This window comes from Cricetulus griseus, chromosome 4 (genome assembly GCF_003668045.3).
Source record: "Cricetulus griseus strain 17A/GY chromosome 4, alternate assembly CriGri-PICRH-1.0, whole genome shotgun sequence".
NCBI lineage: Eukaryota > Metazoa > Chordata > Mammalia > Rodentia > Cricetidae > Cricetulus > Cricetulus griseus.
In genome coordinates this window covers 152,134,559-152,206,647 of record NC_048597.1, presented here as the reverse complement: position 1 = coordinate 152,206,647, position 72,089 = coordinate 152,134,559, and positions in this window count along the sequence as shown.

The window sequence follows — 72,089 nt, the reverse complement described above, 5'->3', positions numbered from 1 at the left end:
TTTGGAAGTAAGACCTCATTAGAGGAATTTGGTCACAAGGGATGTGTTGTTGGAGACTATATTTTCCTAGGCCCTTCCTCTCTGTTGTCTCTACTTCCTGGCTGCTAGAAGTAAGAAGCCCCACTCAGTCATGTACTTCCTACCATGATGGTCCTGCCTTACAGACCCCAGAACAATGAGACTAACTGACCATGAACTAAAATCTCTAAACCATGAACCAAAACAAATCTGTCCTTATGATCTTTCCCTCTCTCCCTCCCTCCCTCTCTCTCTCTCTCTCTCTCTCTCTCTCTCTCTCTCTCTCTCTCTCTCTCCCTCTCTCTCCCGATAATTTGTTGACACAATAAAAAAAGTCTGACTAAGACAGGTCCCCTCTTCCTGTTGCACTTTGTTAATCTGTCTGAACCTTGGGAACTAACATTCAAAGCCATCTGAGTTATACTCATCACATCTTTTCAACCAAAGTGATGATGGCTCTAAAATACAAACACAATGGTGCCAGTCACTTTTGTACTTATAATATTTTCCTGGCTCTCCACACTTTTTTGCACAATGCATAAGCCCACTGTGAGGGACCCCTACCTACCTACCTCACTTGATCCCACTTTTCTTATTCTGTTCTGAATTTTATTGGCTCCAGATCTTAGTAGGAGCCAGACCTTAGTACCACTGATGCCGTGTTGAAAGTACCATTTAGACTGGAGAACCCAGTACATTGACAGCAACACCTATCAAAAGTAGAACAAAGACCTAATCCATCAAAGTCCATAGTTCTGGGAAAGTCCCTAAATGTACTAACTTTGCCTTTTGGTTTCTGTTGTTGTGCTTCTGGGGAACTGTTCTTGTTAATTAAGGTGTGCCAATCCAGGATGCATTCTTATGCTTAAAAGCTCACCCTGAGAAATGTTTGGGACCACTCTGGGGTCCAGCCAGCTAACAAAGACTTTTAATTGGCTAGGATCCGTGTCTGAGTAGTTTTCTGTGGTGGGTACCGAACACCCTTATTTCCTTCATTCTGTCATAGTGTGAACTACCTGTAGTGTCTGCAGTATCTTGTGCCCTTACCTTTTCCTGCACACACATCCCCCTGCCTGAAACCATCGCCTCTTCATTATTTACCTACATGTCTCCTTCCGATGCATCTGATGTCCAGCCCAGAACATTGCTCCTTAGTTTGTCCTCAGTACATGGTGTTTTCACACAATGGATCTGACCTTCATTCCACTTCCTTCAGTTCTTGAAATAGCTTCTCCTTCTAGATGACCCTTGAGAGTCTCCACTACTATGACTTTCCTATTTTGTTATAGATTTTAGTTACTTTTCTACCCTCTATACTAGCCTGAGATCTCTCGGGGAGTAGGGCTGTTTCCTAGTTCTCCTGGGCATGCCTGGCATTCAACACAAGGCATCCAATGAACAGTTATAATGCATACATGATTGGCAGGGCAGAGATCAGAGCCTTGTCTTCTCTATTGGACCATCCTGTTCTTTCAGTTTTCCACTATTGCTGTCTGCCGAGAACGTCTCAAGTATTAGAGACAACGACTTCTGTCTGTTCTTCACACTCTGGCTCCTGAAGCACTTGTTCTACTAATAACCCCCACCCCCACCCCCATTCCTTCCAGTGCTGTGGAAACGAAAGTTGCTAGGCCTTGGTGTTCCCTAGCAGGCTTCCTCACCAGGAACTCGAGAGGACAACAGAAGAAATGGGGATGTAATGAGAGTTCTCTGAAGGACCAAAGCCAGTGGCTTCCTTGAAATGCCCTCTCACTGCTGATGAAGGGTTCCACAGACTCCAGAGGCTGGAGTTCTGCAAACACAGTTACAACCACACGTTTCTCTCTTTGCTCTGTTGTCCATGAAATTTGTCAGATCCAAGGATCATTTCCCCTTTCTTTTTTCTTTTCTTATTTGTTTAGTTTGAGACAGTGTCTCATGAACCAAGGCTAGCCTCCAGCTCTTGATTCTCCTGCCCCCATCTTTCAAGTGCTGGGATAATGATCTTTTTATTTTCCTGTCAGGGATGGGCCCTCTGCATATCAAGCAAGTGTTCTACCAGTGTTGCATTTCCGGTCCCAGGCAGCAGACAGAATACATTAAAATACAGACATCATCTAGTTGTTCACCTGCCACAAAGCCCTCAATGCCTCTTACCATGGAGCCCCCCCTTTTTTAATCAATCTCTTTTCTGAGACTATATCAGAATACCTGAGATTGGACAATTTATAAAGGGAAGAAATTTATTTAGCTCATATTCTTGTAGCTGAAAGTCCAGATGAGGCGGCTTCAACTGGTAAGGGGCTCAGGCTACATCATGACATGACAGAAAGCAGAGGAGTATGCAATGATCTGTGAAGGAGATAAGACACAGAAGCTGCCTTGCTTTATAACAACTTGTTGACATGGCAACTAATCCAGTCCCAGGAGAACTACATCAATTCCTCTTAAAGACACAGCTGCTTCTTCATGTTTCCTCCTAGTCCTGCTACAATATCAATTCAATTTCAAAATGAGTTTTAGTGGGGACAAACCATGTCTAACCTGTGTCATGAGGCACATAGTAACAGTCTACTTTTTCTGGGCTGGATGCCCTTCGCACCATGTTGTAGGCCTCTGTGTATAGCTTACGTATTCTGAACAAGACAGGTGCCTCCTCATCTCCACATTTCTTCATTTGCTCCAGTTGACACATTCTAGTGTTTCATCTTTGCTCTAGACAGCTCTGTGGTGCCTCACCTGGTGCTCTCCTCTTCTGCAAAGAGGATGCTTTCCCTTGTTTTCCCATGATCCCCCAGCTCAAATGGAAGGAATCACTCCCCTGTGCTCTCCCAAGTGTCCTCATGCTACACAAAGAGACTTTATCATTCAGAAATGATCCTTACACTCTCCTATGTCAGTCACAGAGGACCTGAGTAGTTACTCCATGAAAACTACCACATGTAGCTGGCTGTAAGTGGGGGGGCACACATGGACCAGTAGAGTCCCTTATGTCTATAATAGTAAGATAGGTTTCCTTGGGTTGACAAATTATGGAGAAAAGACCACTGATACTGGAGTCAAATAGACACTAGCTCATCTTTATTGCTTGCATTTAGCCTCACTTATTTGTATAATGGGAATGGTAATACAAATCTTGGGAATTTTAACAAGGATTAAGGGCAATGGCAACACCTGGTTAAGTTGAGTTGATATTAGGTATTTGGAAGATGATGCTGAGATTAGCACTAATTCTGTCACCATTTTCATCTCAAAATCACGCGGTACTGGCAGTCACTCTACAGCAGTGAATGAGGAGAAATACTTCCTGAGTACTTACTCAGGGCCTACTTCCCTGCTCAGCTCTGAATGTGCAGTAGACGTTTGGCTCCTGGGATGTGAGCCTATTGTTTCCATACCACAGACCAGGAGACTGAGTTTAGAGCATTAAATGAGCCATATGGCTAGCAAGTGGTGAGGTACAACTTAAAGCCCTAGCCCTCAACTAGTACCTTGTCCTTATGTTCCTTGGGGATTCTCCCTAGCTGATGAATTGCAATATTCAGGACAGTGCTAGACTGTATGGAATAGTGCCTGCAAGGACTTCCTAGTGTCTATTTTGGAACTGAAGCACCATAGACAAATGCTCACCCTACTAGCCCTATCTGGAAGACTCCCCAGAGACTAGGAGAGCCCAGACCTATTCTTCCTTCCCTTTGAAGCATACACACCAGCATGGATCCATACTTTATTTCTCTGTTTTTTTAAATTTAAATAAAAAACAATCTTATTTTTCATATCAATCCCAGTTCCGTCTCCCTCCAGTCCTCCCATGCCCTCCACTAACCTCCATTCCCACCCCTCCCCAGGAGGGTGAGGCCTCCCATGGGGGGTCATCACAGTCTGTCACATCATTTGGGTTGGGGCCTAAGCGCTCCCCCATGCATATAGGCTGAGAGAGTATTCCTCCATGGGGAATGGGCTCCCAAAGTCTGTGCACTAAGGATAAACACTGGTTCTACTGCCAGAGGTCCCATAGACTTCCCAGGCCTCCTAGCCAACACCCAGTTTCAGGGGGCCTGGTTCCATCTAATGCTGATTCCCCAGCTGTCAGACTGGGGTCCATGAGCTCCCACTTGCTCAGGCCAGCTGTTTTTGTGGGTTTTCCCAGCATGATCTTGACCCCTTTGCTTATCACTCCTCCATCTCTGCAATTGGATTCCAGGAGTTTGGCTCAGTGTCTAGCTGTGGATCTCTGCTTCTTTCAACAGAGAACTTCCCCACGCCCCTGGAAGATGTGCTGTATCAGGTCTAAGAAATGAAGGAATCTGAAGGCGGGCAGGACTTAGCGTGAGGGGGATGCTGTTCATGGAATGAGCAATTCCACACTGGAGCTTTGACACGAGACTTCCTTCAACTCCTGCCAGCTATGGAGAACATTTAGTACCTGGAATTCTTGCCAAAGATCACACTTGGGGGTTGTCCCAGTTTCATAGTCATCCTTCTCCGGGGCCCCACTGTCAGCTCTACTTCCTCATAGCTGTCCCCAGCACTGTGCTTTACTGAGCTCATTTGGTTCCTGCCGTTTCTTCTCCATGGCCCTGACTTGCTGGGGGCTCCCACCACTTGCTCCTTCCCTCCTTTTCCTTTCTCTTTCAGCCCCCATGGCCTCTTTCAGCTGTTCGTGTGTCAGGAGCTCCATGGCTGAGGTCCATTCTGGGTGGAACATTTTTCTCTGGCCTCTGCATCGATGCTTCCCCATTTCCAGCTTGTTTTCAGAGAACATTTCCATGACCACATTAGCTGGTCACCTCCCTGTCCTACTCTCTTCTAGGTCATTCAGTTTTCTTTTATCAAGGCAGTTCCAGGTCCTAAAACCCCCATCTTTCTTTCTTAATTTAGCTGTCATTATGACACTTGCCCCAGTAGGATGCTAGATTCCTAAGGATACAGTTCTCCTCTACTTGATGCTATATCTCTAGTTCCAAAAACAGTCCCAGGGACATGGTGGACATAGTTTAACTAGCCAAATGTGATTCCCATGTGATTCTCCATGGTGGCTGAGTGCACGGTCTATGCAAAAAGATCATCTGAGTTCAAATCCTGCCAGGTGCCCTTGGACAAGTGCTTTGCCTTCCCCTCTGTAAAAGGCAAAGATTCTGTTTGCCTTGTAGTGAAGGGCAGGTGACTAAGGCATATGGAGTGTGCAGAACCCCACAAGAGTACACTATTATTAGTAATGTGTTCTATTGCAGCCAGGGGCCAAACAGTCCCATACAAGCATGGTTCATGTCAGATCTGCCTAGCACCACCTCTTTCCCCTTACTGTGTCCTGAGAAGAACTGACCTTGTTTGTGTCCTTTCAGAGGTCAAGCTCAGTTGATAGTGATAGAGACAGTGCCAGGCATTGGCTACTCCCTAAGAATAGAACTGTAAACCAGGCCACCAATTACTTCTAGACACAAAACAACATCTCCCCAGGTAATCCTGTCTGTCGCTGGCATAATTTCTCTCATTAACTGATTATTTTGGTCCATCAAGACCTCTTTGGATAAAGGGAAAAGCTTAGGTAAATTCAATTCACAGGAGCAGTACCACTCAACAGCCAGGCACATTGCTGACAGTTGAAAACACTGCGGTTATTTGCGGCCAAAAGATAATACTTGATGCTCAGAGGCTCTTGTCAAATCCACAGAGGACTTCCCACTGATCTAGTTGTTACCGTCTTTCTTGGGAAAGGTTCATGTAGCTATTCCCCCCACTCTCTGTTCAGTTTTACAGTTCCTCTTTCCCTTTCTGCCTGAGTTGGAATGGATTGCTCCACCGTGCTCTGCATGGACATTTTGTCTTCATTTCTAAAGCAGCTGTGGCTCAATGCCTTTCTGATGCTTGTGGGACAAAGCTGCTTGGTGTTATGAATGATCTTTTTCATGTCTGTGTGCTCAGTCACTCACCACCCCTCACATGCACTGGGCCCAGCATGTTGGTTGTAGGCTTCTTCATACTCAGAGTATAAGTCCTCCTTGACACCCAGATACCCCTCTCTTCAGTAGACATCCCTTCCATTCTTAAAACAGGTACCATAGGAGCCAGGTATGGTGGTGCATACCTTTAATGTCAGCATCCAGGAGGTAGAGGCAGGTGGATCTGAGTTTGAGGCCAGTTGGTATACCCAGGGAGTTCTAGGACAACCAGGGCTGTTACACAAAGAAACCCTGTCTCAAAAAACCAAACCAAACCAACCAACCAGCCAATCAAACAAAAAACTAGGTACCATACTTAGTGGGGATTCTGAAATGCTAAAATAAATGAAAAAAACCTCAAGTTAGAGAACTTTAGCAATTTGACTAAGTCTTTGAATTAAAATGAATCCCAGAAGTCTGCCTACTGAATTTCACTTATGTCTTAGGGTTTCTATTGCAGCAATGAAACACCATGACTAAAACACAAGTTGGGGAGGAAAGGGTTTATTTGGCTTAGACTTCCACAGCATTGTTGAAGGAAGTCAGGTCAGGAACTCAGACAGGATCCTGGAGGCAGGAGCTAATGCAGAGGCCACAGAGGGGTGCTGCTTACCAGCTTGCTTCCCATGGCTTGTTCAGCCTGCTTTCTTATGGAACCCATGACCATCAGACCAGACAGTTACCACACAAAATGGGCTGGGCTCTCCCCATCAATCACTAATTAAGAAATGCCTCATAGCTGGATCTCACGGAGGCATCTTCTCAGTTGAAGTTCCCTCCTTTCAGATAGCTCTAGTTTATGTGTCAAGTTGATTCAAGAACAGCCAATACAAGTTATGCCAAACTATCACATAGCAAGCTTTTTTTGTTGGACTGTCTTTGGATCGCCAGCCCCTAAATAATGACATGGAGACTTCTTATTAATTATGAAAGCTTGGCCATTAGCATAGGCTTGTCCTGCTAGCTCTTATAACTCAAATTAACCTACTTTTATTAATCTATGTTCTGTCACATGGCTTGGTTACCTCTACTCTGTACAGTATGCCCTACCTCTTCAGTGACTCCCTGGCATCTTCCTGCCTCTCTTCCCAGAGTTTCCTCTCTCCCCGGAAATCCCACCTATTCTCTCCTGCCTAGCTATTGACCATTCAGCTCTTTATTAAACCAATCACAGTGACACATCCTCACACAGTATAAACAAATATTCTGGAACATTATCATGAGTGGAACACCGCCTCAGAGCCTGCTAAGGTTCAGAGTTTAGCAGGGCAATGTGTGCAGGTATACTATAGACTTGGTGCTTGCATCATTTGGGAATGGTTTGATCCATTGATATTTTTTATTAGTCACTGATTGGTTAAAACCTGTGTTCCCAAGTTAGGCTGTCAGCTTATACACTAATTAAGGCTGCAGTTAGCTCCGAGGGACTCGTGTGGAGGTAGCCTCAGGCCAAATTTAGTATAACTGAACAATATTAAGAGCGAGAGGAGGAATAAAAATTAAACAGACAATAGGGATGGCAGTGGGAAGGAGTGCTGGCATTCACCATGACTGTGCATTCCAGAGAGAGAATAAGGCCTATAGTATCTGGCTGGAGCTCAGGGAAGATGCAAAAAGTAGGTTCACCTACTTTTTGACTTAAATGTTTGTGCAGGAGCCAGACTGTGCAGGGACCAAGCAGGCCAAAATAAGATATCTGGTTTTTATCCTCCCATAGTGGGAGGTTATTCAGGGTTCTGAGTCGGGAATATGATACAATCAGACGTATAGCCTGGGAGGAGAGCCTGGCTGCTGTGTGGGGAATGGAGCAAGATGTGGGGAAAATCAAAGAAGATACCAGTTAGCAGGTTGGACTACAGTCCAATGCCGAGCGATGGTGGGTTTGGTTACAGTGACAATGAGGATGGAGATATTGAAAAAAAAAAACTTGAATGTAAAAATCAACCAGACTTGGTGAGAGACCAAAGTAAAACTTATGCGTTGTTTCAAAATTGTTTCTGCTCTTGACTCTGCTACTATGGGCTTCTGGAACAGCAACTGGGCCTATACTGTGTCTCTGAACTAGTTACCGGTAAGGATACAGTGAATGGTGTTTCATCTTGAGGTATCTCCACTCATAAGATACACTTGAAATATGACTACCCATGGCAAAAACAGCTGACTCAGACAGTATGTGAGTTTGAGGTGAATGGGGCCCATGGAATCTCCAGGACTCCTGAAGCTGTACTTTCGTATGCTCTCCAGATGGTTAAGTACAGTCAATTAATATGCTTGTTGTTTGCTTGGAGATGAGAAGCCCTTGTCTTAATTGAAAACAAATATTAATGTGTTTATTTTCATTAGTGTATTCTTTCACCTATTCACCAGATTTTTATTGAGCACAGATGATACTCAGAGTGTCTGTGTTGGAAGATGTCAGTGATGAAAGAGGCATCAGGGCAAGGTTTAAGCCACATTTGAAGTCTAAAAATGGGTATTTGAGATCCAATGTATTATATAGATTTTTTTAAAATTATAGCAAAATATAGGTTGGGGATGTAGCTCAGTTGGTAGAGGGCTTACCTAGCTTTCACAAAGCTCCTGGTTTGATTTCCACACCACAGAAACTGTGCAGGATGGCTCATTCCTGTAATCCTGCCACTTAAAGAGACAGAGGCAAGAGGATCAGAAATTCACAGTCATTCTCAGCCACATATTGAGTATGAGGCCAACCTAGGCTACATGAGACCCTGTCTCAAAAATGATGGTAAAAAATACAAACACATATATGCAGTATGTATCACACAAGCTATGCTGTTTTATCCTTTTAAAGGAGTACCATTCTGTGGCACATTGTAACCACATTGCTTGTGATGTCACCATCATCACAGCATTTCTGTATTCCCAGCTTTCCCCTTCCTCCTGCTCCTGACAACTGCCAGTTCCTCTCATTGACTATATGACAGCAACTACTCCAGGAACTTCATGTAAGATGAATCATATAATACTTGTGCCTTTGTGACAGATTCATTTCCCTTTGGGGATGTCCTCAAGCTTTGTCTTTGTTTTAGCATGTGCTAGAATTGCCTTCTTTATTGAGGCTAATAGAATTCATTGTGTGTGTGTAGTATGTATACTATATACTAAACTTTATTTGTTTAGTCATCTGCAAATGGACAGGTAGTTTGAGTCTTTTGGCTATTAATATTGTTATGAATATGGGTATTGCTCTTTAAGTATCTGTTGTTATTCTGGTGACCATCCTGTCTCATTTTTTCATAAACTTGACATAAAATAGAGTCATCTGGAAAGAGGAACCACAATTGGGAAAATGTCTCCATCAGATTAATCCATAGGCAAATCCACGAGGGAATTTTCTTGATTAATGGTTGATGTGGGAGGGCCCAGCCTCTGAGGGTGGTGCTATCCCCCCTGAACAGGAGGTCCTGAGTGGTATAAGAAAGCAGGCTGAGTAAGCAGTGAGGAACGAGCCAGTATGGATCCCTCTTCTGCAGCTTTTGCTTCCGTTTCTGATTCTAGGTTCCTGCTATGAGTTCTTGCCCCAACTTCCTTCAACAGTGGATTGTGACATGGAAGTATAAGCCAAATAAACCTTTTCTCCATGAGTTGCAAATTGATCATGGTGTTTATGACAGCATCAAAAAGCAAACTAGGGCACTGGTCTATAACTAGAAGTAGAATTGCAGGACCATGGGCTGACATCTTACAGAATGACCATGTTGTTTGCTGTAGCGGCCCTAGCATTTCACATCCCTGCTATCAACACGCAGGTTCTCAGATTTTTCATATCCTTGATAATACATGTTGATTTACATGGTCTTTTTGTGGGTGAGTTCTGTAGTTGACACAGGGTTTCATGTAACCCATGGTGGTCTCAGACTCTATAGTCCTCAGGATGGCTTTGCACTTCTTATCCTCCTGTCTTTTTTTTTTTTTTTAACCTCTCAAGTACTAGAACGTTTTTTTATACGTTTGATACAGCATGTGTATAGCCGTATCTCATTGTGGCTCTGATTTGCATTTTCCTACATACTGGAGACAATGTCTTTTCAGGTGCATATATGCTTTGTATGTTTTCCTTGAATCTGGTTGTTGTTGTGTGGTTTGTATTCTCTTTAAATGCACCCATGTAAACTGTCTTAATCTGTTCAGGCTGCAAGAACAATATTCCTCAAACTGGGCCACTTTCAAAAAATAGAAATTTATTTCTCTCAGTGCCAGAGGTTGGGGCATCTAGTCAGATTTATTGTCTAGTGAGAATCTACTGTCTAGTTTATAGATGGTAATATGTTGGATTCTCATATGGTACAGATGGCAAGAGAGCTCCTTTGGCTATGCGTGCGTACATGTGTGCGTGTGTGCGTGTTGGTTTGGATTTGCTTGAATGCATCTTCCAAGAGTTCATGTGTTGAAAGCTTGGTCCTTAATGTGGTGATGGTAAGAGATGGTGGAGCCTTGGAAGATTGGATCGTGCTGGAATGCAGCTGTTGGAAGGGATGGAGGCAGTTCTCATGAGACCCAGAATTAGTTCTCTCGATTGGGTGTCTGTATTAGTCATAGTTCTCTAGAGGGATATGAAGAATAGAATGTATATAATTATAAGAAGGAATTTATTAGATTGGATCACATGATCAGGACCTGGATAAGGGGGATATCTTGCTTGTGCAAATAAAGCTTATCTGAAGATCAGAGGATAGAACTTGCCACTAGCTAATTATAGAGATCTGTACAGACAGACAGGAAGTGAGATGGCTAGGCAGAGAGAGGATATAAGCTGGAAGAACTGCTCTCGTTTCCGCTGGGAAGCTAATGAGGTAAAGGTGGCTTCGGCTTGCCCCTTCTTCTCTCTGATCTCTCAGTATTTTCCTTTATATCTGACTCTAGGTTTTTATTATTTAGACCAATTAAGAACTCCATTTATACCTGGAGAGTCCCATAATGGCCATCCTCAGGCTGGAGAGTGGAGAAGACCAGAGGGTGCTTAGCCTAAGAAGCCAGAAGCCCCAGAACAGGAAGGGCTGATGGTGCAGCTCACCCCAGGAGCTCTGTCTGCAGTGAGACTGGTATGGATTTATCAGATGAGGAAGAGTTGGTGTCTGACTGCAACTGCTGTGAGGTCCTTAGCAGAGCTGACACGATACAGGTGCAGGTTCCAATTGAGCCTCCATGACCATGAGCTACATACTCTGTCTTAAAATATGTGACTCAGCGTCAGCATTTTCTTAAAACAATGGACAGCAAATGACACCCCCCGCCTCTCCCCCAACAAGAGTTAGGAGGTTAGGCTTCACTCTGAATTTTAGGGTGAGCCACAGATTCATGACATGGTGCGAGTCAAACTGGCTTACCACTGTGATGGCTTATGAGTGTGCACTGGCTGTAGTTTGCAGTTCCAGCATCTAGCAACATTTCACTTCAGAAAACAGTAGTGTTCTGATGGGCTGAGCAGGAGATCGCAGCCTCTGAGACAGAGAAGGGCTGAAAACAGCAGAAGTAGAACAGAAAACAGATTAGTCATTTCAAAGTTACTTTCCCTGTAAAGCAGGAACGGAGAAGACAAGACAAGAGCGATTAGCTTTTGAAAGGCTTAAAGGATGAGTTTGCACTTCATGCCAACGCATGCTGGCACCTTGGGAGTTCTGGCTTTCTCTCTTATTTCTCAGGAGCTCAGATAAGAACTTTGATTAGGTCTGAAGACATGGAGAATTGGAATGGCAGACTCCATTTTCAGTTTTGGCATCTCTTACTCTGAAACAATGGCCTTTTATAATTTTTATTTAACCTAAGCTCTGTGTACTCAGAAAAAAGTTTTATGGAGAGTAGAGACATTGGGAAAGGGGGTGGGGCCTGTGAGTGTGGGGTGTGTGTAGGAGTGTTCCTTACTGCCCATAGTGTAACAGGCCCCAGACCTTAGCCTAAGTGACAGCATGTTAGAGGGATCATTTTGACCTTAAAACTGAGCATGTGGGCCTCAACACCTGCCCAAACAGGAACAGAGCCCTAAACCATCATAGACCTGGGCCATAGTCCCGGGATCCAGCAAAGCCCCTGACTAACCTTGCTTTTTGGCTTCTTTAGTGCTGCTTGTAACTGAAGTGTGTCAAGCAAGATGTGGTGTTTGTGTATTAAAGACAAAGAACTGTGAGGATTGGGGCTGCATGATTTGGGCAAGTTCCCCGTGCAGCCATCAGCCAGCAATAAAGACTTTTCTTTTCTTCTGTAAGAGTGTCCATGTATGTTGTCTGGTGGATTTTCATTGTAACAAAAGACCAGTGCTGGAATTAGTTCCTGGGAAATTTGAGGTCACTTGGGAGTTCTGTACTTTCTGGGAGACAGACATAAACAGGATGATAGATACAATGAGGTCAGCATTGTGGCCTCATATGGTGGTGGCAGGTCTGTGAGTGTTGGAAAGATGAGTCTTTCTAGAAGCAGGCAGAATTCTGGGGGACACCAGGGCAGGGTGGTCTTATGCAGACAAAGGGAGTGCTTCCTCTTTTTTTAAATCAAGAGAAGCCTGAAAAATGCCTTATCCAGGGTCAACTTAACCCAAGCAGAAAGTTCCAGTTGCCCACATCTCAAGGCAATCACTGAGGTCCAGACAATCAGAACTCTCATCGACCAGGTCTGAGTCACAGTCCCACAGGGTCGGCCTCACCCAAACTACACAGAGAAAAAGGGGATGGTTTCCAGGAAGAAAATGAAATCCCTGCATTCAGAAGACAGGGTCTGTGTGCTGGAAGCTCAGAAGCGTAGAAACCCTCAAGACCCAGTTCCAACACTGTAGCTGCTCGCTCTTTGGGGTGTCACACCACACCTGCTCTGATTCTGCTTCTTCTCCTAATTGAAAACTCCAAAGGAAGTGGACAATGCAGCCACAACCACACAGCAGCCGTGTGCATGGCTTCCCAATGCCTTCATGGATGGCAAGCATGGCAAACTCACATTTGCTGAGTAGGCTCACAGCAGAGCTCACTCTAATCCAAGAGCTCAGCCTCACCCAGCAGGGCAGCAATTCCATTCCCTGTAGCAAATTGTTGACCTCCAGAGAAGCCCATTGGGGCAAATGGTCCAGATGTTTTCAATAGAAGCTGATAATGCAGAATTTTATATGAATCTCTCCCCACTTCTTTTTTTAACTTTCTTTTCATTTATTCTTTGTGTCTTTCACATTATGCATCTCCATCCAGTTCATTTCTTCCTCCCTTTGTATTTGCCCTCTGCCCTTGCACACTCCCTGACAAAATAAAATGAAATAACATTTGAGAGACAGAGAGAAAGGAAAAATCTCCTCATGGAAGCTGTAGTGTGACACAGTGAGTCACACATTATATTCTTTTGTCCATATATCTTTACTTGCAAGTGTTCATTGCATGGTCATTGGTCTGGTTTGAGGTCTTTGGTTTCTGCTACACTATTGATGGTGGGTCCTCATGGAAGCTCCTCTTGGATATACTACTGTTGCTCTCTTATGACCCCAGGGCCAGCTGTCCCAGCTTCCACAAGTGGAGAGGGGTCAGGGTGGGGGACAAAGGGTAGCGGTTGGGGGTGGACATCTGTCCCTCGCCCACATCACTATATGGCAGATGAGTCTCTCACTTCTTAAAAAATAGCCATTGGGAATTATATCTATATATCTATATCTATATCTATATCTATATCTATATCTATATCTATATCTATCCATCTATCTGTCTATCTATCTATCTATCTATCTATCTATCTATCTATCTATCTATCTATCTAATCCCTCCTCTGTGTGTGTGTGTGCTATATGGAAGTCAAAGGACAACTTTCATGAGTCAGTTCCCTCCATCCACCATGTGAGTCCTGAGGATCAAACTCAAATTGTTAGGCTTGGTGGCAGTCCCCTTTACCTACTAAGCCAACTTACCAGTCCATGAATTCTTTTAATGGTGGAACCTGCTTCAATTTTTAAAACTAAACCAACCAACCAAACACAAAAACACTGTGTGAACCAAGCAAAGCGAATATATAGTCCATTTCTCCCTTGAGCTCATGTACCAGCTGGAGGCCTTGGATTTAGGGCTCCTTCTAAGAACTTGAGCCCAACTTGTTGGCTCCATCTCTAAGATCTCCTTTACCTCTCCTTTATTATCCCTTCTTTACACTGAAACTGGATGGCTATGGTTACTTACAGGGTGAGGGAGCCTAGATCTAACTTCAGCTGTGTGGACTTGGCCAACTTGCTTCAATCATTAGGACATTTCTCCACCTTTGTAAATGAGGGGTGAGGGATTAGATCATCGATTGACATCCTACCAGCACTATCATTTTATAATCTAGAACTTGAAAACTTCAAGTCCTGGGTATAGAAGTACTTGCCTGTAACCCCAGGTCTAGGGAGGCTCAAGCAGAGGATAGCAAGTTCAGGACCAGCCTGGGCTGCACCATGAGGCTTTGCCTCAAAACCAAACCACCTTCAAGAGACAGAACAGTAAGACAAGAGCCTTTCTTAGAGGATAGAAAATTCATTTCCAGCTGGGTGACCATGGAGGATTTCAACCAAGAAATGGCCCCCAGGAAAGTATACTGCTTGTATGGGAAGAGATTTTTGTAGGGAGTAGGAAAAATAGAAGCAGAAAAATTTAAATATAATCATCATATTTTTGAAAAATTACCATAGTCTTGGCATCACACTAATTTCCCTTATACATATTATTTTCTTCAGTTCTCACAATTCTGAAATATAAAACCTTACCCTGATTTCACAGTACAGAAATATTTATAGAAAGATTAAATTTCTTCTTGAACTTCATCCAATTTGCTTGTGACAGAATCCCGATGCCAACCTAGACATCCAAATTCCAAAGCCCAGGCTCTTACCACAGAGTGGAGGGAACAGTAGGATGAAGAAAGTGAGATGGGGTAGCAGCCAGATCCTTTATAGGTACTAGATTTGTCTATTGATGCATTTTCCACTCCTTGGGGATTGCTGTTAGGCAATATGAGAAACATAAAATGAACACAACATGGGTTCAAATTTGGGGAGATAATTTACTAGAAAAATAGACATATTTAAAAATGACTGTGGCCAATTGCTTCCAAGAGATATACAAGAGCCAACGGCTCCTTTGAGTTGTGGTTGTGAGATCTCATCAAGAAGCAGAGTTTTCTCCTTCCCTGGACTCCAGGTTTGTCTTGTGATTTACTTTGGTTAACAGATTGCAGTAGAAGTGACATTCTGTGACTTTTGGGTATGATCTTTCACAAGGTTTTCTGTCACGTTATTTTCTTTTATGACAGGGGATCATGTGGCCAGGCTGTCCTTGAAATCCTTATATATTAAGCTGAGACTAGCCTTGAAATCCTGGTTTTCCTGCCTCTACCTCCCAAGTAAGAGATCATCCACTTATTTTTCTTCTTTCTTAGAAGCCAATCACATCGACCCAGATAACCAGCTTGAGCCAAACTCAAACTTAGTCTGACCTCTTCAGCTGGAGAAAAAGATGTGAACAGATTATTTTCTAAGTCAAGTTGCCCCTATCACCGTCATCGGCACCAGAAACAAATTCTGCCTGAAGATACCTGCCTGAATTGCATAATAATGAGCCCCCCAATATATGCTTTTGTCTTAAATTACCAATATTTGTGTCACTTATTATTGCTATGTCTTGTTAGTAAGCATATAATGTCTCACAAGGCAAGAACTAGCATCTCAGAGGAGATGACTGTTGAGAATGAGAAAGAGAAGTGGATTGGGGACCAGGGCTCACACCAAGCTTCAATTCCATCTGCTGGGAACAAGGCCCCTCCTTCTCTCTTGTGGAAAAGCATCACTTGTTTTTTATTTCTTTACTTGTTCCCGCCCCATATCTATTTGCTGCTCTGGTTCTGATATTTGCTTTACTTCTCTTCAGGTCTATAGTATATGGGGATAAGGAGCACTAAGCTTCAAGTCAGTCAGGCTTGAGTTTGTATTCCAGTGATGTTTCTGACTTGTTTTATGACACTGACCTCTGGGACCTCTAAGCCTGAATATCTTCATCTAGTAAAACAATGGCAACACCACTTATCCCATAGAGTTGCTGGTGCTCGTTCACTCTACATAGAAGCTACGCCTTGTTAGGTTCCACATCTTAGAAATGCCAACCAGGGGTCATGGTTTTTCTGTTATCTGTTTCCCTAGATCTATCGGTTAATGTTTGACCATGAAAATACAATAATCAAGCCTAGTTGTATTGGACAAGACCACTTTGACCTGCATGAATTATTTGGATGAATGATTTCTGATGCCTCAAGTTTTTTTGTTATTTATTAAAATAAAAGATTTCCAGGGAAAGTGAATTCTGAGTTAGTTTCTGAGAGACGAAATAGAGACAGTCTAAGCTGTAGAAAGTTCAGAATAAGGCAGAATTGCTATGTTATGTAGACTGGCAGAAAAATGTAAGCAAGCGGTGATTTTGCAGAAGAACTTAATCAAGAGTTTTGGGTTCTTTATCCTACTCCTACTCTAGGAAGCCACTGGTATTTCCCATGGAAGAATGATATCATAAGCTCTGATCTTTTGTGATTTACTGATGACAGGGGAGGTGTGCACTGAAGAAAGGGAGAGATTTGGGACAGAAGAAAGAATAGGGAGTTGTAATAGTTTGGGTGGAACCTGATCAGGACAAGGCCACTCAGGCTGCAAAGATGTCAGGTGTGGGAGACATTGTAGAGCAAAAGAGGCAGGGCTCAGTGGCTTCCTGATACTGGGAATGACAAAGAGGAATGATCCAGATAGCATCATGGGCTGAGAAGATGTACCACAGATGATGTGCCACAGGTTTGGGGTCTTTAGGATAAAGGAACTTTACAGTAGCCATTGAGTAAATTCCACTGTTCCTGCCTTCAGCAGTTTCCTGGGTTCAAAAGAAAGATGAAAATGAAGGCTATTGCTTCTGCAGAATGAACTCCAGCAGGTCCTGAATCTGCAGAAACCACAGCATGGAAGGTGCTGAACAAGTCATTGCAAAATGATTTCCCTCTCCTCGAAGCAGGAAGACAGGAGAGAACCCAAAACTGCCTCAATGCTTCATTGGGGGGTGGCTAATTTCAGGGCTTGCTGAAGCATTGTGATGATTTCCCCAAATGAGTCAGAGCTCCCTGCATAATCTAACTCCCTGAGGACTTGGACATTTTTCTCTGCCAACAGCCCACCTCTTCCTCCACCTCCTCTCCTCTTCCATGAATCTAGATCAGACCCAAGGATCTAGGGCACTGCTTAATTTTTAAGAATGGCATCTTTTTCTCCTATTCAGTCTCACTCTGCCTCATCATCCATTTAATCCCACCTGAGGCTACTCAGTCATCTAACCAACTTTTCATAAGCACTTTCATTATTCATCGAACAATTACTTTTTTGAAGTTTCGATAATGTGCCAGACACACTGGCAGTATAGTATATAAGCAAATTAAGTGATTTTTTTCAACTGTGACTTGTGTTTTCCTATGAGCAGAATATCCACACATGCATATACTAAAACGAATAACACAGGACAAATGGTCAATATATTTGGGGGAAGTTTAGGAGATGAAAGGACGCTCTGTCAGCTTCTATGGACTAAAAATGTCCAGGAAAATGGATAATTCAGATTCCAGTAACATAGGAGGCACCATTAAGGAGGACACATTTAAGTTAGGTTTTTGAAGATAAAGAGAATTTGGTGCTCAATTGAAAAGACAGCTCAGTGGACAAAGTGCTTGCTGTATAAGGACGAAGACCTGAGTTCAAATATCCAGCACCGACATATAAAAAGCTGGGCATGGCTGCATGTGTCTGTAACCCAACACTGAGAGGCAGAGACAGGTGTATTCTTGGAGCTCAGTGGAAAGTCAATTTAGCCAAAATGGTGAGTTTCCAGTTCAGTGATAAACTCTTTCTCTCAAGCTTATAAAGTGGAGAGCAATAGAGGAGGACTCCCCACATACTCCTGTGGTCTCCCCACTTGGATACCCATACAGGGGGAGGTGGAGGCATAGAATAACGAGGAAGAGGGGGAGGAGGAGGAGCAGCAGAGGGAGAGGAAGAGAAAGAAGAAGAGAAGAAGGATCTTTTTAAGGGGAACAGCATGATAGTGTACACAGAGTTGATGGAAGATGGACACTATGTCTGAGAAATATGGCTAAAACCAGCAATTCAAGAGATGGGTATATGAGTGGAACACAAAATATAGTTGAATGGATTTATTTGTGAAGAAAAGTCTTCACAAACAAAACAGGCAAATGTATATGGGATTCTGTAACAACGGGGAAGATATTGAGAGCTAGGGCTGGGAAGCACCCTTTTCAGAGCAGTACAGAGATGGATCTCAAATGTGGGACATGGTTGTACCTCTGCCCTGACCCTTCTCAGGGTAGCTCTGGGGTATTGATTGTGTGGTAAGGAGCGGCACTATTAGGAGGTGTGGCTTTGTTGGAGTTGGTATGTGTAGATGGAGCTTTCTGTTCCACCAGGTCCCACAGCCATTTAGTCCCAAATAAACACACAGAGGCTTATATTAATTATAAAATGTTTGGCCAATGGATCTGGCTTCTTATTGGCTAGCTCTGTCTTTTTTATTAACCCATTTCTATTAATCTATGTATCTCTATACAGTCTTGGCTTACCAGCGAATGCCTGGACCTCTTGCTCCCTCAGCAGCTACATAGCATCTCTCTTGCGGCTCCCTCTCTGTCTTCCTCTTCCCAGCATTCCTAGTCTGGTAGTCCCACCTATACTTCCTGCCTGGGGACATCCTGCCTGTCCATTGGCTGAAACAGCTTTATTCATCAACCAACAAGAGAAACATATATTCACAGCATAGAGAAGGAATCCTCCCATCAAGTATGGTTTTGTTGGAGGAAGTGTATCACTGTGGGGATGGGCTTTGAGGTTTCCGGTGCTCAGGATATCACCCAACATTTGAGTCTGCTTCCTGTTGCTTGCAAGACACAGGACTCATGGCTACCACTCCAGTACTATGTCAGCATGCACACTGCCGTGTTCCCCATTGTGATGATAATGGACTAAACCTCTGAAACTGTAAGCTGCCACCCCAATTAAACGTTTTCTTTAAAAGAGTTGCTGTCGTCATGGTGTCTCTTCACAGCAATAGAAATCTTAACTAAGATAGATTGCCTTCTGCCATGGCGTGAGACTATAGGACAAAAATCTAGCTCATTCAGAGAGAGCATCTGAGACAGTAGGGACTTAAATCAGACTAATGGGTAGTTGAAGGACTCAGGATCTAAGGAACAAAACCTAGTGTTTCTAGGATTTAGAGGGTTTGGGTGGTTCTGAATTGGTAGAACTAGTACCGACTGTACCAGGAGACCCATTTTTTGCTTCCTGTGCATTAGAATCATCGTCAGGATACAGTGAAATAACTGTCCATCACCTAGTATAGGGGTTGTGGAAATGGTACAAACAGTAGCTGGGTCACTGGAGTCACTCCAGTTTGAAATATTTCAAACATGAATGTCTTTTGTTTTGTTTTTTTATATATTTGAATTACAAACAGGATTGAATTACATGACCATCCCAATTCCCTCTACCTCCCTTCCTCCCCTATCACTCCCGCAACTAAAATCCTACCTATTGTATGTCCTTTCTTCTAATCTACACCTGACTCAACCTTTCTGCTTCCTCATGACCTCTGCATCCTTCCTTTTCTTCCCTTCTCACTCTCGTAGCTTCTTCCCTTCCAAACATGAATGTCTTAATTCAAGTTTATGTTCCCAAAGAGTGGATACACGAAGAACCACACCAGGTGTTTAATCACCACTGTTTCACAAAACAAGCGTTGGTCTGGGACCCACAGTGTTGACCTCAGACCTAATTTAGATCTGGAAGACAACCCCTGCTTCTCTAGCACAGTGTGCTACTAACATACAGGGTGCAGGCTCAGTTCACAGGGTGGATGTATCGAGTACAGACATCGTAATGAAAAAGAGAGACTGGTTAGCAAAGTGTGTTTTGTCTATTTTGATCTGTTTTTTTTTTTTTTTTTTTTTTTTTTTGGACAGACAGCACATTTTTAATCAGCAAAGGAGAGATAGAAGACAGGAAGAAAGGAAATTTATAATGTGGTTCTAAGTGGTTTTTATCACATATTTGATTAGCTCTCTGGGGGAAAGATAAAAGCTTAATCGGATCATTTAAAAAGGCGTATACACAGAAAGAAGCCTTGCTTAACTAATAATTACAAAGTGTATCTGAGATGGAAAGTCTCCTCTTTGCCTTGAGTGGGGTGATAAGTACTATTATTATGGGGAAACTCACGTTATTACTGAGTCCGTAATGGTAATGTGACTATGATTTGCAAAGCACTCCTCATTTTCAGCCATTACATTCTTGGGAGCTTAATTCAGCAAATGTGTACTATCCCCACACAGCCATTCTATTCACATGCCAGCCTTTCCATAAATGCAGCAAGGGACTCATGGGGCAGAAAAGTCTTCCCATTGCCTAGCTGATGAGCAGTGTGTAGTCTCTCACCATCCTTTTGTTTCTTAATCCTCCACAGCTGAATTAAAATTTCATCCCCAAAGGTTGTCACATATGTTTTAATCACAAAATCCAGGGGGATTTTTTTCTGTGTCAATTTTTTTTCTTTCCCTCTGGAACATACCACATCACTATTTTGTTGAAATTTTATGGCTTTTAATTTGACTTCTGGATTACTATATCCTCCTCCTCCTCCTCCTTTGTTTTTTGCACAAAAATCTTTTATTTATTCTTTAACAATTTCATATATGTAAACAATACACCTTTACAGGAGTCTCTGCAAAGATCATGGCCAGCAGAGTAACAATACTCAGGAAGCAAGAAGGCAGTTCAGTTCAACATGACTAAGTAGATGGTGTTGGTTCAAACTTTGGGAGTTTAAGTAATTTTTTATTTCAGGAATATTTAAGTATGGCACGATTTGGTAAAAACTTTTCTGGTGATAATTAACTCACTCTATTGTGTATAATAAAGCATATAAAAATCTTGAGGAGCAAAGTAAGCGAAATAAAGCTCAGATGTGATGACTTCAGAACTCTCTGTGAAGTACATGTAGCACCTACCATAAAGATAGGCTCTACAGATTGACTGAGAAAAACAAGCTTATGATAAGGGTCTGTGGGGGAGAATCCAGTGTGGTCTCCAGCCACACAGCATAAAGGTCACCAAGCTAGAATGCACGTCCATTTCCAGCCTAATGGGTAGGTAACGGGTTATGCATTCCTTCCCTTGAAGGAACAACCCTGTGTGCTAACATTCCAGGTTCTCCCAGTGAGCACAAGGACCTCTGTACCTCCTATACATTTTGATTATATGCATGTCCTGACTCCTTTCACTCTTCCCAGATCTCTAATTCCTCCCTCCCACCTCACTAGGTACCCCAGTATGCCCCCCCCCACTTCATGTCCTTTTATTTGTTGTTGTGGCTGTTGTTAATAACCCACTGAATCCCATTAGTGCTGCCTATTAGAATGCTGACTGATCTTGTGGAGCTGATCTTGTACAGGTGAACAATGCTATAGCGAGTTCATGGGTGTGATAGCCATGTTGTATGTGATGGTTTGAATGAGAATGATCCCATGCACTTATGTGTTTGGACACTTGTTCCCCAGTTGGTAGAACTATTTGGGAAGGATTAGGAGGTGTGGCCTTGTTGGAGGAGGTGGTCACCGGGGCTGAGCTTTGAGGTTTCAAAAGGCTTATGCCATTCCCAGTTAGCAATCTGCCTCGTCCTTGTGGAGCAGATGTAAGCTCTCAGCTTAAATTCTCCAGAGCCAAACCTGCCTGCCTGCTGCCGTGCTTCTTGGGGTCACCCTCTGGAACTTTAAGCCCCAATAAACTCCTTCTGTAAATTGTTCTGGTCAGAGTGTCTCTTCACAGCAACATAAAAGTCATCAAGACAGTACTTCGCAGCACTCTTCCTCGTCTTCTGACTCTGGCATTCTTTCCACCTCTTTTCCATGATGTTTTCAGAGTCTTCAAGGTAGGGGTGGACATAGATGTACCATTTAGACCTGAGTACTCAATAGACAGTTATCTCAGCAATGTTGACCAGTTATGCTTCTCCGCAGTAACTGCTGATGACTGCGAAGAGAAGCTTCTCTGGCCAGGTTGAGGGCAGCACTAATCAGTGTGTGTAAGTATTTAGTAGGCCCTTTGACAACATATTTTTTTACAAAAACAATACTAGTATGTTCCTCTTTAGGACCAAGTCTTGGGCTTTTGACCAAGTTTACAGTATCAGCCCTCAATTCCTTTCCATGTAGCAAGCCTTAAACCCAATACCAAAACAATAGGTTATTGATATAATGTTCTTGCCACTATTATCAGTATCAGCTTGCTTGGCAGGTTAGTATTGCAGCACACTGTGTTGGCTTTTTTTTCTCTCCCAGCAGCCTGCACAGCACCTTCTAGCACTAAGGAAGTGCCCCATTCTTCTGATTCTCCTTTTAATTCTCCAATGACTTCCCTTCTCTGTGCATTCTAAGGATTAGTTCCCACTATGATTCTCTGTTCTTTGTCCACTTTTGATCTCATTCACCATGGACAACTTTAACTACCACCTCTGCGTAGATGGTTCTGCTTTATTTATTTCTGGAACTTTTACACTCTACCCCATGCCATATACATGGTCGGAGCCAGAAGATTTGATGGCCTCCCGTGCCTATGTGCACAGAACTAATTTATGGTTTTTCAGATCTCCAATTCTCACTGCTCATTTCAACCTGGATCTTTTCAACCTCCACATTTCTAACATCGATTTAATCATCTTTAATAGGCTCTCTTGTCAGAAAGCTGCACTCTTGTAATTACCTTCCAGCCGGGAGAAAAATCACTTGTCTCTGTTTTCTGACTTTGTTATTTCTCTTAAACTCAGAGAGTTAAATCCACTTTGGACTCACTTGACCCTCCAGCTATTGTCCTAGTTCTACAGATTTTTCCTTCATTCCTTTTCCTTGTTTTAAAAACTTTTCTACTGTTTGTTATTGCCCTACTTCAACACTTATTTCCACAGGCTGGAATTACAATTACTCTTCTAAAAATATTATCCCTAGAAAGATAATTAAATGAAGACAAATTCTTCCTCTATTTCAATGCACTTGCTTGTTGGTGTCAGTTTAATAGTCCTGAAATAATACCCTTCCCATAGAGTGTCTTAGTTTTTTTTTTTTTTCTATTGCTTTGCTATAACACTATGACCAAAGCAACTTATAGAAGGTAGAGTTTATTTGGGGCTTATAATTTATCATCATGGGGGGGGAGCATGGCAAGCAGGCATGGTCTCTAGGAGCAGCTGAGGGCTTACATTTTGATCTATAAACAGGAAACAGTGAGAGCTAACTTGAAATGACCTCAGTCATTTGAAACCTCAAATCCTTCTCCCTGAGATACATCTCCAACTAGGCAACAAGTCCTAGTCCTTCTCAAACAGTTATACCAACCAGGACCAGGGTTCAAAAATATGAGTCTATGGAGGCCATTCTCATTCAAACAATCACATATATCAATCCAAGTTATCAAGTTTTTAAATATCTCATATTTCTAAGAATATAACTTAACAATAACAGCATAACAAAATATACTCCAAATACCTTGGCTGGTTTTCTGAGCTGCAATGTCATTACACCTTATCACCTCTCCACTCACGCCAGAGTTTTCTGATCCCAATCCTCTTTAGCACTCTGGGCATAACATCTGCGGGTCCACTTTCCATCTTTGAAATACTATATTCCTAGTCAACATTTTTTCTTTTCTGGTATTGGGAATGGAACCCAGGCCCAATTCATCCAAGACAAGCTCTCTACCACTGAGCAATAACTGCAACCACATAATTAATGTTTGCTGTTCACTCTAAGAGTTTCTGAGATTGCTTTCCAGAAATGCTTTCTCAATCATGTTTCTTTCAGATGATGTCCTGAAATGTTTGCATTTTGTCTCAATGGCTCCCCTTGCTTTCCTTTGTTTTGTTTCTTTCTTTCTCACCTATAATCCCGGAAATCCATTCTAAGGAGGAACCAATACTTTTAGCACATTGATTTGCCCAGGAACAACTAGAATGTTACTCTGCAAGCAGCTGGATAAAAATGCTGACCTTTTTGAGTTTATTATTCTTCAGGTTCCAACTAACTCCAAGATCCCAGAGAATATACCTCCTCTTGCTGATTTAATGGGATTAGATCTTTCTATATGTAGGCAGTGCAGAGCAAAGTGAAGGAAAGAGTCCACGACTTGATCAATAACCGATGAACCATCCACCATGCCTGCTCTACCTCCAGACTTTCTGCTATATGCAAGACTAAATATCTTCTCTTACATTGATCTGTGACCATATAGTGAGAATGAATGTGGCATTTCAGAAGTTCTTCTGAGTTTCATTTTTCTAACTGCTTCCTTGTTCTGGCCATTCTTTACCATGACCTCACAGGCTGATTTTCCCTAAAATCCACCAGAAAGTCTCACAATGTATCAAATAAAACAACTTCACTGGCATTCCAAGTTCCAAGGTCTGACATTTTCTAGCTCAGGAGAAATTCACAGTACATTAGGTTAAGCCATATTTTGGAGATGCAAAGATTTAAATTAAAAATTTGACTTTAATATTTACCAGGCATATGATCTTAGGCAAGTTTTCTTTCCTATGAGTATTAAGCAATTCTACCTACCTTGATGGACCACTGTGTAGGTTTTAAGAAAGGATTAAAGTGTGGAGTTTAGAGCTCATCCCCAAGGACAATTGTGTATGCTATTGCTGCAGCTATGCAGCAATCCCTTCTAGGAAACTTGCATGGTCAAAGCACACAAATCTCCTAACAACCTTTTGGGATACACCAATTTACATCTTTCTTGCTCTTACCTTTCCTACCATTTATATTGTGCAGCATTCTTAGAATTGTTCAAGGGTGTTTCCATTGTCCATTTGAGTGTTTCATACATATAAATGAAAGACCCCAACTCAAACCCAGCCTGATACCTACCAGCATGAATTTGAAAATCACTCTGGCTACACACACAGCTCTGGGACAAAGAACACATGAAATGGCCAGCCATGATGACCAGTCTCTGGAAATTGAGTTATTATTACTAGTTTCCAAGGAATGTTATTATCCACAACTGTCTGGTTTCTAAAAATTGTTATGGGTTACCCTGCTCCAGAGCACCCAAGTTTTGAAAATAAGCATAAGTCACTCTGTTCCCAGAAAAGCCACTTGCTGTCCCATGACCTTGCAGGTGTAAAAACCAAAATAACATTCCAAACCCCTCGTGGGCAAAATTGTAAGTTCAGTTCCCAGCCAATCAGTAAATGACTATTGTGTGTTGTAGCCAATCAATATGTTGTCACACTCCTGCCTAGTGACCAAAAAGTTATAAAAACTGCTTGCTTTGGAAATTCGGGGTCGATCTCTTCTCAGAAAAAGACCCCAACGAGTTGGAATAAAATCCTTTTGCTTTTGTATTGAACTTGCGTCCTGTGAGTGACTCTTCCGGGTGCATCTCCCGAAGTTGGTCCCCCTTTTGGGCCCAATATACACAGTGCACTGTGGTTAATTATATTCACCCCATCACCCTCTGGTATCCCTCTTCCTTTCCTTCTGAACCTCCCTTTTCCCACCTAGTCCCCCAGAGGTTACACCATTAGAGAAAATGATACCCTCCTTCTCAACCATTACCATCCATTAGCTCATCAGGAAGGGGTGGGGGCTCACGGGCACCTCTTCTATCTGTGGCTTCCACAATGCTTAAATCTACATAAGCATCCTATATTGTAATTATGGATATATTTACTACAAATCCCGCTGGACCGGCTGTTATCTCAATCATCTTTGAAGCTCTATTAATTATATATAATGGCCCTGATATCTAAGAGATGGCTGAGGGTTAGGGGTACAGCTCAGTGCTAGAAGAGTTGCCCAGCGTGGGCAAGTATCTGAGTTCCATTGTTAGAAACACACACACACACACACACACACACACACACACACACACACACACACACTCACGTACATGCACACTGAGAGAGGTTTTATAAATGTTAAAGAACATTGAATGGATAAGACAAAGCATAGTTTATAGAATGTAGACTTTATCCATGAAAAAAAAATTGACAAACAACATAAAAGTCCCTGAAATTCTGTGCCGTTTGTAGACATTTTCTCAGTTTGTGAAGGATTTTACAAATTTTATCTTACATAAATAATCCTTAGACAACCCTGCAAAGCTGGTTCTCTATTGTGAAGTTGATTAGATTGATGTTGGCAAGCAGGAAGTATCAAAGTAAAGGGTTAATAATTTTTTAAAAAATTTGTCAGAGTGAGAACACAATTTTTTTTTCTCAATTTTTTTAAAATTTAAATTAGAAACAAGATTGTTTTACATGTCAATTCCAGTTCAGTCTCCCTCCCCTCCTCCCCTGTCCCCCACTAACACCCTACCTATCCCATACCATTTCTGCTCCCCAGGGAGGGTGAGGCCTTCCATGGGGGGGTTCTTCAGAGTCTGTCATATCCTTTGGGATAGGGCTTAGGCCCTCCCCCATGTGTCAAGGATGAGGGAGTATCCCTCTATGTGGAATGGGCTCCCAAAGTTCATTCCTATGCTAAGGATAAGTACTGATCTACTACAAGAGGCCCCATAGATTTCCAAGGCCTCCTCACTGACACCCACATTCATGGGGTCTGGATCAGTTCCATGCTGGTTTCCCAGCTATCAGTCTGGGGACCAAGAGCTCCCCCTTGTTCAGGTCAGCTTTTTCTGTATGTTTCTCCAGCCTGGTTTTGACCCCTTTGCTCATCACTCCTCCTTCTTTGCAACTGGATTCCAGTTCAGTTCAGTGTTTAGCTGTTGGTATCTACTTCTACTTCCACCAGCTGCTGGATGAAGGCTCTAGGATGGCATATAAGTTAGTCGTCAATCTCATTATCAGGGGAGGGCATTTAAGGTAGCCTCTCCACTGTTGCTTAGATTAGAACACAATATTTTGATATAACTAATATCCCAGAGACAATGGAGGATTGCTTAGAAACCACCTAGAAATCCCCAGAGAGGATCACCTAGAAACCATCTCCAAGCAGGCCTCTATGTTACCAGCACACGGAGTGGCACAGTTAAGAGTGCTCAGATTAAAAATCATAGATCTGGGTTGTGTACTCTTATCTGCTACCAAAGATGTTGAGTAGTCCGGGGACATTTATTTATTTTTCCTGGGGTCTGAAGGACTTTTAAAGGTGATCTCCAAGGTTCCTCCCTGCTTTAAAACTCTTTAAGTAGAGGCAGGTATGGGATCAGCAGTTTAAAAGAACAAAATGTATTTTAGGCATTTCTCCTACAATAACATTCTGTAGCTGTAGGTTGAGTCACAGGTGTGTGTTGGGAAAGGGAGAAACACCAAGAAAGGAGGGCAATGAATAATTCTCATCCTGCAGACAACACTGTCTATTGCCATTTGTCCAAACCTGGCTCCAGGAATGAAATGAAGTCCCATTCCCTTAATTATGAACTAAAACACTGGTGACTCTTCCCTTCCATTATTTCCCTTAGAAAAAATGCAAGAAATCGGTTTGGTAGCATTGATTAAAGCAAATGCATGCTTCCCTACCCCCAGCTTCATAGAGGAAACCAGAGAAAAATGGGACTTGAAATTTGCTTTTCAGAGTACCCTATATTGCATTTTAATTAAATTTGTTAGGATTTCACCTTTTGCCTTTGCTAGGTTGATTGGATAAAATTAAATTACATCTGGAGGGTCTGTGTTACAGAGCCATCTTAATCCTCTTTCTGTAGAACTCTCAAGGCCATAGGTTGTCTGTCCTCAGTAACTTCCCAGGCTACCTCCTACCGTGACAGAGTCAGAGGTTGTGTGTTTCTGATGTACAAATAGACCAGGCTTAACAGCAGGCTTTCTAGTCTGCCTGCCTCTGTTTCTGAAAGGAGTACATTTGGACAGTGGGGACCAGTCTGATCACTACAATGTTTTCAGCTGGCCATTCAAATCAGAAAGTTGACCAAATCATAGGACTTCATGCAGAGTTTGGAATAATAGGTTCCAACAAAAGTCAACTGACCCAGCTGATCTAGTGTTGCCTCCTTCCTGATGCAAATTTCCCTCCCACTCGCCCTTGAATGACCACTGAGCTTCTGATCAAATACTGACAATGGACACTAGGAGACTCCTACCTGTGTTTGCTTCCCGGGGCCTACAGGTTGCCTCCCTGCTCCTATTTATTACCTTCAGGTTTGGAATCAGCGGCAGTTACAACAACTCCTGTTAGCCAACCGATGACAACTGCTGTTTACAACTTGTATGGGTTCCTGTTTGCCTTATGTCTATAACCATGAGTTGGGGTTTGTTGCAGACCTGAATGCTTGTATCTTGCCTTATTCTTATAATATGTAGGACCCAGATGAGAGGTAAAATAGAGGCTTCCAACTATCTACATCAGTATTTAAAAATGATAGATTGAGCAAACAAACAACTATGTAAAATGTATCACAAAACATGGCACCACTTTCTTTCCTTTCTTTCTTTCTTTCTTTCTTTCTTTCTTTTTTTCTCTCTCTCTCTTTTTTTTTTTTTTTTTTTTTTTGAGGCAGGGTTTCTCTGTGAAACAGTACTAGCTTTTCTGGAACTCTCTTTGTAGACCAGGCTGACCTTGAACTCGAGATTCGCCTGTCTCTACCTCCTGAGTGCTGGGATTAAAGGTGTGTGCCACCATTGCCCGGATGGCACACACTCTGTATGTCATAATAAAAAAGATATGCAAAGCCATGGTCTTGTATCATCCAAAGTTGACCAAGTATCAAATACAATGAAATTTACATGCCTATGATGAAGAACAAACAATATCCAGTAAAATGTGTAACTTATAAATCACTATCTATTCTACCAAAAAGTATCTATTTTCCATTCTAGCAGGATCAAAATTATGGTATAGTGAATATTTTCATATAGTAGACATCAACAAATTTTATTCTTAAAGGACAAGATAGCAATATGGTATGCTCTCATATGGTCTCTGTCACAACCACTCCACTCTGTTGTTACCCCAAGAAAGCAACTCTATAGAATATATAAGTACATGAATGAGGTTGTGTGCTAACAACTTCATTATGTAAAACAGGCAGCCAGCTGTAAGCTGCAGTTTGCATAGCTTGCTAATTCCCATCTAAATGAATAAAATAAACTGTGATTGTAACAAAAGAATATATAAAACTTGAATGTATATTCATAAAATATAGACAGTACATATAAAATGTAAGATTCTTTTCCAAAGCTTTTCAAAGATGTTAATTTTTCCTCTAAAATGATCATAATCATGTTAAATCAACATGCCAAACATAAATTCCAGTTTTGAGCTGAAGTTATTTATGTATGTTGGGAAATACACAAAAAGTTTATTAGCATTCTTAAACAAAAAAATAGAAATATTTACAACTCAAGTGTTCATTGATCATGTGGTTATATGGGTGAAGAGTCAGGACAGTGCTAGGGAAGAGGTTAGCATGAGCTTGCTTGGTAGTGTGTTTTCCTTGCAACTCTCTGGGTTTGATCTCCATCATATAGCTATTGAGTAGTGGTACATGCCTGTAATCCCAGCATTTGGGGAGTGAAGGTAGGAAGACCATGAGTTCAAAGTCATCCTCAGCTACACATGAGGCTAGCTCAGGATACATGAGACCCTTTGAAACGAAGGAAGGAAAGAAGGGAGGGAGGGAGGGAGGAAAGGAGGGAAGAAGACACACACATACAGAGATAGCAGTCATCTTCCATGATCTCTGCCTCAGTTCCTTCCTTGGCATCCTTTGATGAAAGACTGGAAAGTTTAAGATGAAATAAACCCTTTCCTCTCCAAGTTGCTTTTGGTCAGTGTTTTATAACAGCAACAGAAAGCAAACTAGGTCACCGAGTCTACGAGGGTTAAATAGCAAGACTGAATTTCAAAAACAAAAGAAAAAGGGCAGGGTGGGGGGGAGATAGGGAGAGAGAGAAAGAATATTGCATTTTAAGCATGGTACATTTATATTTATAGCTGTACCTAAGTAGATATAAATATGGGAGAGTGGTATAAATTATTTAACATTGTAAAATATTTCCTAGCTCTAGTCTCGAATTTGTAATTACGGAGCTGACTTATGAGTATCCGTGGAATCATAAAGTGAAATATCTAGAGAAATAAAATGGGTAATTAGGGCTGGAGAGACGCCTCAGTCGTAAAGTGCTCACTGCACAAACATGAATACATGAGTACCCAAGTTCAGTTGCAGCACCCTCGTAAAAGCCAGATGGCCTGCACCTGCTCTAGTGCTGGACAGGCAAAGACAGAAAGGACCATTGTGCTTGCTGGCCCGCCACTCCAGCCTAATGGTTGAACTCAAGGTTCAGTGAGAGCCCCTGTCTCAAAAAATAATGTGGAGGAAGATGGAGGAAGATACCTGAGGCTAACCTCTGTCTTCTACGCATGCACACATGGTGCACCCACCTGCCCATATGCACAAGCAAGAACAAGCACATATACCACACATGCATAAGAAAAATGAACAGTCAGACTACTGGAAACTATTTTTGCCAAGCTAAAATCCATAGCATTTGTTAGCTTTCTATTACTATAACAAAATACCTTAAGTAATCAATTTAAACAGTGGGAAGGTTTATTTTGAGTTGCACCTCTGTAGGTTCCAGTGCACGACTGGTTGGCCCTGTTGCTTTGGACTTCTGGTGAGGCAGTATAATAACATGGTGTCATGTGGCCGAACAAGAGGTCATTTCACAGCAGCTTGCAAACAAAGATTGAGGAAGAGGAAGGAGCAATTGGCTCTGTTCCTACAACATGGGGCTTTGGGGGGAAGGAACTTTTTTGTTTGTTTGTTTTTAGAGACAGGGTTTCTCTGTGTAACATCCCTGGCTGTCCTGGAACTCCCTCTGTAGAGCAGGTTGGTCTCCAACTCACAGAGATCCATTTGCCTTTGCTTCTCGAGTGCTGGGATTAAAGGGGTGTGCTACCCTCCCCCAGGGGGGAGTGGTGGGGACAGCTTGGGTGGGGACCCAAGTTGTAGTATCTTTCTATCTGAGTAAGGATATTACATAGTAATAAAAGCTTAAAAATATGTATAACTAGCCATATGCTACTTCTCTTATGTTAGTGTTTTTACCCTTGAAATCTGTTTACTCCAAAGTATTATCTCTCTCCAGTATCAGCGACAGAGTTACCCACAAGACATAGGGCTGAGATGAAGTTGGTTTTTTGTGTAAAAGGAGCCCTTCCAGCATTGCTAATAGGCATGGATGTTGAGGTGCAGAGCATATATACTGTGTATTTTGGAACACCAATTCCCAAGTGACAGAAATGTTCTTAAATAATGGATGCTATGTGTTTGTGGTACACAGAGGTTTTTTTTTTTTAAGATTTATTTATTTATTATATATACAGTGTTCTGCCTGCATGTATGTCTGCAAGCCAGAAGAGGGCACCAGATTTCATTACAGACAGTTGTGAACCACCATGTGGTTGCTGGGACTTGAACTCAGACCTCTGGAAAATCGGTTTAATGCTCTTAACCGATGAGCCATCTCTGCAGCCCAGGTAGGTACACAGAGTTTTTACAATGTGACTTCAAGACCAGGCTGGCCAATTAGTGTTGTCCATCCCATTAGATCAAGGAACAGATTCAAGGTTAAGAGGGAAAAGAAAGTGGAACAACCATGTCAGTTGTCACTTGGATTTCTATCAATTTCATCTAAAACATTCCAATTGATACCTAATATTTTATACACTGGGATCCATTTGTGCAGTGGATTCCTGGTCTCCTTTGCCTTTGAGGAATTCCTAAAAATTAAGCATTACCTATTTGCACCCACCCTTCATTCTCTTCTTAGATCTTCCAAAGCAAAGAATGTATGGCAAGCTTCATTATGCTACCATCAGAGGTGAGATGCAAGTATGAGTGCCTGCCGGAGAAGGTACTAAATGTATGGTGTTCCCTTGTTGCCCATGTCAACTAGCTCCCAGATCTAACCACTAATGATGGTATTGACACACTAATTATCATGGCTCCTGCATTCATGCCCTTTGTCATGTAACTCTGCAGCATTATCCTCCTCTGATCCTGGCTTTTAACATGATTTCGATCACCGAGGGTGTTAGGAAATGTCTTCCAAAGTCTTGAAAACTGCTCTTGCCTTCTGATACTATATTGAAAAGATGTTGACCTGGCTAGAGGGTAACAGACATTAGAACAGAGTTGATTTAGGGCTGGTCTCAACTACCATAGATCAACCATTACCAAGTTGACAGCATGCAAGAGTTAAGCTCAGCTCAGATAAGAGTGACTTAGTTAACCAGCTCACTGAAGACAGGTAAGGTCAGGCAAGCTCAACCCCACAGACCCAGGATCTATAGAGACAGACATATTTAATGCTGTTTGTTATTGAGGTTTTGGGGCTGTCACACACTATATAACAACGCTATGTGACTGACACAGTAACATGGAACTGATATATCTGATACTTATGCATCACATACTAAAATAGTATTTTAATCAGAAATACATCCTTTCAAACATTTTTTAAATAGAACTATGATCAAAGTTTCTGTTTTGCCAAAAGACATGTCCTCAATTCATGAAATTCTGCTGACTTTGTTAGACTCTTAACTTTGGTTTTTCAGATGGTGAATAGGGGAGACTTGGAAGATCACCTCTCTGAACTTGCAATGAATCAGCAAAACATTATGATTTATGATAAATTGCATCAAAAATGCTTGTGTTTTTGGGATGGGCTGAACTGTATACCCTGCTGATTTGTGGTCTTTCTGCCCCCCAAGTGCTGGGATTATAGACTTGTGTTCCCACACCCAGTTTCTAAAAGTGTTTTTGGAAGAAATAAGACTTTCATTAGTTGATATTCTTTTTTAAGCTCATTTTTTTTATTTTGTTATGGTGATATTTTAATTTAAATTAGAAACAAGCTTTTTTACATACCAACCCCAGTTCCCTCTCCCTCCCCTCCTCCCCTGCCCCCCACCAACTGCCTATCCCATCCCATTTCTGCTCCCCAGGGAGGATGAGGCCTTCCATGGGGATCTTAAAAGTCTCATATCATTTGGAGCAGGGCCTAGGTCCTCCCCTATGTGTCTAGGCTGAGAGAGTATCCCTCCCAAAGTCCATTCATATACTAGGGTTAAATACTGATCCACTACCAGAGGTCCCATAGATTGCCCAGGCCTCCTAACTGACACCCACATTCAGGGCATCTGGATCAGTCCTATGCTGGTTTTCTAGCTCTCAGTCTGGGGTCCATGAGCTCCCCCTTGCTCAGGTCAACTGTTTCTGTGGGTTTCTCCAGCCTGGTCTTGACCCCTTTGCTCATCACTCCTCCCTCTCTGCAACTGGTATCCAGGAGTTCGGCTCAGTGTTTAGCTGTGGGTGTCTGCTTCTCCTTCCATCAGCTACTAGATGAAGGCTCTAGGATGGCAATATAAGGTAGTCATCAATCTCATTATCGGGGAAGGGCATTTAAGGTAGCCTCTGCACTATTGCTTAGATTGTTAGTTGGTGTCATCCTTGTAGATCTCTGGACATTTCCCTAGTGCCAGATTTCTCTTTAAACCTATAATGTCTCCCTATATTATGCTATCTCTTTTCTTGCTCTCCTCTATTCTTCCGTTGACTCAATCTTCCGGCTCCCTCATGTCTTCCCTCCTCCTTTTCTCCCCTTCTCTTTTTCCTAACTCCCCCTCCCCATGCTCCCAACTAGCTCAGGAGATCTTGTCCCTTTCCCCTTCTCTAGGAGACCATGTATGTCTCTCTTAGGGTTCCCCTTGTTTCCTAGCTTCTCTGGGAGTGTAGATTGTAGTTTGGTGTTGATACTCTTTTTCTGTTGTTGACATTCTTATACATATAGAAAATTTGAGGAATTTACAAAAAGTAAAACCTCAAACCACAAAACAATCATTACAACTGTTTAGAAGTAGGAAGGCAAGAAATAAGGTTGGCAGGATGCTAATACATAGCTAGCAGCTGGATTTGTGTTTACTAATAAACAACATTTAGAAACTGAAATAATAAAGTGTTTCATTTATAACCACTTAAAATGAAACAAGTACACACAGGGTCCCAAAATGTGCAAGACCCTGCACTTTGAAAACTACAAAATATTTTCGATAGAATTTAGTGAGTACCTAGATAAAGAGATGTGCTGTGTCCAAGGATCAGAGGACAAAGTATTGTTGAGACATTAAGTCTCCCCAGTGACATATACATCAGTGTGTCCCCAATAAAAACCGGAGCAGAATTTTCTTACAGAAACTCATAAGGGGATTCCAAATTTTATTTAGAAATACAAAACAAAGCTTGAGGCGGGGGTGGGGGGGGTGGGGTGGGGGGGGGTGGGGGGATGGGGGTAGGGTGGGTTGGGGGGTGGGGGAGGGAGGAACAAATGTGGAAGACACTAACATTAAATGACTTCAAGTCTTCTTCACAGCTATACTAATTAAAACAGCAATTAGATACCCATATGCAAAAAAGTACTTCAACCCACACTTTATCCCACATTCACAAAAAAAAAAACCCAAAAACCTTACAGTGAAAAGCAGATCTAAAACTATACAATGTGTAAAGAAAAACATGATGGAAAATCTTAGCTAGGTGGTGATGGCATACACCTTTATTCCCAGCACTTAGGAGGCAGAGGCAGGTGGATATCTGTGAGCTGTAGGCCAGCTTTGTCTATAAAGTAAGTTCCAAGACAGCCAAGACTACACAGGAGAAACCCTGTCTCAAAACAAACAAATAAACAAAAAGCTGAAATAAACAAACAAAAAAAGTAAATGGGAGGTCAGTTGGGCATGGTGGTGCACACCTTTAATCCCAGCACGCAGGGGCTCAGGGACCAGAGACAGGAGGATCTCTGTGAGTTTGAGGCCAGCCTGGTCTATATAATGAGTTCCAGGATAGTAATGGCTATGTAGAGTGACCCTGTCGAAAAATACCCCAAACAAGAAAACAAACAAATAAAAAAGAAAATGGAATGGCAATTCTTAGACTGGGAAAACATATTTGCCAAGCATAAATCTGGTAAAGGACTTGTACTTAAAAAAGATCTATCTATGTATATATCTATGTATCTATCTATGTATCTATCTATCTATCTATCTATCTATCTATCTATCTATCTATCCATCCATCTATCATTTTTCCATCTTCCTACGTCTCCTCAGGTTATCGTAACAAAATACCAGATACTGACGACCTTAAATAACAGAAATATCTTTCTTGTAGTTCCGGAGGCTGGACATCTGAGGCCAAGGGGCTGACATGGTGGCTCTTCTTGTAGGCACAGTAGAGGTCTGAAGGCCCCTACTAGGATTTCCAGGTTCTTATGTCCATAACAAATAATTGTGCCGGGGAAACACGGATAATGGTAGGAATAGAGACAGTTTCCTAAGAGAGCATTTCTGAGCATAGAAATGGGCCAGACACCTGAGAAGGTTAGAAGCTCAAAGGTGCTGGGCCAGTGGACCCTCTATGGGTCATTTGCATAGGCCCCGCCTCTTCATACTTCTCCCTCCAAGAAGTTGGGATTACAGGTGCATGTCATCCCGTGCAGCTTTTTCTTCTCTCTGCTCTTGTGAGACTGCTGATCTCAGAAAAGGTGTTTCCCACCAAGCTTTTCTGCTCTTAGCAGGAGCATGTTGGAGCACACACTCCCCATTGCCAGAAGTTTGTCTTGTCTCCTTTCACTGGCTTTTGTGACCTCTAGATCCATACACACAGGCCCTGTCCACACGGTACAGGCCCCGATGCAGAAGCCAGGCCCCGTGGCAAGAGGAAAAATACTAATAGCTCAGTCTTCCCGTGTGGCAAGACTTGGGTTAAGAGGTGTTTCCCAACAGAGGCCAGTGTCAGGTGGTTGGCTGAGTTCAGACAGCATGCCTCCTCAGACGCACCTCTGAACCTTTCGGACTCCTCATTTTTGCCTTAAGCCTCATAATGGGGTTCTTGCTTTGTGTGCTGGCCTTGGCCCTCATGTACTGCTCCACCATCTGTCTGAGACCTGGCAAAACGCCCCAGGATAGTTTTCAGTTAGTATGCTGTTCTCCAAGCCTGCCTCCTAGAGAAGGATTCTTACAACACCTGGCTCTTGCCAACTCCCCTGCCCTGAAGATGTAATTCCAATCATTGTTGCTCTTAATTATTCCTAGAAATTAATGAGGCTTGTTTTGTTGTTACTCAACATTCTTACCTGACTTTCCAGATTTTCCCTCTTATGTGCTGAATCAACAGGCTGAATTACATCTATTTCTTTCTCTTCCTCCTCCTACTCTCTCTCCCTCTCTCCCTCCCTTCCTGTCATACATAGATGTTTCATGCCACAGGCCCAAGACCCTCCAAGGTGTTCTTAGTTATGCAGTGTCTTTAGACTCAACAATTTCTGTGAGACTTCTGTCATTGCTCCCTACCTCACCCCCAACCCTTAGGACCCACACTTGAATACCTCAGTACATAAATCTGAGCAAAGAGTTTCTATCACATGAATGGTGGGGAGCACAGTCAAGTTATAACGTCATCCTGGTCTCTTCCTTCTCACCCGGGTGCTTGTCCCTACGTGAAACCTGATCCCCACCCCCACCACCACATACACTTTTCATTAAAGTATATGGGATTCCTTCTTCATGGAGGCATCTATTGAAAGCTATTTTACTTTTCCATAACTGAACTCCAAACAGACTGAGTGGTTTGTACGAAGAAGGAACATTCACTTAGTTCATGGTTCTAGAGGCTACAATTCTGGTATGAAGGGGCTGGCACCTCACAAGGGCCTTCTTCCCATGTCATAACAAAGTGAAGGGCATTGCACAGAGACAGAGTGAGCAAGCCAGCTTGGATTTCTCCATTCCCTTTTCAGAAAGCTTCTAACACCATTATGGATTTGCCACTGTTGTGGCCTCATCTACTCACACTTATCTCCCAAAGGCCCACCTCTAAATACAATTAACATAAATGTTTTGACACTGAGTTTCCAACATGTGAACTTTGGATACCCAAGCAGTATCCCTGATCATTCTCTTCTCTTCCGTTAGACAGTTGGTGAACCCTTCCATTCCTTAACTGTATTCAATTTATTTCATCCTTCTCTATTCCTGCACTCTCTCAGCATCACCAGACTACAGATTCCTTCAGGAGCCTCACTCTTCCAGAAAATCTCAAGGCACGTTGTCAACAAATAAAACTGAATGCAAAAGAAAATATTTCCCTTTGTTTATCATTGTTTTTATAATCATCTCCCCCATGCAGGGCAGGACAGGCTTCAGTGAGCACAAATACAATTATTTAGACCTTCCTAGAAAGCAGGTCTGCTTTCTCTCTGAAGCACAGGGAGCAGGCACTGTTGGGTTAAGAGAAAATTGAGACAGAAATAGGCTTTGGGACAGGGAGACTTGGAGAATGCAAAGAGAGAAGGCATTGTGTCTGCACCGTGAACCGACGAACAGACGTCTGCAGCATACTAAAAGGTAGTCATAAAGAAGGGCCAGACACTCAGGCTTTGACACCTGTAACTAAAGGATGCCTTTGCAGCCTGGCCAAGGAGTTCCATTATCATCGCCTTTATTATGAAGCAGCCGGTGCACTAAGATGCCCTGAGCTTTTACTTCCTTTCGGCTCTTTTAGCAGGGACATTTATGATTGCTGTTCCCTCCCATTCCCCTGCTGGGATTATTATCTCCCATTATATTGACCATGACTCTATGTCTCCAGAGAAAAAAGATCCTTTGGGGACGATAAAACATGCCAAATCCTCAGCAAGAAAAACTAGCCTTAGTACAGAGCCAGTCATCAATGCTTTAATGAAACTAGAAGTTAATCTCTTAGTATAACCCTGGAAATTTCTATACTCTTAAGATTTCAACATTTATTTTTTTCTGGGTTGCAACTCTCTTTCACAGGTACACTAAGAGGAGAAGGCACACCCCAGAGACCTCTAAGAACCCCCCCTTTTTTTCTCACTGCATTGAGTGGCTCCATTCTGTATGGGACTAATGATAGCCAAATTTTCTGTGCCCAGTTAATGAAAAACCCACATGCATCTCTGCTGCTTTTGTGGCTAGTAAGAAAAAAAGTGCTGTGCACAAATAGAACAGTCTTGGAAGGAAAAGGCTAAACAAAGCTGTGGCTCAGAGGCCATGGGAATGACTGGGAAACCCAGTAGGACTATATGCATGATAATGTAGCTTGAGGCTCATGCGGCCTTACCCCATACTGCAGCCCCTCTGTTATATACCTGGTGATGGCTGATGTACTGTTTCTATGACTCCCACCACTCTGGCTTACACATCACCACTTTGTTTTCCATCAGAGCTGCTTGAATAGGCAATTCACAGCCATGAGAGCCAGATTCGATCTGCTCTTGGGAGAGACAATCTACAGGAGAGACATGATTCTGAAGACTTATGTCTATTTTGCCAAGATTCACACGTTGAAGGACTAACCCAAAGGCAATGATTGTTAGGCAGTAATTAGGCCATGGGTGTGGAGACCTTATGGATAAGATTTATGCTCTAAGGAAGAGGTTCCAGAGAAATAAATGCTTTGCCTCTTCCACCACATTCGGCCATATCTAGAAGCTTCCATCTGTGAGTCAGAAGGAGAGGCTTCTTCAGACGCTGAATCTGCTGGTGCATCATCTTAGACCTCCTGGCCTTTAGAACCTTGAGAATAAATCCCTGTCATTTATGAAGCTGCCCATCTTCTTACAACAACCTGCATGAACCAAGACAGTCATAAACCCTGATGGAGGTATATGGTATTACACAGGAAACTGGCTAAAGACAAACTCTAGCATGAAGCCTTGAGAATATAGCACCAGAGAACTTCTGTCTCATTAAACACATTTCAATGTGAAATACCCGTTTCTTCCTCCTTAGAACTGAGATTACAAGCAGGTATTACCTTTAGTGGCTTTTTTATATGGTTTCTGGGGACAAAGCACAACGGTGAGCCATCTTCTCAGCTCAACACGGGTCTTTTAAGCCTTGTCTTATTTTTTTTAGGCCAGGGAAAGGCTTTTACAGACATGCTGCAGAGGAAGCAGCTTTTAGACCAGCTGCTGTTCTCAGTAGCTCCTGCCTAGTAGAGCTGGAACCAGATGTGGGCTGGGGTCTGATACATTTACTCTGGGACATAGTTCATTGGGCAGAGCTTAGTAACCAACACCCTATAAGATTCCACTATTTTTCTGATGGATTTAGGTTTCTTCCTCTGTACTGCTCAAATGAAGAAAGCTAAGTCAGAGAGCAAAGGAAGGCCAGCCCCTGGCAGTGCTTGAGGTGTATGGAGCTCAGAGGTACAGCACTGGCCTGGAGAGGCCTAACCCAAAGGCTTGAATCAAATACAGGTCAACTGATTGTGACTCCAGGACATGGCACTTCTTAGAACCCCAAGTCTCAGCACTCACCATGTTGAATGAAAAAGGAGTTTTGGGGTCCCCAGCACCAGGGAATTTGACATAGAAACCTCTGGAGTTTTCTGGCCACAGTGTCATGTTAGTGGGTAGAGTGGCTTTGGAAAGAGAGCTCTGAGGAGCAAAGCTTGAACAGTTGCTTAAGGGAATTGTCCAGCTGAAGAGTCTTTGTACTTTAAACAAAATGGAAGGGACCCTGCAGGTCCCATTCAATCCAAATCTCCCATGTCGGAGGTCAGAATAAGGGGCTCAAAGGAGGGAAGCAGCCTCAAAGTAAATAATGCTCTCCAGACTGCACCTTGAGTCTGCAGAGCTCCAGGCCTGTATTTATCCCCTGGCTCACTCTGTATCTTTTCCCATCATCTACTCTGTGTCTATTTTTTCAACTGTGGGCCAAGATACACAGAGGGAAAGAGAAGAGAAAAGAAGCCACACCCAACCCCTGAGGTCCCTCTCTGCCTGGGCCTCTGACAGGGATTTCTGTGAAAGCACACAAGGTAAACCCTGCTCAGAATCAGGGAAGTTGCTCCTGATTGGATTAACAGGCAAGTTTCCTGGGACTGACTCCACATTCCCCTCACTTGAAAGCAGGCTTTTCAAAGCACACACACACACACACACACACACACACACACACACACACACACACACACACACACACACACACACACGCAAAGCTGGTGATACAGGCCAGATGGGAGCTCCCAAGGAGGAGGAGGGGGAAGGGAACAGAAGTTCCCTACTTGGCAAGAGGGACAGAGCAGCCCTGCTGCCCCTCCCCCAGCCAATCTGGTCTCCCTTTGTGCTGGGCTGACAAGGGGCAGCTGGTGATGCTGGCAGAGAGGTGGGCAGAGGGAGCGCGCCAAGTGTCTGGGCAAGGTCCAGTTTTGGGGTGGGAATGGTCCTACAGTCTCACTCCCTCAGATACAGGCACTGACCCATGACCTCCATGGTCTATTCTGGAAGGTGTTCCAAGGAACTTCTTTAGTAGAGCTACTGATAATATCCTGGCCAGCCTTCGGTAATAGTGCTTCTGGCACCAGACTAAATCCCAGTTCTGTCCATTGAATTGGACAAATGACTTCACCTCTGAGCCCCATTTCCCACATACAAAATGGAGGTAGTAATTTCCCAACATGATGATGCTTAAAAGTAAGTTGCATACAAAGCACTCTCAATAGTGCTGAAGTGTTGAATTAAGGTGTGTGCCATTGTTAGTGTCATTATTTTAGCCTTACTGTGTGTTCCTGTACAGGGAAAACCAAACACTTGAGCAAAGGTTTGAGTGGGAGTTGAGCTTTTTGGAAATCCCGCCTGGTGGCTGGAAACCCCATGAGTTCCTGGGATCCTTTGGGGGCTTTGACCTTTCAGGTGGTTGGCTCAGCATGGTAATTTTTTAGGGACCCTCCCCCTAAGGAGTAACATGTCTTCTGATTCTTGAGAGTACCACGGGTCCACAATCTAAAATGTGCCTATTTGCTACAGATGGACTCATACAACACAGGATCCAAGACACAACTGTTGTTTTCTATGTGTTTGACCTTGATGAGATTTACACCAAGGTAGTTTGTGCCTCTGTTTCCTCAGGTAAAAGTCAGAAGTGTTGGCTTGATTTCCAAGGTTATTTGCTGATGAGCATGCATTTGACATGCTGTATGCAAAACAGCAGGGTCTTTGGAAGTCACATTATTGTCACGTATTACAGATCCAGTGTCCATATTTTACACTTACTGTGTGGCTCTGAGCAACCTACTCAACTTTTGTTAAGACTCCAAATTCTCTTCCATATTATAGGGGATAAGTAAGCTAATCTCACAGGATTATTGTAAAGATTACAGAAAGCCTTGTGTTGATAACAGTTGCTATAATATCTTATACATTATGATCATTTTTAAGGTTAGGGTGAACAAGATGGCTCAGCAGGTAAAGGCCTTGCTGCCAAGCTTACTGCCCTGAGTTGGATGCCTGGAATCCACAGGGTAGAAAGAGAGAACTATCTTTACCAAGTTGTCCTCTTTCCTCCACTTGTATGCCATGGTGTGTGTGTGTGTGTGTGTGTGTGTGTGTGTGTGTGTACACTCGATGGCTTGTGTGAACATGTATGTGTATGTGTGTGCATACCTGTATACACTCTCGTATACACACACACCTGCCCCTACCAAATAAATGTAAAAAAATAAAATAAAAAGTTGGTATTTTACCCACCTCCACTCCAGCTTCTTACAAATTTGCAGCTGGATCCACAATACAGATGTTGCTGAGTAAGAGCCGCAGAAACTCCTCCAGGGACAGATGGTACACACTTGAGTGATTTTGTCCAGTTTTCAATCTCAGCTACTCAGGTGTCATTTTTTATCACACAAGTTCTTTGTATATCATGCCTGGGGAAATAACAAAGCCCTAGTCTCTCCCTTTTTTTCACTCTTCTTGCCTTTACCCCTATTAGCTTTGTTCTCTCCAAATGTCATAGGAAAAGAGAATAACCTGGCTGGGTTTCATGCCAGGAGCTGGAGCTGTCTGTGACTGCCTTTGGGGTTCTGGCCTCCAATAGCCAGCCCTGTTCTTACCCAGTGACTACCAGAAAAGGCCACAGGGAAAGGGCACAGGATGAAGAGACAGCCATTAATCACATAGACTTAATTCTCTTTCCCAGAGTCACATTTTTACCATAAACGTGACTTCTTCCCTGGGGATGGATGGTGGGTAAATGCGGTGGGGGGGGGCATCTAGAAGGATATTTTGGGTGAAAGTGGGGATCTGAATTCACTGTTCAGATTCTACACAACTGGATAGAAGCTGGCAAAAAATTATGCTTTTATTTCTCTATATATACAAACCATCTTTTCTACTGGTTGTATAGCTCCAGTAGGGTGCTTGCCTAGTGTATGTGAGACCTTGAGGTTAACTCTAATTTAAAAAAAAATCCTTTTTATCATTTGATAGGTGCCCTGTTTCTTGTTCATATGCCAATGGGAGTGCTAAGTAGATGGACTGGATCTAGTCAGTGGGGCCTTTGGGGAGACAATTGAGAAAGTTAATTTTCTTGCCTCCACTTCTCACTTAATTGGACATTGATTAACATCTGATCAAACGACCTCAGTAAGACAGCACTGTTTCCAGTACCCGTCATAGAATGAGTATGTGCCAGACCTGCCCTTTCCTCACACTGAAATGACCACAGTAAGACAGATGCTTGCTAATTCTGTCCTGGGATGATGGCCTCAGTTCATAAACTTTCTGAAGCTTATGTTTAAAATTTTGATACTGTGGGTGTAGATGCCTTCTTCTGTAAGTACTGGTAAGAATCTTCTGTAAGTACTGGTAAGAAGAAAGGGAGCTGGGAGCTGGTTCAGCGAGTCTCAGCACTTGCTTGGCAAGCTTGAAGACCTCAGTCAGAATCTCCTGAACCCACATAAAAAGCTTAGGCATGGCTGCATGTGCCTCAAACCTCAGAGTTAGTAGGCAGAGGCAGGCAGATCCTGGGAGCTTGCTGGCCAGCCAGCCTAGTCAAGACAACATACCCTTGGATCAATGAGAGACACTGTCTCGAGGGAATAAGGCTCCAGAGCCATAGAGGAAGATGCCTGGCATCCTCCCAGCCTCTGCTTATGTAACCACTGACCTGTGCATCCACACATCCACATGCATGTATCACACATATATGCCACACACAACTCATGTGTGCAAGTACATGCATACACATCCCACATACACATAGTAGATAGATCCAGACATAGTTGGACAGTGAACACCAATCACTTAGAACAATGCCAGTATTTAGTAGCTGCTCTATTAAAGGAAGCTTTTGGTATTTAAATGATTAACATTCTTCTTGCTCATTTGTGTGTGTGCGTGTGCGTGTGCGTGTGCGTGTGTGTGTGTGTGTGTGTGTGTGTGTGTGTGTGTGTGCAGAAATATGCACCACAGAGATACTTCTGAGCTTACTCAAACTGTTACTCATTTCCTTCCAGCACTGGAGAGCACATCAGTCCTTGGAAGTCTGAGACAGACTTCCTACAGCATGAGGGGAGTGCAAAGAGAGGGGAGGATTTTCTAAGGTTCAAGTCCTAGGAACTTTAGGATGGGAAAAGTCAGCAGCATCACTGAGTTGTGTGTGTTTATCTGTGTGCTACAGCTATTCCACTATCACTACTGTCACAATTCACAAGACCACTAGAGGCTCACATTTATTTATTTATTTATTTATTTATTTATTTATTTATTTATTTGCATGTATATTATTGGCTTGTAAGTATGTATGTATACCATATGTGTGCAGTGCTCATGGAGGGCAGAAGCGGGCATTAGGTCTCTTGGAACTGGAGGAACTGTTATAAGCAGTTATCTGGGTGCCTGGAACCCAACCTAGATCCTTTGCAAGAGCAGTGAGTGCTCTTGACTGCTGAGCCATCCCTCCAGCCCAGTGAGTACTAGAGTTTTGGAGTGTTTACTCAGTGTTAGGGATTTGAGACAAATAATATTTCTATCCAGTGTAATCATGTTGATTTTACAAATGAAAGGACTGAAGCTTAAGAAGTTAAGCAGCTTGTCCAATATCCCGTAGCTATTGAGAAATGGAGATAAGATAAGAAATGGACACTTAGTGAGGGCTAACCCTATTAGTCTATGCTTCTAATCACAGTCCTACATAGCCCCAGCTCTCTGAGACTGGCCTGGGTCAAAGCAGGGAAGGCTGAAGTGTGCTTAAGCCATTATTTCCCCATTAGTTGTAGCACCTTTTGTTTGAGTGCCATCTAGTAATACTGCAAAGAACTAGGTAGAACAGTTGTCAAGAAATGTTTGGCTCTGTGCAAAGATAATGAAACAAAGCACAACTGCGACCCCAGCATTATTGATGCATGCAAGTCTGCTCTGGGCTGTAAAATGAGAGAGTTGACTTCCACAGTTTCTAGACCCCTTTCTAGCTCAACAAATCTAGGACTATGGCTGCATCTATGGGGTGGTGTGATGAAAATGGATGCCTAGGTTTAGGGAATTCAAAATTAGATAAAATAGATGCAAGTGTATTAGAATAGGAGTGCCATGCCTGCCTAGAATGGGTAGAATAAGGGCTGGGGACATAGCCCAGTGCTAGAGTACTAACCCAGCATTATGAGGCTCTAAATTGGACCGCTAGCACCATAAGAAAACAACAACAAAACAAGTGTCCAATTCATTTTTGTTAAACAAGAAAAGGAATGTGCAAAACATGTAAATCCATTTAAATGAACCACTCTGATATAAACAGATCTTAAGTAGAAGATAAACAAGACCATGGGTGGTGGGGCTGAGGTGGGGAGAGAGATTTGGGGTAGTTCAGAAAGAGAAGGAAGGGAATTGAAATGTATTCTTCATTTACCATGTGCTGGATGACCTATAGTTGCTATATTAACTCTATAGGATTATGAGACTTGGCAAAGCCAAGGTGCTTGTGCAGGGTGGCACATCTGGTAACCTGCTATGGAGAGGTCTTCATTTGAAATTCCCAGAACTGATACATATTCTCCTATGTTTGATCTCCTCTCCTGTCCTGTAGACACAGCCACAGTCATAAACTAATTGAGTCAGGAAGCTGGGGGTTCCTGTAGATCAACTGGTCCATTTGAAGCTCTGAGCTCCTGACTCCTACATCTTAAAGGCCACATGTGACAGTGGCATGGCTCTCCATGTATAGTGTAACTCCTGGGGAGCTTTCCATAGTCTATGAGTTATCTAGGTATTGTTCATAATGGTGGAACAGGTATCAAACCTTCTCCAAAGAGATCAATCCGATGACTTTTTGCAAAGATGTCATCAGAATCCATGCTCAGGGAGCCCAGATAGCACAGACCGGAGAAACATTTCAGAGGGAGTGGAGATTAATACCCAAGAGGAATTTTGTGAGAGAGATTGGTTTCTGCTTGACATAACAGCATCTTCCAAGAAAGAGAAATTAATGCTGCCGCCCAAGGGGGTTCCAACGCGAAAGACTTTTGATGTATGAGCTCACAATGCCAGGAAGCACTTTAGCATCAGTGTCAGAAGCAAATGGAGCGCGCTCTCTTTTGTGGGTAAAATGAAAATGTCTGTGTTAGAGTAGCCCGGATGACATGATGGGTGGAGGGTAGAGTGGAAAGTGACAAGAGGAAAATGAAGGTTTTTTCTGAAGTAGATCTTGTTAGCTGGGTGTCTGGAAGGCCTGCATTGAAAAGGAAATTTGTCATTTCATTCTTTCAAGTAGCTTCACCTTTGGTTTCCGCCCTCCTTTGGAGTCTTCCTGGAAGAAGGGGTGAAGGAGATTCAGAAATGGTTTTGGTGAGAGGCCATGTTAACTCATCAACCTCTGGTTGTCCCTTCCATACAGGTTCAGACAGTTCGCAAAGGATGGGTCCGTATTCGCACTCAGCCCCATACAAACCCGGGTGTGGGAATTTGGATGCTCCGGACAACGGTAGAACTCAGGTTGGACTTTTGTAGCTAGCTACGTGTTCCTGGCATTGGGTGCCCTCTGAGCTTCTTAATTGTTAATTGAGAGCTTTACCTAGTTTGACCCTTGGCTTTAACATCTTGATTTTAATACTAGCCAGTCTGGATGCCACAAGGTCCTGAAGATCCTGCAGGTCACCTGTGGCCTTCTGCCATGTCTCTTCACAGCACCCTTTCCCACAGCTTCTCATGAAATACCATCATCCGTTTTTCAGCAGAGGCTGCAACCTTCTTTAACCACTGGCCAGTGGCGCTTCTGGCGTTGGTTTCCGCACTAACTTGATGCTCTGATCTGAACCGAGCAGTTGGATTTTAAAGGAACCGCCTGGTCGTGTGTCGAGTTCCACTGCAGTGTTAAGTGTCGGGAGTGAGGCAATACCGGGAGAACCCAGACTTCTCCCAGAGGGGGAGAGCGAGGAGAGCAGAGAGAAGAGAGCGGGAGAAGAGCGGAGAGGGACAGAGGCGGGAGGCGCGAGCGGAAACCACCCAGGTGCAGTCGGGGACGACACCGAGCCACCGCGCAGCGCGCAGGGAGGGGGCCGTGGATATATATAGAAAGAGGGATCGCGCTGCGGTAGCATCTAGTCACCCAGACGGCGGGAGCCGAGAGCTCGCCGGCAGGGGAGTTCCACTAGCTCGTGCGGCTTGTCCCCGCCTTCGTCGCGCCCGAGGCTGTCCCAGGGCGGAGGGGCACCCTGAACCCGCCACCGCGCTCACCTGCCGGAGGTGCCTCCGACTGGATCAAAACGCTTGAGTCGGCGGGTCCAAAGGCAGCGCGCCCCTGCACCCCTGTTTCTGATGGGACTGGCTCTCCTGTTTGCAAAACCAGGCCCGCAGGGAGATGTGCTGAACAGTAGGCAGCGGCTGGTGTGTCCGGGACGCTGCTGACCGCCCAGCCCTGGGATCCACATGAACAGCTTTCCCAGCAGACCTAGGTAAGAACTTCGTGACCTACTGGCGTCCCAGGAGGAGCAGCATCTGGGTGCCAGGCTGAGGGCAAGAGAGTCTTCTGGAACTGGGGAAATAATGGGGTGGAGGTGGGAGGACGGGTGTCGATTCCCAGCTTTCTTAGCACTGCATCAAAGTTGCCAGAGGGCACGGTAAAGCTATTAACATGGATTGTGGCCAGGCTGTGATGTCCAAACACCCAGAGTTGGTGTCCCCAGAAAACCACGGGAGATAGGTCTCCTCCATCAGTTTCCGGAGGTGGCCAGCTGGCGTCTTTCTTCGTTCAGGGCTGGGGATGTGCACAGAGCAAGTGAAGCAGAGGAAGGTTAGGGTGTGGAGATTGTGTACCAGCATGGTCCAAGTTCAAGACTTGGCAGGAAGACAAAGTACTCACCAAGGAGTAGCTACTAAGACTAGGGAGACTTAACCTTTTCTAATTCCTCCATGGGGTGGATATGGAAGGCTTGACAATTGATGGGACCCTTGATTTAGAACTAGGAATTCATGAAGGCCCTATTCCTCCAGGAAAGCATGACTTTGGCTTGTGCAGATGGAGAGGTGGAATGAAATTGTTAAGGTCCAGACTTAACTTGAACTATCAGCCAGTCACATGCCTGGAGAAAAGTCTTTCTCCACCCAGCTCTTCAAGAGGGGGCTGTGCCTTTAAGGTAACATAGGACCAAACAGTTAATTGAGTGAACCCAGGTTGTGATTTGGGGTGCATTTGTAATAGCTCAGCCTAAGCCTAGCCTTGTACATATCCATGCTTGGAAGAAACCCTAGATTTTTCCCCAAGTAAATAATTTTATAAAGGCTTGTAAAAAAATAAAATCAAATGTTTTCATGACAGCAGCAGATGCAAAACTCCCACCACTCCAGGAAAAAAAAAAAAAAAACCCAAAGTGATTGGCGTAGGGGGCTGAGCTATCTGTTGACTACATTCCTTCATTGGCACTTTTCAGGAGGGGCAGATCTTAGCTGGAACCTCCCTCCATGTAAATTCAGGACAATTGAATATTGGACACAATTTAAAAACACTACATTTCAAGCTACTCCTCCACCTCCCCCCTTGACTCTAATCTGATATATAGAAACTCATTGGGAAGCATCATAGTACAAAAATACCTCCTACCCAGCATTTATAAGATTGGATGGCAAAGCGTAGGCCTTGGATTCCTACTGAGCAATCTAGTCTTGCTCTTTGGTTGAGGGGATCACTCATCCCCTTTTTCCAACTGTGCCTCCCACCTGTGTTCCTCAATTGAAGATTGTGTCTCTAATGCATACCCAGTATCCTATCCAGGTCAGCTTCATGGCTCTACAGAACTTTTTGTTAGTTGCTTTTGCTGATGTATGGGAGGTCATCAGTGAGTCTTCTCGGGACTCAACTAGTGATCTTCTCTTAAGTTCTTCCTCAACCTTGACTTGGATGGATGGCTCTGATAGAATCATAGTGATTCAGGGGTCTCAAAAAGGCATGTGAAAGTTGAGATTTTCTCACCATCTATGTTTGAAAGTTGTATGGGTTTGTAGATTTGAGGCTAGGCGTTGAAGTTACTTGAGATGAAAGTATTATAAGCAACTAACTGATCAAAATGTGGCCAAATTGGATGTCGTTGTAGCATCTCAGTTTGACTTTGGCACCACCTGTGCTTGCCAAATAATGACTGCTTGCTCAGCTGTCTTCAAGGATCACAGATCTTGAATGAAATTACATCTTTACAAGGAGATACTGTCAGTCTCTGCTACCATCTTCCAACCTTTGCTCTTGGACTACAGCCATCACATAATGTCCTCATAGATCAGCCTGGTGTATATAGACTCTCCTTTCACACATCTGCAGTCTGTAGCCGTAAAGATGAAATCATCAGCCCCCAGGACAGCAGCTGGACTCCAGCTGCAGGTCTCTTTTCCCGTTGGCTCTGCTTTTGCACAGGTGGCATATAGTTTTCAGCTGCCTGTGGCTTTGGGCTGCCTGCTGTCTACAGTTCTGCTACAAATGATTGCCCATTGCACACAGCCTGGTGAAGGAGGCACTTACTTGTGGGAGTCTGTTACAGTTTATACTCTTCTTGTTTTAGTTTCCAAGCATCTTTCTGCTTAATTGGAATCTTTTCTCACTTCTGCTCCATTCTCCCCTCCGCACCTGTGGATTGGTACACTAGGCACCACATTCACCACAATCATAGTCATTCTTGAAATGATAATAAAATCACTGAATTCTTTACTGGCTTTTCCACCTAATATACATAAAGCAGAGGCAATGCACTAGTCTTTCAACTACTACATTTCATATGCCCTTTATTTTGATGTGTAAGGCTCTGGAACCTAAAACATGACCCAGCATCCCATCTTCTTTGTAGCTATTGAGTGAGGTCTGCTCAACCACAATGAATAGATGTTGCTAAAATGGTGAGAGATAGGAAAACAATGTTGTGGCCAGGAGAGGAAGATGGGATCCGGAGAAGCACATGCTTTGTAGAGGGTCCTTTTAATGTGCTGACGACTCAGTGTACATGTGTGAAAATAGAATTTACTGGATGAAGGAAACTCCTGGTAGAAGATTGATGCATGGATCCAAAAGCTAGCTACCAAACTCCAAGAATTTAAGACCTGGTGAGTTGGCTTTGCTTAACCAAAGGGTTAGTGATCTGCTAGCCCCCTTTTTTCTTAAACTTTCCTCAAATCAACAGAGAGTTTTGTCTTTAGAGAAAAGACCTTCAGGGACCTACATTAGCCGAGACCTACATTAGACTACAACCTGTTGCTCATAGGTACCATCCGTGAAGACCTTATTCTAGGTATGCTGGAGGAGCCTTTTTCTAGTCTGTAGGAGCCACAATATGAGTTTATCTCACCAGCCTTAACAGCAAACTCTTAACAACTTGATTCTGTCAGTTTGGAACCTGGTCAGACGGCAGGACCTGCCTGAGGAATCAAAGGTATAAAGCAGGCACCCTTTTTTTTTATACAGCTCTGGGACTTCCGGAGAAGGAGGAGCCACTCTTTTCTGAGCCTGGATAATAACAGGATTAATTTGGAGATGGTGGTGGACTTCAGGACTCAGAGTCGGAGAGTGCAAGTTGAGCCTTTAGTTTGTTAAAACCCTTCAGAAAAATCGATTTGTTCAGAACACAAGACTAATGATGTACCACCTGCCTGTTCCCCTCCCACCATGCACTGCTACACTCATTGAATGTGGAACATATTTAGCTAGAGGAGGGAGTATGAAAAGACAGCTCCTACAGCTCATCTGCCACTCGATCTGATTGATCTTGGAAGTGTCACCTTTCTAGGCTTCTTGAGAGTCTGGGCTTGGAGGAAGGGATAAGGAATGAGTCAAGGATAGAGGTTAGGGATAGCAATTCTTAGAGAAGTTTGTGAGGCCCGGCACATCTGGAGATAGGCTGCTCCAAAAGACAGATGAGGGTACTGGAGGCACGGGATGAGAAGGGGAAGAAATTGGCATATGGAAATGATGAAAGGGGGGAGAGAGGGAAGAATGGAGGGAGAGAGGGAGGAATGGAGGGAGAGAGGGAAGGATAGAGGGAGGGATAGAGGGAAGGGGGGAGGAGAGAAAGTCAGAGGAAGAAGGGGAAACAGATGGGTCAATTGGAAGGTTCTGAAGGATGTGCAAGGAAAAACTAAAGAAGTGAAAAAGAGCAGAGATAAATGGAAGCTGCAACTTGCTGTCAGGTCTTCTTGCTCCACTTTGTCCTCTGGCAGAGGGAGGGAGCAACAGAGCCAGCAGAACAGCATGGCTTTTGTGATTGGGAGGCTGGGCACTGAGGCTGTCAAGCTTCAACCCCTTACGGCAGGCAGCTCGTTCTATTTTTATATTTTGCAGAATTGAAATTAAACAAATGACCCCGTGAAGGCGTGTTCATGAAGATTTTATCCTGAACACCCACACAGCCAATGCTGGTGGCTGAATATTTAGCATAATATTCTATCTAATCAGATAAGAAGGCATCCTCTGGAGGGTGGCAGGCTTGAAGCCCAAGCTTTGATAAAAAAAGACCTGCTTTGACGATGGTGGACTAAACTAGAAATGAACCTTGTTCTCTAGGTTGGCATGGATAACTTCAGAGTTTAGCATTTCCCCTCCCTGGATTAGATCTCTGCCTTTGTGAGACTCTTGGTCCAGTTTTCATTGTAGATCCCATTGGTGGTGGTGAGAGAGGGGAGAAGTGTCTCTGTTTGGCTTAAGCTGCCTTGAATGGAGCAAACCCTGCTTAGAATCTAGGCACTCACTCACTCACTCACTCACTCACTCACTCACTCACTCACTCACTCAGTCACCCACTCACCCTGTTTGTTGGCCAGAAACTCATCTCTGCTGGAGCAACAACACTTTGGCAGCAAGCATGATGAGGCTGCTGCCATCCATTTCATACTTGACATGAACCACAACAGATAATATTTTTTTCTGGTTTGGATATGGATTTATGCCTTAAGCCATAGAAGATCTAATAGCAATTAAACACACATCCCTTTGCATATAGTCAGAAATACACATTAACATACCAGTCGATAAGGTCAGATTAGTTGGGTAGATACACCATCAGAAGACTTTTCAAAAACTTGTCCTTGCCAAGCATGTGCTGACAATTAGTAGGGTATGTGTGGGCTCCTTTTCCTTATGTGTTGAAGGCTTATATAATTTGTCCTCTAAGTGCCCTTAAAATACTCTTTTGACAAGTCCAGTATCTAGACCAGATAGTGATGAAGACTGCTATTGAATCCATCCTGACTTCAAAAGGAGTCATGGATAAGATAGTTTGACTCAGAAAGGAATACTTCTTTGTGCAGGCTAGCGTGGTAGGGCCTGCTCTTTCCCTTCAGGACCCCAAAGGCTTAAGGCCAGAGAATATTCCCCAAGGTGACTATAGAAAGGTATCTCCATATATAACTCACTGAAACACGGAGCACACTGACAGGAGCCATATGGGTGTGTGTTCAAAGACTCTATGACAGATTGATAGTCCATTAAGCAGAAGCCAATCCCCCCCCCCCCGACACACACTTTAATCTCAGTATTCTTTCTTCTTGGTTATCTGCTTCTCACAGCATGTCTGGCATGGCTTTGAGACCATGGAAAGTTTCTATGAATCTTGTGGGGAAAGTCAGCATTTCCTTTATTAATAACAGCTTCAAAGTCTGACTTCCCAGGCATAGAGCCCCTACATCACAGGGCTCTCAGTTCAGGGATATTCAGGGTGGAGACAGTATTCTAAGGGTCTGGCTTGCAAGCTACTGAAGCAGAACATAGCCGTCCCATGCTTTCTTGTCAAACCATTTCTTCAGACTTTTATATTTGGGTCTAAGGCTGTTCATGCTCAAGTTGACAAATCTTCAAAAACAAGTTCCTTGGTTTGTTTGGAAGCAGAGAGTATGTGCAAAGTCTTTATCTCTAAGCTTCCATTGTCTGGGTGTTTCTGATTTAATTAGCCCTCTCCAGGAAATGGCCAGTAAAGCATCCCAGAGCTCCTCATTATTATTGTTGTATTGGAAGTTCAGTGTTTCTAATGAAAACACATTGAATTGTTCTTATTGTTGCTTGTTTTGTTTGGGTTTGATCTTGGCCTTACTGTAGATATATAAGAAGATACAACAGGGTTAGGAATTCATTTCATACATACCCTTTTGTACATACAGCATGGCGATTAATTATAATGTTTTGAATGCATCTGTGTTTGGGCTATGACCTATCACAAGAAGCCAGGTGTGGGATTTTCCACTTGTGGTATAGGTTTTTTTTTTTTTTTTTTTTTTTTTTGGTTTTTGGTTTTTTGAGACAGGGCTTCTCTGTGTTGCTTTGGAGCCTATCCTGGCACTTGCTCTAGAGACCAGGCTGGCCTCAAACTCAGAGATCTGCCTGCCTCTGCCTCCCGAGTGCTGGGATTAAAGGCATATGCCACCAACGCCCATCGTGGTATAGTTTTGATATTCAAAAGGTTCTAGATAGTGACCATTTCAAGTATTGAATTTTCAAGTTAGGGATGTTCCTCTTATATTGAGATGTCATTTTCATCAGAGTCTGTCCTTTAAGGAGTTCTTATGCAGAGTAAATGACTAGTAACAGTATTTCACAGTTGCAGAAACTAAGACATAAAGAACAGATGCATATGCAAGCATGGAGGTACATGCCTATGATCCCAGCACTTGGGAGGCTAAGGCAAGAGGACTATTGTGAGTTTGAAGTTAGTTTGGGCTATCTAGTAAGCTGTAGGCTACTAGAGGATACACAATAAAAACTTATATTAAAAAAATGCAAGATATGTAGACAGTAATTACAGCTAGGACTTACACCAGTACTGTGATTTTCTGCATGGGTGCTTTCATTGTAGATTTCACTTTAAAATTTCAGTTCATCCCTTTCTTTGCCATCTACCATTAATTAGTGCTCGCCATTGGCAGATAGAGACACACATGCACCTGCTTGTAGCTGTATACATCACAAAACAACCCCTGAAATACAAATGCTTATGAAAACATAGTTATAGAGATTTGGAACCGAAGAGGGGAGGTAAATAAATAACATCGATGTTCTCGAGACTGACTGCTTTTTCCTCCTCCCCCTTCTTCTTCTTCTTCTTCCAGTTTTGGCATGTTCACCACTGCCAAGTTGCCTTGACATTTAAATCATAGAAAATACTGGGTGAAAGTTGGCACTATACTGTGAAACTTGTTATGCCTCCTTTGCTTGCAGACTAGCCTCAGAGAGAAATCCTGCCTCCTGGGTTGCTCCTGCTGAAATCAGTGTTACATGTGTTTCTGTAGCACATGAGGTTGTAGTAGATATAGGGGTAGCTACAACTTCCACAAGAGAGCTGAGAGAAGTCCCTGGGGGGACTCGAGAGCTTCTGTAAATGGACTTCTTTAAGATCTCACTTCATCTTGGCTGGGGCCAGTGCTTCCTTTGAACTCAGTTGGCAAGAGGCAATAGAGAATGTTAATTTTGGGTCTTGGCTGGTCCTTTGCATGCATGAGCTTCCTGCCATTTGTCTAAGAAAAGCACAAACCCAGGTGAATTAGGCTATGCTAGTGGCTTTATTTAGCAGTTAGACTGACCCAAGCAGAATAATATATTTTGGCTTGTCAAAAAGCAGGAACAACTTAGCAGGTTCAGCAAGGCTTTTCTCCCAGAATGTATGCTTAGCTGTGATGAGACTAGAGGGTGTACAAAATGGGGTTAAAATAATTTTATTGATTCCTGCTTCTTCTTCCCAAATATGATACTTCTCAAGACACCCATGTGCCAAAGATATAAGCACACTGTGCCAAGGCTAGTCTTTTTCTCTTCTGTGTGCAACCTGATATCTCTTAGCAACACTCAGATTTAATTTAGGCATCAAGCTGTTAGGCTACTTTGTATACCTGTAGCAAAATGATGAGAGCATGATCAAATGTGGTCAACTGGTCTTGGAAGAGGATTAAAAAGTGGCATCAAAACAGTATGAGATGCGAAAATCTTTGCACTTTCTGTGGCTTTTCTTCCATTGCGAGCAATGGAAAAAAAGAATTAAAGGATAAGAATCTAGGCTTTTATGAGAACCTGGAAAGTGCCCTTAGCTCCTCTTCTTATCTACATGAGTATTTATCTCTAGGAATTGTGGATAGGTCAGAATGTGTCCTATCTATCACTAGTTTTATTCTGTTCCTGCTTATTTTTAAAACTGCATCCTCCATTTGTAACCTCCCCCCCCCCCGCCGCAAGCATTTATTAATTAAGAAACGAGGTGGGTAATGAAGACACAGAGCTGAAGAAGATGCATCTCTTTCTTCAGATAACTCATGATTTAGTAAGAAAGGTAGTGAAGAAGAGGGAAAGATACCATGGTCATGACTCCAAGGAAGTGAGAATATGACATTATAGGGACATCAAACCCAGCGCAGTGAGAAGAATAGCCTAGGGAATAGGCTCTATGAAAGCTTCTTCAGGAGAGATCATATTTGAGCTGGCTTTTAAAAGGTGAGTAGGTGTTCTGTAGATGGAAAAACACGGAGGAAGTCATGTTTCAGGCAGAGGGGACAGTGTGAGCAAGAACGTGGAGTGGCGACATATTTGATGTGTTTGTGGGCTGAGTCAGGAGTGCTGTGAGAGCTGATGATAGTGGGACAGCCAGTCTGGAGTGAGACTTCTAGGGCCCAAGCGTACAACTTGCATTCAACTGAGGTGGCAGATTATTTTTCAGCAAGAGACTAAAAACAGATTTTGTTTCTGAAAGAAAGATTACACTGACCGCATTGCAAAGGTTAAGTCCAAACAAGTGGAGATCCAGTGTTAGGGTCAGGATCCACCGGTAGGGATGCTGGGGTGTCCGTGTGAGACCTCCTGTGGTAAAGAAAGTTAGAACATGCCATCCACATATGAGAGAAAGTTTAAAAGGAAGACATCAGAGTTTGTTGTGGAATAGATGGTGGAGGCTGAGGGAAGGTAGGGGGATCACAGAATGAACGAATGCCCTATCTCATTGTGCTACATCAGTGGCCATAAGTGGAGGTAGGACACTCAGGAACGATGAGGAGTCGGAGGGTAAGGTGACCACATAAGTCTGAGCAGGCTAAAGATAAAAAGGGGCTTTAAGATGGAGATGTGGTGGGTCATTTTTTAGCTTGTCAAAAACAGTTCCAATAAAGTTGTGTAGAAAGATGGAAGGAACGAAAGATTAGAGTTGCTCAGAGTTTAGATAGGGACTTGGAAGCTACTACTGTTAATGTTTGAAAGAGAGGAAGAGATGGAATGACAACTTATGTGAGAATAAAGAATGAAAAATGTTTCAAAAGAGAGAACTGTGGCCAGGCTTGGCAGAGGCAGGTGGATCTCTGTAAGTATGAGGCTGGTCTACATAGTAGAGAGATGGAGAGATTGAAATAGATAAGATGTAATTAGTTTTATTTCCTCTTTGGGGATCTATCTATTCTACTTATGAATGTTTCTGGCCAGCTTTTCTAACTTAAATTCTCCCATTTCTCTTTAACTACATTTTGCCTCTGGGCTTTTTGACTTTCTTTATTCTATCTATCTTTCTTTCCTTCTTGCTCTGTGGCTGGGGCTGTGTAGCTGGGTGACTAGTCCATAGCATCCTCCTCTCCTTCTCCTTTTCTTGCTCTTCACTCTTCTCCCAATCCCAGATTTCTCATCCTGTTTATTCTCTCTCCCTGGCAGCCCCACCTATCCCTCTCTTGCCTAGCTATTGACTGTTCAGCTATTTATTAGATCAATCAGGTATTTTAGGCAAGCAAAGTAACACAGCTTTATGGAGTTAAACAAATGCAACATAAAAGAATGCAACACATCTTAAACTAATATTCCACAACAGACAGACAGACAGATAATTGTTTGAATGTCTTTATAATAAAGAAAAGCCACATTGTAAGGGGAATGGTTGAAGATACAGGGAAGAAGAGAGACAAAAGAAAAAGAGAGTAAGATCTATGCAAACTCAGAACAGTGAAATAAGGTGAAATCAGGAGGACTAGATGTGCAGAGGGAAGAATGAAGGAGTACTGGTATTTATGACCCATGGAGAAGTATAGTACACATTTTTTATTTTTGACTTAATTTTTATTCAAACGGTTATAAGAAAAAATTATTTTTTTTGAGAAAGTAGGGAAAGTTCTGAGAGTGAGCCCTGCTTTTAGGAGTGTGGATGTGGAGGACCACCATGGAATCACTTTTCTTTCCTCTGTGAAGAAGGGCTGTCATCTTCTGAAAGTAGAGTAGGGAGTGACATGGAGAGTTCCAGAAGAGTGGGGGAAGTTCTGAAGAGTCAAAACCATTGTACAATGTGGAGTAAGAACAAGCTCTGTATAGTGTTCACACCTGTTGGAAGCTCTCTGTCCTGAACAGTCCCATACAGTTCGATTTGTTATTCTGAAGAGTTTCTAAAACGTTGCAAACTTTTCCACCTTAAACATGGAGGGCCTTGTCCTTCAGGTTCTTTCTTCTGTGGACCACACTATTTTAATTTTATGTCAGGCTGCTTTAGAATACGTTTGTCCAGAGATCACTGTTCCTATCTCTTATTTCACAAACTTTCAGACTGACTCATGAAGTCAATTTTCTAGGCCATTCCCCCACACTTCCACTCTAGCCAAATAATATAATGGCTTCCATTTTTGTCTGGCTTATTCTGTGGCATTGATTCACCACCATCCCATAGTCATGTGCTTTCTGCAAGTTTTGATATCCAGAAGCCAGGCATATGACAGGCCTGCTGAGACAGACAAAACCTCTTCCTGCCATTGGGGAATGGCACCAGTGGGTGGGAGAATTCCTGTCAGACTTGGTCTTTTAGGGTTCTCTGCAGTTCATCCATCCTTACTCAGTCTGAAGCCGCCTGGGAGTCTTGGGGTTTATATCATCTGCAGCTTGGTGCAGTTGCAGCTCTATTCCATTTAGAAACAGCAAAAGGAATCAGGACTCCAGGTACCTGTGAACAACTGACAGCATTCAAAAAGAACTTTATAAAACTGGAAGGAGAGAAAAAATCTCAGCTGTGCTTTGCCTGCCTGTTTGTTTGTTCACAGGGCACTAAGCAAGGTGATAGGATGCCCTTTTTGTGTCAGACTGTCACTGTTTTATACAGGTGGTTCTGATTTCCTCCCCTGCTACTAAAGGAGAATACTAAATGTAATTGCCCAGGGCTTCAATTTACATGTCAAACACAATTACATGGGAAACAATCAGGCAGAGTGTGTCCTTCTCAAGGGCCAGGACCTAGTCTGATAGTGAATCCTGGATAGGAAATCCTAAAAGTTCAGATCTCAATGTCCCTTTGTGACATTCTCTTTGTCTACTCCTGGCTAGTTAGGAGCTGAGAGTCACTTCATGTGACCTTGTGCAGGTGAAGAACTCATGGAAAAAACTCATGAAGAACTCATGGAAGAGCCACTTCGTCAAGTTCATAAGTCTGCTGGCAATAGGTATGGGACAGACTCCCCTTCTATCTCTTGACATGGCATATAGTGCTCCCAGCTCTCTGTGGAAGTTCTTCACCCCCAGCTGCTGGAGAAGGGTAATTTGAGGAAGTGTGGAGTGGTGTTTCCAGTTAGGTGGCTGAATGCAGGGCACCACAATATTCTTTGTCCTTGGTTTGCCCCACATGCAGATTATTCTGTGACTTTCTATCCTGTACCCTTGGGATCTGAACCTTTCTTCTCCTCCCCTCATTATCTGGTGGCTGTGTGCTTAAGGGAGAGCAGTTTGAGCAAATAGATTTTGTTTTTACCACCATACATTTTAAAAGCTTGTGCATACTAATAATAAATTTATAATTGGTGTTTGAGGGTTTCAGGGAGATGGTTCAATGGGTAGGTGCTTGTTGTCCAAGGATCTGGGTTCAGATCCCAGTATCTTTATAAAAATCTGGGCATGACAGCACACATCTGTAACCACAGTTTGAGGAGGGCAGACATAGGTGGATCACCAGAGACTGCTGTCCAGTCGTCAGTCTAGCCAGTTCCATGAGCTTCAGTTTCAGTGAGAGACTCTGCCTCAAAAATAAGCTGAGGAGTAATAGAGAAAGACACCCTAGGTCAACCTCTGGCTTCCACAGGCATGCACACATACATGCATGTGTTCCTTCCTTCAAATGTACACATGTGTACACATGCACACACACATACACACACACACACACACACACACACACACACACACACACCACACCACACAAATTAATTAATAACTTTTAAGTTAGCCTTTTGATTTTTGGAGGGTAGGGGACAAGCCCAAGGTCCTGAACATGCTAAGCGAATGCTCTATCACTGAGCTACATGCCCAGCTCATCTTCAGATTACTTGTAACATGTCATCATCTGTTATTTATTATAACAATTGTACCAACCCTTTCTAAGGCACCAGTGGCTTCTTACAACAGTTGAGACAGTAGACCCATGTCTATAGCATCTGTCTGGTCTTCTAGATGGATGGTTTTGGGGTACAGATGATCTTTAGATACCACAGACATGGTTTTTCATGACTTAATGTCACTTATTATCTATCAGGCTTCTGGTATGCTAAAGGGTGGCTCAGAGTCTGTGACCTACTCTAGCGGGGGAGTCTGCTTCCTCTTTCGGAACAGGCAGAGGTTCTCCAAAGTCGCTGTTGGGATCTTATTGTTCAGGTTGGTGGTGTACATGCTGTTTGCTACAGAAACAGGCACTAAGCAAATGTCTCTAACCTGGGAGGGTGTTTTTCATTTGTTTGTTTTTGTTTTTGTTTTTGTCACCCATGGGAATACTGGGAAAGTCTAAAGTACACTTAAGAGGAAACCCCCAAAATGCTTCTCTCACACACATAGGTGAGAAAAGGTAATTTGACAATGGACAAGAACATGTCTGAGAACCAGGTAAACATCCCCTAAGAAAACTACATGCTGGGCTAGAGGGATGGGTTGGTGGTTAAGAGCACTTGCTGCTCTTGCAGAAGACCTGGGTTCATTGCCTAGCACCCACATGGCAACTCACAACTATCTGTGACTCAAGCACCAGAGGATCCAGTGCCTTCTTCTGGTCCCTACAGGTGGCAGGCACACATGTGATACATAAACATATATGCTGGCAAAACAGTCATCTACATAAAATAAATAAATCTAAGTTCACAGGAAAACAAAGTCCTCTGAAGAGTTTCATCTTTTCCTCTTAAACACAAAGAAAATATGGAATACTTGAAGAACTCAAATTATCTATCTCCTTTTGTCAAAGCTTGAAACCCTGAATGCTTAGCTTAGAGATTGCTTGGTCATTTTGGAAAATAGTTCTGTACTTGTAGATTTTTTTCTCTCTCTGATACTTCCTTCCCCAGAGAGAAGCCCATATGGACAAACTATGAGTTAACAGCCGTGTAGACATCCATGTTAATAGCTTTCCTGCATAGGTACTCAGATATGCTAGTGATGATAAGTGTGGTGCGCACTGGAAGTTTCAATGTATCACTGGCATCTATGCTACACTATTTTCCTGGTCTGTTCAATGCTATTAACTGCTTCCAAAATGTTAAAAATGATGTGTTCATAGTCTGGATTTTTTTTTGTTATCTGTGTTAGTGTTTCTGTCTGTTCTTAAATAACACATTGAGTAGTGTGGTGTTTTGTCTGTCCACTCCTCCTCTCCCACAGTCAAACCTAGTCTAGCTCTCCAAGATAGGCTGTTTTGCTGTTGAGTCTTGGGGACAGAAAAATGGTACTCAGAATAGTCATTACTCTCCCACGTAACTCTCTTATAATAAGCCTTTGTTTCTGTTCAGGCTTCAAGTGAAACCACAACCCAGGGTTTCAAAGAGCCTCTTCTCAAACACGAGTATCATTAAGGTGTGGAAATTTCCAACCACAGATTTACTATCTTCCGATTAAAAGCCTCAGAACAGATTAACTCCCTTCTCTAATGCAGGAAGGGCAAGTTAAAAACAGCTTGACATCCTTGAGATCACTGACCTGTGAGCTTCACAGCCTTCCAGTTTTATTTTGATAAAAGCCTCCAAGTGTACTTGTCTGTGTTTGGTTAAATTACTGCAAAGCAATGCACTGCAACTCTCTGCTTTTATTTCTAGATCACCCCAGTGTAGGCCTAATGGACTCTCACTCTGGCTGAGTGCTTGGGTGATGAGATGAGAGATGGAGGGGAAGTCATCCTTGGAATGAGCTATGTTAAAATGTTATTTAAAACTCTGGTGCTGAGTGGCCATCACTGGCATTTGTCTTCCCCAGTGTCACATGGAACAAAGTAGTCAAAGGGTTTCAGTGAATGCATTTGACCTTGGCATTGACGCAGGTCTAATCTGTGTCTGAAGAATAGCATTAATCTTTAACACTGATATCAACAGCAGTGCTATACTTAAAAGCTTTTCCTGGGCTAAGCACTGAGTTAACCACAGTATGTTCATGATCTCACTTAATCCTCTTCACTGAAATGCGTCAATATCATTCATTTCCCAACTCCTCAAAATTTGGGAAGCTAAATGACCTCTTTGGGGTTATAGTAGCATGCATATTTGAGGTTCAAATTTGGGTCTCATTTCAGCATCTGAGTTTCCAACGGGATTATGTCATATGAAACAAAGCAATCAGAAATTACCAGACATCTCTCCTTTCTAAGGTGTGACACTAGATTTATGGGGTGAAGGTGAAAAGTAGCATAAGTAAACTATTTCCAAACAACTTAAAAATTGTTACTCAAGAAGTCATTTAAAAGCAACTGAGCCAGGTGGTGGCGGCGCACGCCTTTAATCCCAGCACTCAGGAGGCAGAGACAGTTGGATCTCTGTGAGTTTGAGGCCAGCCTGGTCTACAGAGTGAGTTCCAAGACAGCCAGGGCTACACAGAGAAACTCTGTATTGGAAAAGAAAAAGCCAAGATTACAGTGGGAGTTTAAAAAAAAAAGAGCTGCCAAGGAGCTGTCAAGGTGGCCCTGCAGGTGAAGGTCCTTCCCACCAATGTGGATGACCTGGATTCAATCCCCAGAACATGCATATCAGATGGAAAGAACCGTCTCCTGCCAATTGTCTTCTGATGTACACACATGAGCTGAGATACATGCATGCCTTCACCCTCACAAACATGCACACACACTCAAAATAAATAAATGAATGTATTATTTTTAAAAATAAGAAGCCAGCTATGGTGGTACAGGCCTGTAGTTAAAATACTTTGGAAGCTGAGACAGAATGTTTGGGACTTTGAGGCTAGCCTGGGCTATGGTAGTAAGATTCTTTCTCAAAAAACAAAACAAGACAAAAACAATAACCCATTAATTATTAATACAAATGCTCAATGTGTGAAATATATTATATTCATTAAGAAGTCATGGAAAAGGTGAGATTGACACTAGGCTTTGAAGAATGGGTGAGGTTTACACAGATCAAAAATGAACAGGAAAGCATTTATACAAAGGTGATGGTGAGAAGAACAACTCGAAGGTGAGAAAGTGTGAAGCTTTGTTGTTGAACTGTTCAAAGTGGCTGGAGTGGGGGGACAGTGAGCTATTCAGGAAGGAAGCATCTGTATTCATTGTCCAGTAGATTTCTACTGAATGTCTGCTTTGTGAAGGTGTTCCCGAGAGGAAGACAGAAAGATGAAGGTGTTCCTCATTAGTGGCCAAGTTCAGAATACAGGACTTTATCTTGTAGACTGGAAGGTCCCACAGTCAGTGCTCTGGAACTTCAAAAATGGATTCAAAACCTTCTCTGAAAACTCTCCAAATGGCTTGTTTATCATGTTCTCCATCCCCAAGTTTTTCTTGACTTCACACTGGAGCAGAACATCCCCCTGACCAGTCATCCATTTAGCCACATGGAGAATGCCAGTATTTAGGAGATGGTAGTGGTGGAGTGGGAAGAAAACCTATTAAGACATCAAGGACATAGTGAGGAGGTAGGCTTCTGTCATGTCATAAGAACTGAAAATAAAAGACTTTACAAGAAATGTAGAGCCAAGGATGCCAGGGGGCAGAGGTGGGCAGATGTGACAAATAGAAGGCAAGGCAATTACGGATCAAGAGGATACATGAGAACTTGGATGTTGTTCTATTAGTGATCCTGAAGAACATATTTCTATTCTAGTTCCTGTGTGTGTGGGTGGGTGGGTGGAGTGTGTCAGTAGTCTTACTGGGGAATATTCAATAGTAAATGACAGGTGAGTTGGTCATTTAGTACAGTTTGCTCACTTGACTAGCTCAGTGGACAAAAAAGTGGGGAATGGAGATAATAACCAACAGAAATTAACAAATGGGCAAAACTAATACCTACCCAACAATGAAGGACTCATTCAAGAAACTGAAGCAATTAGAAGCAAAGTGTCTATGGGTTTGGGATGTTGTTCAGTTGTTAGAGTACAATACATTGTTTAGTATGCCCAATGCACCAGATTCAGTCCCCAGCACTACATGAAACTGGGTGTGGTATGCACCCTTCTAAACCTAGCATTCAGGAGAACAGGATAGGACTCTCAGTAATTTATCCATCCACAACTAAACAGAGAGTTCTAGGCCATCCTGAGCCACATGAGACCCTGTCTTAAAAATAAATAATGAAAAGTAAGAGAGAAGTTTGCCTGTCCACTAGGATTCTTGACATTCTGATGATAACTGGATGGGTACAACTTCTCAACACCAATAGCTCTCTTGACACAGTGCACACTCATCATGACCCCACTCAGTCCCTTGCTTCTGCACCACATGTCCCAAGCCTCCTTAAACCCATCCATCACTGAGTTGCTATCTTAAGAGTTAGGGTTGCAAAGATGGGTAAAGATACTGACTCCATGGTCAGAAAAATTCACTGTTTGGGGGCCTAGTCAGATTCACAAACAAACATATTCCAATTTGATCAGTAAAAAGGTGGATATGCCTCTGTGTGATATGGTAATAAAGAGAAGAGGCCATTAGCCCCACTTGGGAGTATGGGGAAAGTTGCCCAGAGGAGATGATCCTCAGTGTTTATATTCATAGGGCATGCAAAAGCAGGCAAGGAGAGCTGGGAAGAGAATCCAAAGCAGAGAAAACAACACATCAAATCACAGGGGCCAAACAGAGTGGGATTTTTGCAGAAAACATCTTTGTTTTGGAATTACCATCATGTGAAGTAAAAAGATGTATTGAAAATGACTCTTGGAGGTGCATGAGATGCGAGTATCAGGAAGCAAGATCCTTCAAATTGTGCACAAGGATATGGGGGAACTACTGAGGAATTTAAACAGCACTATGGCATATGTATGTGCAGATGTATGCTGCTTCTAAATAAACCATCCCGAGAGAGTGATTCAGAAAGCGATGTCCTTGGCTTGGATTTACTGAACACCCTACTCACAGTAGCTCAAGCGAATGAAGGCTGATCTTTTTCACGCAGGAAGTCTAGAGAAAGGAGGTTTCTACCCCAGTTTAGAAAGTCAACAGTGCAATCGGGATCGTTTTGCTTTTGATCTTCATGGTATTACTTAATGGTCCCCTGAAAGCAATTACTACTCAAGGATCATTTGAAAGGAGAGAAGGGGGCCAGGCTTATCTTTTCATGGTCCACTTTTTTCATGTTTCATTGTCCAGATTTTGAAAGAACCACCTTATTTGCAAAGAGGGCTCTAACAAAAGATTCTTCCCAGGTTCCAGAATAAGGGAGGACAAGGAAAAGGTGTGTTTGAACTGAATGTGTAGATAGCCAACCATGGGGGACATGCTGCGGAGATTGCTCTGTATCAGAGGCTTGGGATTATATAGCTTACTAATAAATAGCATTCTGTTCCAGGCAGCAGAGGTGGAACCTGGCACAAAGAAAAACACTGAGCACATATTTAAATTGGATGAGACAAGGCGGTGGGAGGATGGGTTCTGGGGCTTGTGCACCATTAGCACATGGTATGGTCTGAAATCATAAGTAGTTTCCTTCCACAGAACCTGTAGATGTTCGATGTGTTCAGGTTAATGGTTAAAAACAGGCAATATCCAACTTCCCGCCTCAGGACTGAATCCTTTTCCTTTTGCATACTGTGCTGGTATGATCCATACTATATCATACATAATTATCCAGTGATCATTAATTCCAGAGCTAAAATTATGCTAGGCGCTGATTGAGCATAAACAGGGCAGAGTTAAGGAGGTAAAATTAGGAGGGTAAGAGCCATGGTAGTCTACACACAGCTTATGTTTTATAGAGTGCAACTTGAAAAGTAGTGGAAGAAAGGGTAGAACTTGGTACACACTGGATATCAACAACCCAGCCATAGGCCACAAGGCCTGTATGAGTTGGGGTTTATTTATTTGTTTGCTTATTAGTTAATTTGTTTGTTTGTTTGTTTGTTTGTTTTGCAGTGCTGGGGATCCAACCCAGGGCCCTGCACTTGCTAGGCCATTGTCTACCATTGAGCCACACTTCTACCCCATGAGTTAGATTTTGGTGGTTTAAGGCTGTATTTAACCACTGTTCCCCCCGTAGTGTTTTGCAGAACTGTCTGGCCGTCTGGTTCATGCAGATCTGTTGCAGGAGTCCATGTTCTTTCAGCAGCCCAGTCTCTAGCCTTCACAGATTGACACACATTTGCTGGAGTGTGCCTTTTCTTCTGTTCTCTCTCCTCTGGCCAACCTGTCAGAAGGAACTACAATAGCTCTGGGGACTCTACCTTACTTATTTCTAAATACGGAAAAAAAATAAAGCCCAGGACAATTAATTGAGCAGTGTTCTAGAAATGCTTCAAGAGTGTGGACAATTCCTGAGGGTTTTAGCTCTCTGAAGTAGCTACGGTGTATTCTGTTTTAGATTTTAACATGGAAATGGTACTTTCCCCACTGTGCTTCTTGCTAGATAACATACACAACTTTGCATCTCCCCTTTATTTACAAAACATGCTGAGTTGGTCTGGGAGATGCTTCAGTCTGTAAAATGATTACTGTGCATGTATGAAGAGGGGTATGGCCGTGCATGCCTGTGCTCTCAGCCCAGGGGAGGCAGAGACAGGAGAATCTCAGAGACTTGCTGACCAGATAGTCTTGTAAAACTGCCGAGTTTCAGATTTAGTGAGTTTCAGATTTACCTTCTCAAAAATAAGGTAGGGGGTGACAGAGGAAGACCTCTAGTTTATGCGCGCACACACACACACACACACACACACACACACACACACACACGTACATAGGCACACTTGCACCCCCACACACGTGCACACATGTGCACAGTATGTTGAGTAGATGATATCAATGCATAGTTATTGTGTCAGGAACAAAGGGCACTGCCCTTTTCTTATTGTTAATATGCATTAGTTTTAATACCCTCTAGACACAGAGGCAATGAAGGTTTGAGTCATGATTCTGAGATTTTCCTATTTCCCTTTGTTTGCCCTTGTTGAGGAACCAGGGACTTGCTTGGGGAAAAGACTTGAAGAAACTTGGGTTAAGTCCTTAGAGCTTGGGCTCTTTTCTTCCACAGCCCTGAACTCTGTTCCTGCTACTGTGCCATCCAAATAGTTACTATGTTTGAGAATTACCATGGGATTCTGAACACCCAGCAGCTATGAGCTGGCTAAAGTGATACACATGGGAATAGCTTATAGTTCAGTTTTATGAGTCTTAGACCCTAGGAAGTTCACAGACTTCCTCCCACATTAACTTATGTTATCTTTCTCCCTCTCACTCATCTCTACCTTCTTGACTTATTCTAAGAAAGTATTTTGAAAGAACATGAGTGTCTACTTTGACAAACCACACCTCCCTCAATTTCTGAAATCCCAGAACAGTCTGGTAAATAGTCCCAAAGAACAAAATACTGCATTTTCTTTAGGATGCTTCATCCCTCTGTCTTGTTTGTACATCTCAGTCTAGGACGATAACTGCTGTAGAAAACCAAATATAAATGTCTAGAAACAGCAGCAGTTAACTTAAGCCCAGACTCTACCCTGTTAATATGAACTAAAATGAATAATAAGATTTCATTTGGCTGTTCGTGGTCTGGTTGGATGCTCTGGGCAGACAAAGCATTAGAACAAAGAAGGAGCGTGTGTTCTGGGTTCAGGGAAAAAGGAATGTTCTTTGGAGGGATGAAGTCAAATTGTTTCTAGAGTATAATGGCAGGGAGCCCATCAAAAAAAAAAAGAGGACAAGGGGACCGTGTCACACAGGAAGCTAGAAGCAGGTGGGGGCACATCTAAGAGAGCAGCTGGGTAGACGAGGAAGTGAGCCCTTAGGGAAGAGGCAAGGCATCATTAGCAACACATCTCAAAACCTTCACCGCCTATATCTCTACAAAATATTAGAAGAAATTCATAACAGCAATGAGAATGGGGCAGAGTACTTCGCTTGTACAGACTATTAATATTCCATAATAGTGTGTGTGTGCTCATGTGTGTAGGATGCATGTGTGCATCTGTTTGTGGAGGCTGAACATTTTCTCATCCTTGCTCACCATTTAGTGCTCTGTTAGATGGACCAGTTGGGCTGGTTTGGGGCATCCTCACTGTCCCTCAAGTTCTCCATACTGTTGGTTTATCTGCTTCTGGTCGTTATTAAGCATCCAAAGGACCAGTCTCTGCCCTGGACATGTTCCTGGCACTCTTCTCTCAAGAGCCATTGAGAACTGGAATATCCTATACAGGAAGATATTCCAGTGGCTATATGCTTGCTATCGTCTATATGGAAGGACTTAGGTATCTAAAGAGAAATCTCACAAAAGGATACTGATCTTGCATGATGTGGATGTCCTTCCACGGCCACATGTTCCTTCCTATAGACATCATGTGAATGGAAGTGTTTCTGGCACTTTTTATGTAACTCAACATTATTTGACTATGAGGATAGAAAAATGCTTAACAAGTGGCCAGCACTTGGTATTTGTTTTGTGCTCCCATCCCCACCAAAGCCAGATGTATTTCTTTTCCTATCAAGCACAAACGCCAAAGTATGATAGTAATCAGAGCACCAGGCTTGTGATAGCTATCAGGATTACTGTTGTGACCATTCACTCTAGGACAGGATCATGGCTAAAGATGTTGTCTTTCCTATTGACTTCTGAAGACGCTGGCCAACTTGCCAGTGTCACAGCATTTGTTAAGACAAAGATCTGCAGTGGAACCCAGAGTCATCAGATTCTAAACCTGCATTTGTCACTCACTAGTTTTGAATCTCAGCTTTACCATGTCCTTAGCTGAACATTTTATCACCCCTGCCCTCTATCTATTGCTCTGTCAGATGGGGGGATTTAACCAGTTTTGGTTATCCTTTGTTGCTCTCAGGTTGTCTGCATTGCCCAAACCTTAATCTTAAACAGGACATTCGTGAGGACAATCTCCATCAGCCTAGTGTGTATGGGGGAAAGTGTAAGATAAAATGTATCTTCATTTCATTACTATCCTCAGAGTACATTCTTTTTTTTAGTTTTTTATTTTTTATATATTTGAATTACAAACAAGATTGAATTACACGACAATCCTAGTTCCCTTCTCCCCCTCTTCCTTCCCTACCACCCCGCAACTAAAATCCTACTATCATATGTCCTTTCTTCTAATCTACACCTGACTCAACCTTTCTGCTCCCTCATGACCTCTGCATCCTTCCTTTTCTTCCCTTCTCACTCTCGTAGCTTCCTTCCCCCTTTTCCCATGTTCTCAATTTGCTCAGGGGATGGTGACCCTTTCCCCTTCTCCAGGGGACAAAGTTTGTCTCTTTTAGGGTCCTCCTTGTTTACTAGTTTCTCTGGCACTGTGGACTGTAGGATGGTAATCCCTTACTCTATGTCTAAAATCTACATATGAGTGAATACATATCATGTTTGTCTTTTTGTGATTGGGTTACCTCGCTCAGAATGGTTTCTTCGAGTTCCATCCATTTTCCTGCAAATTTCAAGATTCCATTTTTTTTTTCTGCTGAGTAGTACTCCATTGTGTAAGTGTACCACATTTTCTCTATCCATTCTTCGGTTGAGGGGCATCTAGGCTGCTTCCAGTTTCTGGCTATTACATCGTTGAACAGACGTCCTTGTATGAATGTGCTTCTTTTGGGTATATGCCTAGGAGTGGTATTGCTGGATCTTGTGGTAGACTCATTCCCATTTTCTTGAGGAGTCACCATACTGATTTCCAAAGTGACTGTACAAGTTGGCACTCCTACCAGCAGTGGAGGAGTGTTCCCTCAGAGTACATTCTTGAAGAGACCAAAGAAGTATGGCCTATTGCAGCTTTCCGGTGAATTAGAGGAAATGCATACAGAAAGCAAAGTGTATATGGACATTTTGTAAGACAATTTGTGTGAACCCACTTCATTCAGCTTACTAATTGTCAGCATGTGTTGCAGAACAATCAAGCAATAGTGATATAACAACAAAACATAGGAAACGTGATGGGCCACTTGGTTTCAGCACTCCTTGATTTCAGGAGGGGCTGCAGGAAGGGTATGAGAATCTGTCTTGTGTTGTCCTCAAGGAGCACAAAGGAAATGTGGACAAAGAAGGAGAGAGAGCAACAGGGGTCCTGAGCTGGTTAAAGTTACAGGGATTGATTGAAGCATAAGCACCAGGTGACAGCTTCAGAACGCATCCCAAACACATCCACTGTAGCACACAGTGTGAAAAAAAAAAAAAGGCTAGAAGGAAAAGAAGAAAACATGCACAATTTACTAGTATCTCTGATCTGGAAAGGATCCAGGAAGACAGGTGGTCCAGCTTCATCTAAGTGTCTAAATCCCATCTGTAGCCTCTCTCTGGCCTCACAAGGCAAGCCATCAGATTGTGTAACAGCTTGGGCTGTGGGCAGGGACAATTTACTTGTTGAAGTGATGTTATTAAGGTTTTCAAATAACCTCTTCTGGCTTTGATTCTGCCCCTGTGGGCTATATGTAGCTGACTTAACACACATCTCCCTTTTGATTCTTTCAACTGTTTAAAAGTAACCACCATGTTTCTTGTATGAATTCACAAGTGTACACTGAAGACCCTGTCCATTTGTTGCAGGTGCACATATACTTGTGTGTGGCCATGTTTGTGGAGGTCAGAGGTCAACATTAAGTGTCTTCCTCCATTGCTCTCCATCTCGTGTTTTGAGACAAAACTCTCTCGCAGAACCTGGAGCTTATTGATTGAGTTAGATTATCTGTCCAGTGAGCCCCAAGGATGCTCCTGCCTCTCTGCCTTTTTGATGCTGGAATTACATGTGAACGTTGCCACAGCATGAGTGCCAGAGATCTGAACTCTTCTCCCTATGCTTGCATAGCAAGAGCTTTACTCTCCTCAGCTCCTCTGCTTCCTTTCTCCTCTTAAAAAACTGTTTTAAAAGTGTGTGGTGGTCATGTCTGTAATCTCAGCCTCCAGTTGAAGCAGGAGGATGGCCATTAGTTTGAGTTGACCTTGGACTGCATAGTGAGTTTCAGGTCAGTTTATAATATATAATGAGACCTTGTCTCCCCAAACAAGAGTGTTCTATGATATATTGAGTCAGTACTTTATCCTGAATGCCCCCTGGAGGATTGTGTCTAGCTGGTGTCCCTTAAAGTAGAACTATCAAGACCTGATCATGGTCCCAGTGGGACTATACAGCAGACCCGCTTTAGATCCTTGAGTGCGTATGGAGCCCAAGAGCAAATTTGAACTTGTTGCAACTATTCTGAGCCACATATACTGAGCTTCATGTGTTCACCATCGATCAAATCACTATGGATTTTCCTTATATAAAAATTTTGCTGACATTTAGGTTTATAATGACATACAGATACTGGTGGATACGGTGCTGGAATACACTATGCCTGGCTATTCCCAAATCTCTTATCATAGTCTAATAACTGTGTCAAAAACAGCAATAGGACTCATTTGCCAGCTCTTGGGTTCTGTACAACTTTGCTTTTGAAATGCTTCACAATATCATGTTTTAAAATTACACAGTTTTTCTAGCGATTCATTTCATACTCACTGGTCTTAAAATTGCAGACTATTCTTTCTTTTCTTCTCATTTTAAAACATAGTGGGATGATTGCCCACCTTTTAGTTTTACATAATCTTCCTTATTCTTCATAATTACAATACACACACAAACACATTCTCAATGCCAGTGGGAAAATATGCACAAAGGAGCAGAGAAGCATGTGTGCTGTGGACAAATCCTCTTGTACACTGTAAAGATTTTTCACTCAAATTGGTTTAATAAAATGCTGATTGACTAGTAGCCAGGCAGGAAATATAAGCAGGGTGACCAAACTAAGGATGATGGGAAGGAAAAGGGTGGAGTTTGAGTCACCAGAAAATGCAGAGGGAGCAGGAGATGAACATTCCATGCTAATAAAGGTATTGCCATGTGGCAGAGCATAGATGAAGAATATGGGTTAACTTAAAATGTAAGAGCTAATTAGTAATAAGCCTGAGCTATTGGTTGGAGCATTTACAATTCATATTCAGTCTCTGAGTTGGTTATTTAGGATCAGGCAGTGGACACAGGAAACATCCATTTACAACTGTGTCTGAAGAGTTCATGGTAAGCCATGTGATTGACAACTGAGATAAGCAAAGAGGAGGGGAAACCTGAGAAAGTGAATGAAGCACTACCATCTCCCTCTGTGTCTTTCATTTGTCACAATTGTGGTCATCCCTTCTATTTTTGTAACATACCTGAGATAATCAGGTCATTAAGAAGACACAAGACAAACTTTGGCTCATGATTTTAACACCTTCAGTTCACTGTCAGTTCTCCATGTTGACTCTGGACCTGTGCGGCAAGTGAGTGGCAGAATAAAACTGTCTACTTCATGGCTAGTAGGTCAGAAGGAGGAAGAGGAAGTAATTGGGTACCACCATCCCTTTTGAGGGCATCTCACCAATGGCTAAAAGATTTCCTGCTAGGCTGTCTCAAGAAGTTTCCTTGTTTCCCAAAAGCACCCAGGAAAACTAATCCTTTAGTCCATGGCCCTTTTGAAGAACAGTCCAGATCCAAACCACAGCAGTGTGTTACCACACTTCAGGGCCTGGGGAGATCCAAGGGAGGCCTTTGCCACAGGTGAAAACTGTAAAAAGATGCCCCACACTCTGTGATTGTGTGTGTGTGTGTGTGTGTGTGTGTGTGTGTGTGTGTGTGTGTGTGTGTGTTCAAGGTATGCCTAAATGTAGTGCAGAAGCTATGATGCAAAAGTCAGGATATTATCTAGAGGCGGAATGAGTGTGCTGCAGTTTTGTGTGGTCCATTTCTCTCAGTTACAGCTCCTTTGAACTGTATTTCACAAACCATACAATTTGCCCATTTTGAAGTATACAGCCTAGTGATTTTTTATTTATTAGCATATTCACAGAGTTGCACAATCATCATTACAATCATTTACAGACTATTTCACACCCCATAGTAAGTCCTGTGCACTTTAACAGTTTCTTCATATTCTCCCATCTTGACAGCCTTGGGCATCAGTCTGCATTATGTCTTGATGGATTTGCTTTTTCCCCACTATCTTTTTGGGATGAAATCATATAATGTATGCTTTTTGTGTGTTTACTCAGCACAGTGTTTTTAAAAGCTCACCTATATTCAAGCATACAAATCAGCAATTTGTTCCTTTGAGTGCTGAATGATACCCTGTGTGTATATGGACCACATTTGACTTACCTAGTTATCAGTTGATGTGCATTTGAGCTCTTTCTATCTTTTGTCCATTATGAATAATGTCAGCATGAATACAAGGTTTTTGTGGACATAAGCTTTTTATTTTTCTTGGTAAATAATGGCAGGTGTAATTTCTGGTCATATGATAACGGTTTTAAGTCTTTGTGGGAAACTTTTAAACTATCTTCCAAAGTGACTATCTTATGCACAGGGTTTGCAAATTCTCTCTATCCTCACCAACACTATTTT